We start from the raw sequence: 72,089 nt of genomic DNA on the forward strand, positions 1-72,089 counted from the left end.
GGGAACATAATCAATAGAGGGGATGAGGCTTGCACATCTCAGACCTGTTGAAGGAGTAATGCAAACACATTCACAGAGACCCTGGCAAAGGGCTGGGCACACAGTAGGGACTTTATAAACAGTCTCCTTCTTTGTTCAAGTAGGCTAATGATTATAGGCATTAGTGGAGACTGGGAATGAAATCGACAGTGTTGTCGAACACTGCATTTAATTTATTTTTTTTAAATCCTGTTAGGAGATGAGCACAAGACATTTCTGCATTTGCAGCAGAGCAAAAGACAAGGCAATTATGAACATTAAGAATCAGCTGTACTACCCACCAGTCAGAGAGGAGGAATTACTAGCCCAGTTCTCCTGGAAGGAGGAAGTTTGGATTAGTGTTCAAACAGATTTGAGGAGAGAGAACATGAAAACCATCCTGCGGTTGCTGCAGCAGGATAATTTAATGTGGGGAGGAGGAAAGAGCAGTTACGTAACATTCCCTGAAACAGTCTGTGGAAAAGTTCATGGACAAACCAAGGGAATATTTTATCATAAACCCTGTTATTATCATTGTCAGCATCAGCATGAATCGATGGTTGATTTCCCCCCAAGTACTATATAAACCTACTCAAATAACAATAAGCAAGTACTTACTGTGTGTTAGACACTGCTAACTTATCTATTTAATCTTCAGGAACCATATAAATATTTTTCACATGCTATAGATGAGTCTCAAACATGAATGCTCATGTTCAAGTGCTTGCAATTGAAATGTGGAAGGTATGGAGATTGCTTGAGAAACTCATGTCAATTTTTTTGTTTTTAAAAAAATGTTTGTAGTATTGATTTTAAGAGAGAGAGGAAGGGAGAGAGAGAGAGAGAGAGAGAGAGAGAGAGAGAGACATTGATGTGAGAGTGAGCAAAGCATTAATAGGCTGCCTCCTGCATGCCCCCTATGTGGGGTGGAGCATAAAACCCTGGCTTGTACTCTGACCTGGGATCAAACCAGGAACCTTTCAGTGCACAGGCAACCGAGCCACGCCTCCCAAGGCTCATATTTATTTCATATGCATTGTTTCATGTGACCAGCAGAACTGTCCATGATTTAATCGCCATCTGATCCATTTTAGACATTAGGAAATTGGCTTTCACAGAGTTGGAGAAACTTGCCCCAAATCACAGTTACAGATGGCAGAGGAATCAAATCCTTGTTTGCCTGATTCTGCCAAGGGAAACCAGGCCAGTGCCCCTTCAGCGTAGATAGATGGGCTTAGTTTAAGACTGTCAGGCCCAGGAAAAAAAATCAATGACCAAAGCCAGGCCTAGGAGCCCAGTCCTTTTCTTTCAACAAAGCCTGAATTTATTCACTTATGGTCATTAGTATAATAATAAAAATGGCCAACCTGCCAGGTAAACAGCTAATTACTTTAGCTGTTTTATAAGCAAATCAACTCGCCTGTCTGCAAAATGCCAAATGCATCTGATCAGCAGAGAAACCATTGTCTCAGGGTTGCAAACTCCCAGGAGAACAATGGCTTACTGAATGAGCAATCTGCAAGACACAGAGCTTACATTAGCTTGGTTTCTTTAGAAACAGAGAACACTCCACTGGCAGTAATGCCTCTGTAATAAAGAACTTGGGTGTTGTGTGGTGGATGGCTGAGAAATCCTGCAGGGAAGGCCCAGGCCTTCAGCACAGCTTTCAAGGTCACTACGCATTCATTGGGCACAGCCCACCATCACACTCCACCTCCAGAACTGTGTGATTTACCCTGAACCTGGATTTACCACCTGGACCAAGCCCAAGGCCTTCTTTGAGAGCAGGTAACCCATGCTTGAACTCCATGAGGCTTTGGGGCACTTGGGCTGCACAGGAACCTGTTGAAGCATGGGGCAGTGTGAGCACTGGCCAGAGGATGAATTTTTCATGCAACTGTAAGGTTTGAGGAGCAGAAAACGGACCACCAAGACATGTTAAAGTAAAATTTATTCCCCAGTAATGAGCGGGACCATTACGGAGGTAGAGAAGTCAGAATTGAAGGAGTGGGGAGGGGAGAAAGGACCCAGCCGGGCTGCCTCCATAGATGGTGATGGAAAGAAGCAACACGTGGTGGGTCTGGGGGGTCTTTTTGAAGGGAGGAACAGGAAAGGGTTGGACCCAGGGTGGAACAGAAAGGGGTGGGCTCCAGGGCACTTTGGCACGCGCTGATTGGTGGTTCAATGTCCTGGGGATGTCTCTGTGGCAGATGCCAGTAATGTCATAACTCTGCCCACCAGTTAGGGGGAGGGAGAATCTCACAGCAACAAGTTCTGGATTTCAGTCCAGTCTCTTTCACTAACCAGCTCTATGCTTTTGCACAAATAAGTTAACTCCTTTCCATCTAAGGCATCTTATCTATAAAACGGGGGCAACAATTTTGCCCTTTTCTCTCCTTGCAAATATTAACAAAAATAATGACAAAGCACTAAGCCGGAATAACACACTGATAGCTGTCCCTGTGTGTCTGTGTCTGTGTGTGTCTGACTGACACTTAGAGAAGACAAGTCAAGTTGAGTGACTCTGAGTAGGGTGGCCCAGCAAAACCTTGCCCTGATGAGGACCCTATTTGTGGACTTAGTAATTCTACCCTGAAATTTTTACAAAGCAGGATCCACCAAAGAAGAGAGTAAATACAGCTAAACAGCTTTGAGCAGATTCGGCTTATGCTCTTGTAAGTAGCTTATTCACTCCAGTTTTAGGAAAACAGGAAGTAATACGATTAAGCATCCAAAGCTCAAATGAAAACATAATGTCAAACCTAGTCCAAGGAGGATTTGGGTTCAGGATAGAGACTGAAATACTTTATAAAATTAAAGGAAGATGAACAGGCTTACACTAAGCCTCATGCACACACTCTCCTAGTCGTTTGTAAATTCCTAATAGAGCTCTGCATAGAAAATAATAAATTTATTATATGGGGGCTATAAAAATAAATGAACAGCTTCTAGTTGTTTAGCATGTTGGGCACAGTTCTAAGTGCTTTGGGTGAATTTATTAACTATCGCTTAAGCCTTCAAACTCAGTAATGTCAATGGAATAGATACTAATATCAACTCACAGATAAGGAAATTAAGAGATTGCATCACCAAACTTAAGAAGTTCTTGGTTTCAAATCTTGTCTCTTCCACTTATTTTCTGGCCTTCACCACAAAATTTCTCTGGCCTCTGTGGCCACCTTGGTGAAGTATCTGTACAGTTGGTTTGTCTTAGAGCCAAATCCATAGCAGGCATGGAGTTAATGTTAGTCCACCTGAATCTGAAATGGGATTTGACAAGAAAGGAAAGGAAAACTCAAATTCTTTGGTTTGCATCTTTTATATTTAACTAAATCTAAATACATTTATTTGTATGTGTTTATGTGTGTAGTGTGTGTAGGTGTGTTCTTTGAGACATTTCACATTATGCTTTGCAATAGCTTTATTTTACTAGCAACCTCTTATACTGGTATATCTACTAAAGTATGTACTGTCAATGTGGGAAAGTATTTCTCCTTATTGGTTTATATAAGAATACCGGATAAAATTCAGTATTGATTCACTTACAGAAGGAAGAATTGAAAGTACTGTATATTTAATTTTAGTTTCACCATGAGAAATCCAAGGGGGGTGTATGCATAGATGTATGCATGTGATTTGAATAGTACTGACTATCATTCTGAAAGGTAGATCGTATTCATGTTGTTTCCTTTAGAAGAAGGAAGGATATAAAAACCATCTGGGACAAGGTGGCCACTAAGACAGGCCCAAGAGAGGGATTTTGGTGAAGTCAGTGTAAATCCAATGTCAATTTCTTACCCTGAATTTGGCAAAACCCCATCTTAGCAGTGCACTCAAATATAATCAGACTCTGGGGGACTGTCTCTCATTAACCAGGCTCCAAAAACACTGACAAATAGAACATCCAATAGTATTAACTAAACATGAGAATTATAACTGCCAGGAGGTCTTAAATTTAAGTTTGGGATCCATAAGTTATCTAATTATGGTAATTCTTCCAAATAATAAACAACGGGTATATAAATGTATTTATTCATTCATTCAACATCGAGATATGTACTCAGGATACAATTTTAGAAAAATAATAGGTATCATCCTTGTCCATCTGAGACTTACAGACTAGAGGAAGAGACACATGTACATAAAACATTACAGAAGTACTTGTGACATTGCATATGTGCCGATGGACAAGAAGTGGTACGTGACCTAATGTACAATGTGCTTTACCAGCAAGCAGTGTAATGGCAGTTAGTTGACTTTTCAACTGCAGAAGCTTGTGTACTCATCTCTCCGTTTTCATAGAGATGGTCTTGTCTTACCTGGAGGAGGAAGAATGTTCCCATTTTGCATATAGTAAGCACTTTCTTTTACATTCTGCACTGACAATCCCTCTCCTCTTGTCCCATTCCTCATGGAGGTGTGAAAGAAAGCCTTTCCCTAGAGTTGAGTCAGTGTGTCCTTTACAGCATTTTCTACAGATAACTGACCTCATTCATCAGGGGGGTGTGTAGCAGCCTTGGGGATGCCATGCTCTTTTGGCTAAGGCTTGTCAATGGTGTATGTCTATGTATGAATAGGACCTTGAGGTGTAGAATCAGCACTGATGGTCCTTTGATTTCCAGGAATTGTGCAGTGAGCAGGCCGGACACAAAAGGCCAAGGACCATTTCACAGAAACATCCCGGCAGGTGCTCACAGGCTGATTACAAGAACTGTGTGCTGGCGGGCGGCACATTACCTGAATCACCAGAGCCAGGAGGAAAGACAACCTGAGGGTGAGTCCCCTGGGAAAAGGCAGGAGGCTTAAAAATGTAATGGGCTTCCTAGAACACAGCCTGGTTCCTCCCTTCCTTTTCTAATCCACTGCCAGTGTGGTTTGGTCTGAAAAGTAGGTGGTGTGGAATCAGGAATGACAGGGTCTGAGGGCCACGGATTTCTTCTCATAGCAGTTGGAAGTGTTTGCAAATGTTAATCATGGCTTTGCAAGGGGAGGAGGGTGCACAATGTACTGACTAGACCACACTCTGTGACTACGCCAAACAGCCAACTAACAACCGTCCGTTGGTTTCCATTGTGTTAAAGGCATTTCAGACCTCAAAAGTACACTCATCCTTTGCAGGATTTGGGGGAAATCAGTGTCATTTGTAGCCTTCTTGGCCATGTGGCATATGCAATAGAGAGCAAGAAAATGTATGTGTGTGTGTTGTTGTTTTTTCTTCAAAGATCTAGATATTTGAAAAATGTCCCTTCCTGGAATCCATCATGGAGCCAGTCATGCCATTCTAATTAAGTTTACAATGTCTATTGTTCCAAGGCATCGTTCTTTCTCTGTGGAAAAAAATTATCCCCGGCACTTCCAGCCTGTTATAGTCTGCAAAAATAACTCCTTAATTGACTGTTGAGAGTAATGATAAGAAGATTTAAAACACAATGTTAGCACCAGAAAATTTAGTGCAGAAGGCCAGTCTGAGTGCTGAGCTGTCAGGGAAGCAGCCCATTGAATTTTTCTAAGCTAATTCGAATGAAAATGCTAAGATTGAAAGTGATAACACAGTGCCAATGAGATAAGAATTTCTGCAAAATTAGATTACAGCCTTCTTGTGGCCATAAAACCCATATTATCCTTGACACTGCTAAATCAGTCACTGCAAGAAAATTATCTTCACAAGTTCAACGAGTGCTTCTTGTTTGAACCTAAAGAGTTTGGTGTGTTTTCCTGCTATTTGAGAAACAGAAGTGATGCTTTTTATTTATTTATTTATTTTTTTAACATGTTTCTGTCTTAAAAGGGTGGATGCTTCCCAATCAGCTCTGTGAAAAAAAAATCATATCAGTTGCCTATAGTATCACCAAAGATACAATTTAATGTAAAAGACGAAAACAAAGTGTGCAAAGTATCGAATTGTGAGATGCAATAACTTTTACAACTTATCACTTAGTCAGTTATGGACAGCCAGCCACAACTTGTTAAAACATAAGTTTATTTTCAAGTCTGTGCAACAGAACTAACCATTTCTTAATACTTCTGTTCATTTCTAAGCAACTGCAGACCTCTTTGATGAATAGTTTTCATTTAGAATACGGTTAACCCTGTTTAGTAAGAGTTTATTTCATGGAAAATTGGTATTCCTGACCTGATTCTTTGTATGACAACAAGAGAACAAAGCCTTTGTCCAAAGACTTTAAATTTGCCAGCACCTTGATCTTGAACTTGGAGCACCCCAGTCTGCTTAATTCAGTCATGGCAGCCCTAGCTGACTAATTCAGGTTATAAGCTATGTCTAGATTCTTTTTTTGTGTTTGTGGATGTCTAGTTGCATCAGCGCCATTTGTCTTTCCTTCAATGTGTTACCTTTACTCCTTTGTCAAAGATCAGCTGGCTAGATTCATGTAAGTCTATTTCTGAGCTCTCGCTTCCGGGCCACTAATCTACTAGGATTATATGTGTTTTCTTTTACCAAGACCACACTCTTGCTTTCTGTGGCTTTACAGCAAGTCTTAAAGTTGAGTAATGTCAGTCCTTCTTCAGTATTGCACTGGCTATTTGGGGTCTTTTACTTCTCCCTTTAAACCTTAGAGTTAGTTTAATAATTATGTGTTGGGACTTTGGTTGAGATTGCATTGAATCTATATATCATGTTGGTCATAAATGACATCTTGACAATGTTGAATCATCTTCATACACATGGAATATCTCTTCATTTAGTTAGTTCTCCTTTGACTTTTTTCATTTGAGTTTCATAGGTTTCCTCATAGAAATATTAAACATATTTTGTTAAATTTATACATAAATATTTCATTTGGTAGGATGCTGATATAAGTGGTTTTGTGTTTTTATTTCAAACTTTAACTGTTCATTGCTGGCACATGGGAAAGTAATTGATTTCTATATGTTAAATGCATAGCCAACAATCTTCATTTTATTGCTTATTAATTGTAGGGTTGTTTTTTGTTTGCTTGTTGTTGTTGTATTGATTTCAGAGAGGAAGGGAGAGGGAGGAAGAGAGAGAAACAACACTGATGAGTGAGAATCATTGATTGGCTGTCCTCCTGTATGTGCCGAACTGGGAATCCAGCCCACAACCCGGGCATGTGCCCTGATCTAGAATTGAACCGTAACTTCCTGGTTCACAGGTGGATGCTCAACCACTGAGCAATACCAGTACTCTTGAAACATATAATTTTATTAACCAATATCACCCCAATAGAGTCAATAACAAATTTTAAAAATAAATAAGAGAAGAATAAAATGTAAAACCTGACCATACCCATCCTTAATTCTGCATTTCTTAAAATGTAAAGCAACATCACATTAACTTGTACATTAAAATGTAAGGCAACTAAAACAACTCTGATTTCATGTATCCTCTTTGTAAACACATAAGTAATTTGGCTATAAAATGTCAGCATAGTTTCTAATTTCCATTTTAGGAAATAAATAACCTATAAGAAAATTAGTAATTTTGTTTTTCAACCCATTTTTTAGGTATGATTTTTAAACCTTCCTAATCTTGAAAAGAATGTTATTTATTTCTGACTTGTGCATGTATCAGGAAAACAGAAGAAAGAAGCCCCAAAATAGTTAACGTATTGAAGGTATTATCTGCTTGGAATGTTTCCTTGTGTTTATTAAACTTGACTAGATATTGTAACCTTGAGCACTGCCTACACTGGATTGCTTAGAATTTCAAATCTGATCTGTAAAATCACCGCCAGCATGTGACTGGGTTTACTATGTAATTTTTCTTTTCAAATATGCCATTATTGCAGGCTTCTCACCTAAACCCCAAGAATGCTATTATTAACTTGCTTTTAAGTTCCTCAATAAAGCAACATTTCGGATGTACATAAAAACACTGCCTTTTTATTAAACAGCCCTAGAGGAAGAAAGGTTGTTTTAACAATCATATCAACAGTATGGTTCTATGGATGTATTCAATTAGCATTGGCTGGCCAGCCTCATTAAGTACTGGCACCATGTCCAGGTGTGCTTATGAATAGATTTTTTTTTCTACATCTATCCAATATCATAAACTTTGATAAGAACATGTCCTAGACTTTTCAAGGTTATTTCTCTTTCTCTCTCTCTCTCTCTCTCTCTCTCTCTCTCTCTCTCTCTCTCTCTCTCTCTCTCTCCTTTCTTCATTCCATTTAATCCTCAGTCCTTAACCCCCCTGTTTAGCATAAGCCACATTTAGAGAAAGAGAGATGAGAGATAGAGATAGATAGATAGATAGATAGATAGATAGATAGAGACAGACAGACAGACAGATAGATAGGACAGATGCAACCATAAAAAGACATGAACTAGGACAGTGTTAAAGTGATACAGAAAAGAGAACAGAATTGAAAACATTTTTAAATTTAAAATGAATAGAATTGAATGATTGATTGTTACAGAGGGAAGCAAATGTGAGAAGTCAGTGATTCGTAAAATAGGAGATTTAACAGGTTCAGAGGAATATGGTTAAGGTTAAATATAGCTAAGTTTTATTTCAGGATTAGGATGTGCCATTTACTGTGCTAAATTCTTTTTTATATGCTGTTCCACTTAGTCCTCACAACTTTTTAGAGATAAGGAAACTGAAATGCAGGGAGGTTAAGAAATTTGCTAAAGGTCATGTCTATAATAAGTGCTGAGTTGGGATACGTGGCTAGACAGTCTGATGCCAGAGACTACTCTGTTAACAAACTTCACCTTTTTCATGCTGGGCTTGAGATGCTATGCCCATCTAGGTGGAGATGTCCAACAATATGTTGGAGATGAGATTCTAAAACTCTACAAAGATGGGCATTGGCATTTGCTAACCTTACCCTAGGGAACAGGGGAGGGGCAAGAGTATGTTCCAAGCAGTGTTCCACAGATAGAATGGTAGGAAATACCATTCACAGGAAGGGCTGAGGAGACAGAATGCAATAATGAGACAGAGAAATAACATTCAGGGAAAGGGGAAAGGAGTCAGAGGATGCAGACTAACCAAATGTCAAGAGTGGTAGATGGTTTCAAGAAATAGATGAGGATCAATATCCATGCACATTGCAGCACACAGCAGGAATGTCAGCTATCAGAAAGGAACATCATATCCATTGAGAGAGACTCTCAGAAGACCATTTCCAACCTCCATCAAGAACAGTTCCAGGGGAGAATTAAGGAAAGACAACATTGCAATTAGTATAAGAGAGCATTGTGAGATTTTGTGGACTAAGACTATGAGGATGCCTAGCAGATGCTTTTACACCATAATACAGTGTGGTTGTCATAAACTTTCATCCTATATAATAAAGAGGCAATATGCAAATTGACAATCATGCCCTGACAGTATGGCTGCCTATGATCAGGCCAGCAGGGGGGTTAGGACTGAACAAGCAGGCTATGTGGGGTGACCAGGCCAGCAGGGGGGTTAGTGAGAGACAACTAAACAATTGAACAGCAGGCTGCGTGTGGTGACCAGACTGGCAGCAGGAATAGTGAGATATGACCATATGACTGAACAAGCAGGCTGCTTGGGGCAACCAGGCTGGCAGGGGGATTAGTAAGGGATGACCAGCCTAGCAAGGGAAAAAGTTGGGGGCCACCAAGCCAGTAGAAGGGGAAGTTGGGGGTGATTAGGCTGGCAGGGAGGGCAGTGAGGGGCAATTAGGCTGGCAGGTGTAGAGTTGGGAGCAACCAGGCCAGCAGCAGGAGGCAGTAAGGGGTGTCCAGGCTGGTAGGGGAGGGGGGCAGTTAGGAGTGACTAGGTTGGCAGGGAGGGGGTAGTTGGGAGTGATCTCTCTGGCAGGGGGGCAGTTAGGGGTGATCAGGCCAGCGAGGGGTGATCAGGCCAGGGGTTATTGGGGGTGTTGTGGGGGAGGGACAGTTAGGGACGACCAGAGAGGAAGGCAGGTGAGCAATTAGGAGTCAGTGGCCCAGGATTGTATGAGGGATGCCCGACTGCTATTTTAGGACCAGTCCCAGGAATTGGGTCTAAAACAGCAGTTGGGCATCCCCCAAGGGGTCCCGGATTGGAGAGGGTGCAGGCTGGGCTGAGGGGACCCCCGCCCCATGCACGAATTTTGTGCACTGGGCCTCTAGTATATATATAATTGATATCAGAGAGGAAGTGACAGGGAGAGAGAAACAAAAGTATCAATGATGCTGCCTTTTCTGTTCCCTCTGCTGGGGATCAAACTGTGACTTCCTGCCTCATAGGTCAATACTCAACCATTGAGCCACACCAGCCAGGCTCACCATAATTATATATTTTATTATTTTATATAATAATAATAATAATTATTATTATTATTATTATTTTTTTTTTTTTTTTTTGCAGTGGAGCCTGTGCCTCAAGTATCATTCAGAAACTTCATGTAGAGGTGCCTCTAGAAATAACCCAGACTGTGACCTCTAAATTTTTAGCAGTGGGGGCAGATTTTAATGAAATCATATATTAAAGTGTGTTTTTTTTATATATATCAGCCTCAGAATATTCAAGAGCTATATTTAAGTCCACCAAAAGACCTTCCTTTGGTAAAGCAAAAATGCTGCGGTCTTTTAAAGTCGGTACTTTATCTGAAACTGAAGACTTCACACAGTTTACATTCCGTTTGCTAACTTTCACAGTAGGTCTCCCGCAGCCCAACTCCCCACTGACGTGTCTTTCCAAGCAATTTAATTTGGAAATTGAGAACTTTCTTGACCTTTTCATGGGTTTTACCTCTCTATCCTGAAGACTTCAGAGACACCACTCAACAGGTGACCAAACATTCCAGAATAATAGGATTCCTATTTTTAGAGAGAAGTTTTTGTAACGAAAAAACAGATGATTTAATCAGTTCTCCTTTCAAAGGCCTCCTCTGGGAAGCAGTTTTTACATTCGAGTTTGCATGACATTTGCCACTTTGCAGGTTCCATTAAGTATCATTATGTGGCCTTTCGCATCTAGCCATTTATGGCTCTGCAACAGAAAACTCCAGTTGTTTCTGTGCTCAAGGCTTTCCATCAAGGATCACAAAACTCTACAGAAGATAGCACTTTAAGATGCTCTGAGCTGCAGGGAAACATGGCTCTTCTCAGAGGTCTGCTGAGGCACTGATCGGGGTAATGAAAGTTTTATCAGGCCTGGCACGCATGGCTCAGTGGTTGAGCATTGACCTATGAACCAGGAGGTCACGGTTCAATTTCTGGGGCACATGCCCAGGCTGCAGGGTCGATCCCCAATAGGAGGCAACCGATCAATGATTCTCTATCATCATTGATGTTTACATCTCTCCCTCTCTCTTCCTCTACGAAATCAATAAAAATATATTTTAAAAAATAAGTTTTATCAAACAGTAAAAATTTAACCTTGGGAAACCATTCATTACTTTCTCTTATTTTAATGATGCAAGTCTCTTGCAGCTCATCTTTTTTCAAAGAGTCTTGTTTTCTAACTGGCTTAAATATATGCCCATTTTACAGCTGTGGGACACTGAGTCCAAAAGATGTGAGGTGACTTGCTCAGGGTCTCATCACCAATTAGTGGCATATGTCTCAATAACAGTTCTTGGGTCAGCAAGCTAAAGAAACCCACTCTAACATATGCAAGGGGAAAAACTGAGGACTCATTGGAAGGATACTAGGGTAGCCCACAGCATCAAAAGAAAAGCTTAACAACCAAAGCTCAGGCAAGAAGAAACCAGTGTATCGGCAGGAACAGCAGGGATCAGACCTTCTCTCCAGAAATTGGCTATAAGGAGACTGCTTCCACAACATCATGGGACTCTGTGCTTAAGTTTCCAATTCCCATAAGGAAAATTCTGATTGGCTGAGATTGATTTGATTGGCAGGTGGGCCTACCCCTTTGTCTAAAGACTGTGGTTTGGCGTTAGCAGAGCCTGGCCAATTGCCAAACTGCTTTAAGTCTCACTCAGCTGTGGCTCACGTTTCACACAGTGTCCACATGGCCTGGTTTCCTGCCTACATTGTCTGTGCGGACCTCAGCATCACCTGGGAAGCTTTTAACAATTCCAGTTCTTAGATTCAGCAATGGGAGAATTAGGGAAGCTCACCAAGAGCAAAGATGTGTCATTAGAGACCGAGGCTAAGATCATTCACAGCCTTATAGTCCCAATTACTATGTATGGGAAGAAGACTGCTAGGAAAAAAATGTTTGAACTATGTGAAATACGGTGTTAGAGGAGAGCGCTGTGGATTTCCTGGACCGCCAGAAAGATGAACATGTGAGATTGAGAGCAAATTAAACCTGAAACATCGCTGGAGGCAAAAATGACAAAACGAAAGCTGTCCTGCTTCAGAAAGATCATGAGAAGGCAGGATTCTTTGGAAAAGTCCATAATGCTGGGGAAAATAGAAGGCAGCTGAAGCAGAGGAAACCATGAGATGGATCGATTCCATAAAAGAAGCCACAGGCATGAGTCTACAGGAGCTGAACAGGGCTGTTGAACACAGACTATAGTGGACACCACACATCCATAGGGTCAACAAGAGTCAGAGTGGACCCATTGGCATGTCACACACCGAGGCCCTACTCCATGCTCTGTCCATTTATTTGAGATGTTGCTGCCTCCAGCTGAAATTGGAGGAAGGGAATAATGATTAAAAGAGGACATTTCCTAGTTCATAAAAATTCAGAGACCATCCAGCCCTTTTATTCCTATACTTGAGTGCAAGTCAGATTAACCCAAGAGAACCAGATTGCAGAGCCCCAGTCCAACCCCACTGAGTGAGTAAATATGTAAGATGCAGTCCCTGGAACCTGTATTTTTAAGGTTCTTCACATTGTTCTCATATAGACACACCTGTTCTGGACCTATAATTCAGAGGATCCAATCCTTGATTGATCATTTTAGGTCAGTGGTTCTTAAACATGAGCATGCATCAGAATAACGTGGAGGGGCCCTCTGTAGGGGTTCCCGATTCACTGGTCTGAGTTGGATCCTGAGAATTTGCATTTCTAGCAAGTACCCTGCTGATGCTGGTGCTGCTGGTCCAGGAACCACATTTTGAGAATCATGTCCTTAAGAGAGGAAACAATCTCTCATGGAACCGGATTATGAAAAGCTTCTAAAGTTAAACTCATTCAATGATTCTAGAGGAATGCAATGACAGCTACTTCAGAGTGGAAGGAAGAAATAAGGGCAATAAAAAAGTAAATGGCTTATTAATGCTTAAAATTACAGTTTCACTGCACAGTGTGAGGTGGCACTACTGAGCCCACAGTCTTCTGATCTGGCATGTCTCAAACTTGACCTAACCTGGCCAGTGTTGCTAATACTTGGCACACTTCTTTGGAAAGGAGTCCTCATGCACAATCCTACATCTCTCTAAGAGATACCAATATTCTGGGGCGTTCGTCATACCATCTTTTTCCAAATATCTATCAAGAGTTTCACTATCCCCATGGACATTCATCAAATTATCCTAAATGATTACATTATATATAAATTATCATACATCATTCATTAATTATTCATTTATCATAATGTAAATGTCAGTTATGTACTTTGCTGGGCACTGAGGAAACAAGCATAAAAACAAGAGATTCAGTTTTTAAGGATGTATCACCTATATAAATACACACTTGGGTAATACACACATACACTGAGTGGCCAGATTATTATGATCTCTGAATGCATAATAATCTGGCTACTCAGTGTATATTCTATATGATAAAAGGCTAATATGCAAATTGTCCCCTCGACAAGGAGTTCGACCAGCAGGCAGGCTGGCCAACCGCCCAACTGCCCATGTCCCCTGCCCCTGGCCAGGCAGGCTGGATCCCACCCATGCACGAATTCATGCACCGAGCCATATATATACTGAGTGGCCAGATTATTATGTGTTTAGAGATCATAATAATCTGACCACTCAGTGTATATTTATATACCAGTACAATGGAGTAGAAGTAGAAGAGTGGGCAATAACATAGACATCAGGGGTGGGGCATGTAAGAGAAACTTGCATGTACTTCAGTACTTAGAACTTTGTAAATTGAGATATCAGGTAAAGGGAATAGTTCCGGAGAGGGAGCAGTATAAATGAAGGCATGGAATAAAGAGAAAGATATGATCCAGCAGCAGAGATTGATGCTTACCTATGAGGAAAAAGAAGATGAGGAATAGTTGGGCAGGCACCATGTCTTGGAGGTTCTCTTGGGCATGCAGAGGTGATAGGCAGATTAAAAGCAAAACAAAACAAAAAAAGAAAACACTATATTTTTTTATTGACTTCAGAGAGGAAGGGAGAAGGAGAGAGGTATAAACATCAATGATGAGAGAGAATCATTAGTCATCTACCTCCTACATGCTCCCTACTGGGGATTGAGCCCACAACCTGGGCATGTGCCCTGACCAGGAATTGAACCATGACATCCTAGATGACACTCAGCCACTGAGTCTGGCAATAGGTAAATCTTAAAGGATCATTTGTAGGGAGTTTTATCAGTGAAGCTTAGCCCTAATGTTGGAATCACCAGGTAAACTGTAACCATTTCAACACTTAGGCCCTACTTTAAACAACTGGAATTGGAATTTCTAGAGATGAGCCCTAGCACTGGTATTTTTTTTTAAAAAGCTGTCCTGGTGATTTTAATATTTAGCAGCGTGTGAGAACTGACAAATTACAGCATCTGATTTGCTAATAGTCAAGATGATCTGGTATCCAGATTCAGGGGTGGATTAAAGTAGAAAGACTAAAACCATGGAAGGCAATGAGCAGTTTTTTCAAGTGACCTGGAAAGGCGGTCAGGGCTGACTGGGGGGGTGTCAGTGGGAGTGGAGAAGAATGAGCTCTGAGAAGAATGTCAAAGAAGTGGAGTTTATAGAATGAGAGTCCTGATCGAACATGTTGGACAAGAGGCTAGGAGGAAATCAACAGAAACTCCAGGTTCCTGCTGTGGCCATCCCTCATTTGGCTTCCCCTTCCTTTAAATCTCATAGAGTTTCCCTGGACAGGTTCTAGGAACCAGATGCAAATTAAGCAAGGCATTGCATTCCTGGATTCAAGGCCTCGCCACCTCCCTGAGCAATCATCATGATACCAAGAGCCTAAGCAACAAATTTTCAAACCAGTTTATTTTCAATAGCAAATAACCAAGTCCTTTTGGCAAAGAGAGTATTTACATAACACTGAAGCTACTATGATTTTTCCCCCTTTCTATGTTAAAGTACATCTACATCTGGGAAAAAGATGGCTGGTAACATTGGTACTGAAACGTAATGCATGATTTAATACCTCCATTTTTCAAAATGTCAGCTGCCAAGCACCCACACAGGCCAGCATTGTTTCTGGGGAAGGGTAATAGGCAGATAAAAAAAAAAACAAAAAAAAAAAACACTATATTTTTTTATTGACTTCAGAGAGGAAGGAAGGAGAGAGGTATAAACATCAATGATGAGAGAGAATCATTATAAAGGCAGTTCTATGTTCATGTTTCTCCTCTGTAAATTGATGTCTGTCAAAGTCAAAGTATAGGATAAAGCAGAGTGGGCCTCCATGGTCTTATAATTGTGACTATGATATTGCAAAAATGGTCTGTGATTTTTCCCAATTTTTATGGATGATGCTTTTAATGATTCTATTTCCAAAAGCAACAAGTTCGGGTAAACACATGGGTGTAATTCTGATGTTGCATTAATACTGTTAACTTCTTTTTTTCCTCTTTCTTTTTTTTTATTGTTGAAAGTATTACAGATGTATCCCCCTTCCCCATTAACACTGTTAACTTTCACCCTTCCCATCGCAAACACACAGCAGGGATTGTTATATTTTTGCATTAGTGAAAAACACTTTGGCTTATCCAACATCACACTGCTGGGAGGCCAAGAACTAAAGCACAGGTTTCAAATTCCAAGACCTAAACTTTTGTTCACCTGTCCCTTCGCCTCTACCAGTAGCAATCAGTAGTCTGTATTAGCCCAATCAGGCTGCTACAACAAAATACCAGACTGCATAGCTTATGAACAATAGAAATGTACTTCTCACCCTTATGGAAGCTGGGCATCTGAGATCAAGGTGCCAACATGGTCCGGTGAAGTTCCTCCTGGGTGACAGCCTTCTTGTCCTATGTTCACATGGTGGACGGGACAAGGATGCTCTCTAGGGTCTCTTTGATTAGAACACTAATCTCATGCATGAGGCCTCCACACCCATGTTCTGATCACATCCCTAATGTTCTACCTTCTAATACCTTCGCCATGGGCATTAGGATTCCAAACATGAATTGTGAGAGACACAAATGTTCAAGCCATAGCATAGCCCACTGGGAGAAAGTTTTGACCCTGAAATCAGAGAGATGAATTTCTAACAGAACCCCTCCACTAGTGTGGCCTTGAGGTCCCCGTGCCTCAGTTTCCTCATTTATAAATATGTATGAAGATACCCATATTGCTGAATACTTCTACAGATGGGATGAGATATCTGATGTTATACCCTCCCCCAATTGTGCCCCCTCCCTCACACACACACACACATACACTCCCTTACTTACAAAATTGTGAGAAGGCAGGGATTTTTCTTAGGTTCCCATTGAATCTGCTTTGTCTAGATATGGCACTGTCAGTGATGGAAGAAATAAAGTTACAAAAACACTTAGCAAGTACCTGAAAACTGATATGTGTTATTTACTTTCTCTTCTGTATTTTTTATCTTCTACGTACATACTTAATTGTAGAAGACTCTAGGGACCTGATTGTATAGCTTCTGTGTAATAGACCCGAAGTTCTCAGGCAGCCTCAGCAAAAACCAATCGCACAGCAGGACTGCACATCTACGGGGAACAGCTGGTAGCTGAGATGCTACATCAATAATAAATTCAACATTTGAAAACCTTGCTAGGTCTTCTGATTAACCTAGACAACTTATAATAATTATGATAAACAGACATTGTCATTAAATATAGCAGCCTTTGATAAGATGAAGCATAATGCAATACATCTTCCTTTCCACCCGCTTCAGTATAATAAATTACCCGTAGGCTTCTAAATAAGGCATTGCATAATTGAGAAGAACAGATCGATTTTTAGGGGTCCTTATTTATATGCAAAACAGACTGATTGAGAATGGTAAACTTGATTAAAATCTCTCTCAGTGCAAATCACAAATAAATTCTTCTCCCAAGCTATGACTATCCTATTAATGAATAATTTATTGCCTACAAGGATAGTAAAATTCTGATGCGCTCAGGATCCAGATGGAGGAAAGAGTTAAACAGAGAAAACAACAAACCGTATAATACAGGAAGAAAATGGAAATAAAATTTTATAAAGATTGCACAAGATCGTCTCCCAGCTGGTACTGGTGCCACAGGAAAGCAGAGACTGGGACAGAATAGCAAGGTCAAATCTATCTCAGGAGAATTGACAAAGAGGTCGGTTTCCACTGAAGTTGTAGATGTAGAGAGGAAAAAGACCTCGCTCAGAAAAAGCTTGGACAATGCATTATATGTGGAAACTTTTCAAATGTGTGTTCTTTGAGTCTGTTTGACCCACTGAAGATCACAGGTGTGTTTTGGTCACTACCCAACAACTAAGAAATGATGTCCTACGTGAGTAGACGTTCTGCCCAACTGCACGTCATTCACAAAAAGGAAAGAACTTTTAAGTGAAAGGACACACAAAGGACAGGATCAGACTATATATTTTTAAAAGACAAGCCCCGATTTCTGTCAATCATGACATTTACAGGTATCCCCATTAGACCAGTTCCACATGGCTCTCCTGGACCCACTTCAGAAGTAAATCCAGGGAAGATATTCTCCCAGGAAGAAGAAGATGTAAAGATTCACAGTCCCTCAGTCATGGCCTTGAACCAGCCTTATAATGGGCATACATGTTATAGTCATATAGATTGCCTTTATTTCCTATGCAGAAATTGGATTACTACTAAGAGAGTGCCCATTGAGTCAGAGCACATGATTCGATTTCTCCCCTAATAAAGGTGAACATAGGAAGTCGCTTACTCAGAGATGGCCCAAATGTGGCTTTGTCTTCATCTAGGCTTGAACCTCTTGCATTCTCCGTTCACTCAGTATTGATTATTTGTCATCATTCTGTGTGATTTCTCATCCCTTGTGCTAAGAGGATTTTAAAAAGTCGTTTCGAATAGTTTGAAATTGTAAAATATTTCCACTGTGTACAAAGAAGAAAAAAAGGTATAAATGCTGCCTGCTGTTTATACAAATCCATTTTATGTAAATGTCTTTATTTGGCATGTACAATGGAGGGAATCTTCCCCCCGGGGATGCAGTGATGAGCAAGATGGACACAGCCTTAGCCTTAAGACAGACAATTAAAGAATATGGGCAACAATAGCATCTTATAAAGGACATACTAGCCAGAGCCCAGAGCTACGAGGCACCATATGGCAGAATAAGGGAAGGCTCTCTGAAGGGAGAAATAAGATTTAGTCAAGCTAATGTATCCTTCTTTCTCTGAACTCAGCATAATAATTGCCTTTCAATTGCAGAATTAAGCATTTTATAAAGGAGCAAAGAGAATCCATTTAGAATCTCTATTCATAAGTAAAGCTGGAATTTTGAGACTAATTCGCTGGTGGGGGTTTAGAAGGGGGAATGAGGAGGGCAGAGGCAGAGTCACCGGGCCTCCCATCACAAGGCACTTCCAGTAAACAGGGATGGAGGAAGTGCTCAGTCTTCAGCCTGAGCAAGGAGCCCCTACACAGACAGGCTGCCTTACAGGCAAAGGTGTCATCAGCCTCATCATAGTTGGCTCTTTTCAAATGAGAGCTCCTTAAAAAACATTTCACCTGCCAACAAGCCCAGAACATGAGGTTTTGGTAAGATGTACTTGCTTACAGTTAAATACTCTCTTAGGACATTCATTGTTTTCTGACTAAGCAGTATTGTTAGACTCAGGGGTACTATTTTGATTGAATACAATGGAGAAAAGGATGCCAATACTTTATGCCTTTGCATAGTTTCAGGGTTGGGCAGCTGAGGACAGTGTGATGGTGTAGAGAGGTAGGTGAAGGAAGTAGAGAGAGCTGAACCTGTAGTCAGAAATGCTCAGGCTCAGTTCTTGCTGGCCATGTACTCCAGGTGGTCTTGCAGTTACCATAGGGAAGCTCAGTTTGTTTGTATGTATGTATGTATGTATGTATGTGTGTATGTATGTATGTATGAATTTGATTGGGGGACATTGGTCAACATGAACATATAGGTTTTATGTGTGAGTTTCTATGTTATAAGATTTGTATATGGTACCAGGTGCTCACCATCCAAAGTCAAATATTCTCCTGACACCTCCTATTAGGACCCCTTTCTCCTCGCACCCTCTCCCCCCTGGCAACCTGTGTAAGAGGAATATAGAAAAACCTTCCTTGTCATAGGGTTTACCAAACAAGACAAGGTCTGTAAAATCTATACATGCTCTAAAGATGATTCAAAAGTGAGGGGTCATTGGGTACAAGTCAGCATCCCTGGAGGAGCAGGATTTTCCAAGCTACTGGTAATTCATTGTCCTATAAATTCACACTAAGGGCTGCCCCCAACCTAGGCCATTCTGCATAATACCTAACCAGTACTCAAAACTGGCAAGGTCATCAAACACCAGAAAAGTCTGACAGCTAAGAGGAGCCTGTGGTTATGTGGTATAGTGGATAGGATCCTGAAACAGAAAAATGGCATGAGATGAAAACTAAGGATATTTAAGCATGGACTTCAGTTAGTAATAACGTGTCAATGTCAGTTCATTTTAGCATATGCACCATTACATAAGATGTTAGCAAAAGGGGAGGCTGGTTGTGGAATATATGGGAACTATATCTTCACAAATTTTCTGTAAATCTAAAACTGTTCTACAGTAAAAGTATCTTTAATTTTGTAATAGCATTACAGAAAACCCCATTCACTGATCCAGCCAACAAATATGTGTTGGGTGGCTCACATGCCCACACCCAGTGTCTAGGAGCAGGGGAGAGAGTGATGAATAAAATAAAACCCCAGTCTTCCCTCAAAGAGTTTGAGCATCATTAGGGGGCAGGAAATGGAAGGAGAACAACTTAAATATAAATATATTTAAAATTATATCACTTAGTGGTGCTAAGTGCTGTGACAATAAAAGAGGCAGCATAAGAGTGATAAGGATGAGGGATTGGCAAGGTGATCAGGGGAGGCTCCTGGCAGAGGAGCCCTAAGCAGACAGATCATGGGAGGAGAGAGGTAGGCAGACATGCTAATGATACCTCCATGAGAGCATCCTGTACAGAGGCAACCTTGTGTGTGAGAGCTCTGAGACTAGAATGGACCAGGAGGGAACTAAGAATAATAAGGAACCCACTGTCACTGGGGAAAAGCCAGAGAGGGTCAGAGTGCGAGCCAATGAAGTCGGAGAGGTAACCAGGAACCATATTGTGCAGGGCCTTAAGGTCCCACATCATAACTTTGGATTTTATTCTAACTATGCTGGGAAGCCCCTGGAGGATTGGTGCAGGAGAGAAATATTTTCATTTCCCAACATTTTACTATAAAAAAATGTCAATCATACCAAAAAGTTGAATAAATTTTACAGTGATTACACATGTACCCATCACTTAGGTTCTACAATTGTTTTGCTACAGTTGTTTTAGAACATATCTATCTGTCTATTCATCCGTCAATCTATTGTATTTCTTGATGCGTTTCAGATTAACTTTCAGTCACCGGTATAAATCCTCCCAAACACTTGAGCATAATATCGTTAAAGTTCAGTATGTGTTTATGAATCATTATATTTAGGATAAAATTTACATATATTGAAATCTACAAGCCTTGCATATCTATCCCACGAACTTTGACAAATATGTACACCTGTGTAATCAAAGCCCCTTTAAGATGTAGAATATTACATCACTCCAATGACTTATCTAAAGCACCTTCCCAGTCATTCTCATTCTCACCCACTATTTTTTTCAACTTTATCTTATTGAATAAAAGGCTAATATGCAAATTGACCAAACAGTGGAACAACTGGTTGTAATGATGCTCACTGACCACCAGGGGACAGACCCTCAATGCAGGAGCTGCCCCCTGTTGGTCAGTGTGCTCCCTCAGGGGAAACACCACTCAGCCAGAAGCCAGGCTCACAGCTGGAGAGGGTAGCAGTGGTGCTGGGAGCCTCTCCTGCCTCTGTGGCAGTGCTTAAAATGTCTGACTGCTGGCTTAGACCTACTCCTGGGACTGGGCCTAAGCTAGGGGTGTCGAACTCAATCAGAGAAGGGGCCAAAATCTAAAATCCAGCCTAAATCGCGGGCCGAATGGTTTACTGAACAGTCATAAACTGACAATGTCATAAACTGACAGCGGAGTGCAATGATGACAGCGCAGTGCGGGCCACATTGCAAGGCCTGGCGGGCTGGATTTGGCCCGCGGGCCTTGTGTTTGACACATGTGGCCTAAGCCATGAGTCAGACATCTCCTGAGGGTTTCTGAACTGCTAGAGTGTGCAGACTGGGCTGAGGGATCACCGCCGCCCCCCGCAACCCCACCTCTCAGTGCTTGAATTTTGTGCACTGGACCTCTAGTTGAGGTATAATTGACCAATACAATGGTAAGATATTTAAAATGTACAATGTGATTATGGTATATGGATACATTATGAAAGGATTCCACCATCAAGGTACTTTACACATGCGTCACCTCATATACTTACCTTCTCTTTTTGTTGTTGTTGAGAACATTTCAACTCTCTTAGCAAATTTCAGTTATGCAACACAGTGTAGTCATTATGTTGTACATTAGATCCTCAGCCCTTATTCATCTTATAATTGAAAAGTTTGTATGCTTTTATTAACCTCTCACTATTTACCCCACACATCATCCTGTGGCAACCACTTTTCTTATCTTTTCAATCAATTAGGATTTTTTTAAACCCCACATATAAGTAATACCATGTGGTGTTTGTCTTTCTTTGACTGGTTTATTTCATTTCACATACATACTGCCATCCGGGTTCATCCATGTTGGCACAACTAACTAGGTTTTCTTCTTTTTTTAAGGCTGAATAATATTCCAGTTTGTGTGTGTGTGTATGTGTGTGTGTGTGTGTGTGTGACATTTTCTTTACCCGTTAATCGATCAGCAAAAACTTAAGATGTTACTATACTTAGGCTGTTGTGAATAATGCTGCTAAGACCACAATAGAGCATATATCTTTGAGATAATTACTTCCTTTTATTTGGATGTATACCCAAAAGTAAGATTACTGGATCACTTGGTAGTTCCATTTTTAATTTATTGAGTAACTTCTATACAGTTTCTCATAGATGACATATCAGTTTACATTCCCACCAACAGTATAAAGGCATTTCATTTTATCTGTATCTCTACCAGCATTTATCTTTTCTCTCTCTCTTTTTTTTTTTTTTTTTACAATAGCCCTCCTAACAGGGGTGAGGTTGTGATTTACATTTCCCTGATGACTAGTGATTTTGAGCACTTTTTCATGTACCTGTTAGCCATTTATAAGTTTCCTTTGGAAAATATTGATTCTAGTCATCTGCTCATTTTTCAGCTGGGTTATTGGTTTGTTGCTATTGAGCTGTATGAGTTCCCTCAGCCACTTTTAGAAGCAAGCTGTGACACAGTAGTTCCAATGCCAGGTATTTATCCAAGAGAAATAAAAATATAGCTGCAACAAAAATTAGTTCAAGAAAGTATATAGCAGTTACATTGATAATACTCCGAACTAGAAATATTCCCGTTATTCCCCAACAGGTAAATAAATTTAAAGAGTGGTAGATTCATAAAATGGTATGCTCATCACATTGAAAAGCAACAAACTATTAAATCGCAGAATACTATGGGTAAATCACAAATAAATTTTACTCAGAAAAAAAAAAAAAAGCTAGACAATACCCTAACCGGTTTGGCTCAGTGGATAGAGCATTGGCCTACAGACTGAAAGGTCCCAGGTTTTATTCCAGTCAAGGGCATGTACCTGGGTTGCAGGCACATCCCCAGTAGGAGGTGTGCAGGAGGCAGCTGATTGATGTTTCTCTCTCATCAATGTTTCTAACTCTCTGTCCCTCTCCCTTCCTTTCTGTAAAAGAATCAATGAAATATATTTTTAAAAAGCTAGACAAGAGTATGCTTATACTACAATTCCATTTAAATGAAGTTCTTGAGCAGAAAAAGCTAACCCATGATGATAAATAAATGACTTTTAAAGGAACCCTCACCTGCACTGGGTCAGAAAAATTTCTTTCGGATGAATGAAAGCAAGAGATGTCTTCCTGCTTTTGAACCCACTTCCTCAATTCTGGATTACGGTGCTCAACAACCATAGACGGAGCCAATAAAGAGCTAAATAAAGTGATGTAGGATCAAAAGCATCCTTCTTTGAGGTGGGAACTCTCTGGGATGAGCCCCCTCTCCATCCTTAGAAAAAAAAGTCTCCAGTCTGAAACTCTTGAGGCAACACCTGCATAAGCCATGATTTTTCTGTTTTTGTCTCCTCAGACCTTCGCTCAGCACCTTTGTTCATTGACCTGAAACGCACATGCTAATCTCCAGGCAGTGCTTTCTGAGGCTCCTCGTTCATCTCTGCTCCAGGCACCAACCTGGCTCCAACAGTTTCTATTTCACCACAGTGATGGGGCTCTGAATCCTGAAGGTAGGTGTCAGGAGACAGAAGGAGGTCATTCCTGGCTATTCCCGGAGAAGGCCATATTGAGAGAGACATAAAAATAATGCCGTGATAAGGATCTGGGTGGAAATAGGAACACCGGCATCTAAACCAGACTGGGTGGGAGGATGGGGATAATCAAATGAGCCTTTCATGTGTGTAGTTTGGGGACAGGCACATACAAAATGTACAATATTAAATAACGTTGGATATAAAAATAGGTGATACCCCATGACAAGCAAGCATGCAAGACTCTTCTGTTAGCAGGTGTAATGAAACTTAATTAGAATTATCCTTTGTGCAGCTCCTATATCTAAGAGAAAGCCAACATCCTCATTCCCAGCTCAGTTTGATCTTCCTTTGTTCTTAGGTTAGGTGAAATATATTTAGTATTTTTGGGGAGGAAAAAAAAAAAAAACCAGTTCTTTTTGCGCAAACAAACAAAAAAATCACATATAACTTTACCACCCAACCATGTTAACCATGTTTAACATTTAATACACAGTATGCATTTTATTATTCATAGGAGATTAGATCCTATAATGTACGTGGGGGCCTAACTTTTGCTTATACTTGATATCACCTATAATTTTCTCAGCCAGTTGATATATATCTACTTGTCACTTTAATTGTTTATATAATATTCCATGGCATGGATGTAACATGATTTGTTTCATGAATCCCCTATTGGTTAACAGGTAGGTTGTTTCCAGTTCTTCACTCTTAAGACAGGGACTTCTTCATTTTGCTTACAAAGGAGACTCAGCTGGATGTGTGGCCCTGTGTTACTTTGGAATGCCATTCTTTAAACAGTTTTGCCCCGTTCCCTTCTAATGGGAGGTTATAAATGGCACTGCTTAGCGAACGGAAAGGGTTTCTAAGAGCTCAGGTGCTACCTTGCAGCTGATGCTTGCATATTTGAGCTCCCCTAATGCAGGGACCATTAATCAAGGCCCAGGACTCAACCCGGGAGGAAGCTGTGGGGATGGGGTGGGAGGAATGGGACACCTAGCTCTGAGCACAGGTAACCAGTTATCCTTCGTCCTATGACCTTAGGTGCATTCCGGACCCTTTCCAAAGCTTAATTTCACAAGCACCAAGTAGAAATATGAATCCTCCTTTCTTCTGTGGGTAAAATGTAATGAATGTTTGAGATTATTGATTTATTTATGGCTTTGTCCGCATTTCCTGATATTCTTGAAGATATCTAATGCATACAGTAAACATTTTGGCAAAAGTTAAGTTGGTTACCAAACACACAAAAAATCCCTTAAACTCTCATCAATCTAGTGCTAGGTAATAGGCTTCCTATAAGTGTTAATATTTCTTAGGGAACTTCTAGCTTCAAAAGCTGTGGAAGTTTTTCTTCACCACACTCATTTCCCAGTACAGATGAAGTCAGCTCCCCAATGAGCAGGCATACATCTAAGTCTCAAAGGAAGGGCCAGCCTCTCAGGGTCATCTTTCCTCCAGTCCACACTGCCCCCTTTCTGTGGGATTTCTTCTGTCTCCCACCACCTCATTCAGGCGCTGATGTTTGCAGTGCTGTCAGCCTCTGTTCACTGTTGATGAAACAAAAATGTGGTGTGTGTGTGTGTGTGTGTGTGTGTTTAATATATTTTATTGATTTTCCACAGAGAGGAAGGGAGAGGGATAGAGAGCTAGAAATATTGATGAGAGAGAAACATCGACCAGCTGCCTCTTGCACACCCCCAACCGGGTTTGGCTCAGTGGTAGAGCATCCGTCCGTCTACGGACTGAAGGGTCCCAGGTTCAATTCCGGTCAGGGAATGTGGTGTGTTTGAGTCTGAGTTCCTTGTCTCACAAAACTAAAGAACGGATTCACGGACAAAAATGCCTAATGGAAGCAAAGTTTATGGAGAGAAGCTAGTACCAGACAAGGTGCAGCTGGGGTTCCATGTGGCAGTTGAGTGTAGTTCAGCATCCAAGGGAATTAAAGTCTGTTAATCAGTCCATGTGTGGAATCCCACACAGCCATAAGCCACGTGGACACAGGGGAGTGAGTATGTCTCCTGCCATCAACCCAAAAATCTAGCTCCTGGGGGGGAGGAGGGGGTTGGAGGGAGGGGAAAGCTAGAGGAGGCATACATTTTTATTTGGGGAGTGGCTATAGCCTTGCTAGCTCCTGATTGGTCTTTTCAAATAATCCTGCCTTAGCAACATCCTTGGGATTGGTTTATACACCTTACTACATTGTGATTGGTTACCAGCAAGCTGCTTGTCTTAGCAACAATCCATTCCATACATTTTAAAGTTTATCTCTTGTACTTGCTTTTTTTCTATGCCCAGTTGGGTTGTCTAGCAATTTCGCCTAGTTGGGTACCCCAGTTCGATGCATGCCCCCCATTTCAAGGTCCTTGTCCCTGTTTACTTACCTTCCCTCTGTCTCCTCATTGACACCTAATTATTTTTCTAAGAGAGAGAAATAATCATCCAAAGTAAGGAATCCAGTTACTGAAGCCCCATCCAATGGATCTGCATCCAGTGTGATATTTGCTAAAGCTGCCACGCTACATAAGGTCACTCTAGGGATCCAGCTTCATTTTCCTCGTGGACATAGGCAAGCCCTCAGCCAAATGCCCAGTTCTTGCATCTTGCTTTTAAAAGCCACTTAACAAGTTCCTCGTTGACCTACATGTTTTCCTAACTCCTGCCTCATCTACAGGTGAGATCTTTCTCTCTGAGTCACCTGCCTGTATGTGCTGAATATTTTCTGCAGCTTCTTGGACACCTAATGAACCTACTTGAAGGCCAAGTGACATATATTTGGGGAAAACGATCGCCCTGCACTTTGCAGGTCATGAATTTCTTTATTATTTGCCATGACAGGCATTGCTACCCCAAAAGTTATTATCTATTCAATCTCGGTTCTAACCTGCAAGCAAACCTGTCTCAGAGCCAATTTATTCCTGATATAACAGCAGCTGGGAAGATGAGTTTGCTTGTTTAAAGAGATGAGCAGCATCAGCAATGCTATCAATTTCCACATGCAGAAATCCCATACATGGGAATTTTTGTAGTTATTAAAAAATCATGCATAGCAATGGTCCTATCCTTCATGGTGCATTTGCTGGGATTGCACATCCATCATGGCTTGTTTCTCTCTAAATGTCCTCGTCTTTCAGAATTTGGTAGCTTTTAGGGTTTTTGCCAAGCACCACATTGTGAGACCAGAAAGGTCATGATGCCATCTGCATTTGTCTCTATGTTGAGCCATGAAGGGCCAAAAGGATGCCCTTTGTGTGTGACTTAGTCTCTCTTTTGTCAGGCTTGTCCATTTCCTCACTGTGTAATTGCATTATGCATATCCACAGGCTCTCCAAACTGGGGGTGGGGCTGGGGTACAGGATAACACTGCAGAATATAGGTAACATTAATATTATTGGCCAGAAAAATGTCACACACACACACACACACACACACACACGTATGTCCATACACACACATGATTAAGCACACAACTTATTGAATAAGACACACCTGTATTCTAACCCCTGCGCTCTGCTTACTTGCTAAAAAAAACATTTGGGTCAGTCACTTAACTTCTCTGAATCTGCTCTGTGTCTAATCTCTAAAAGGGAACAATTAATCTTGCCTCATAGCAACGTTTTAATAATTCAGTAAGATAACACATATAAATCAGTAAGCACAAGTTCTGGCACATGATAGTGACTCGTAGGTAATCATCTTATCAATTATAAGATGTTAATGACCAATATTTAAGATGACTTCCTTTGAAAACAGATGACCTAATACTGGATGAGAAAAGGGCACCTACATGCATGCAATTAACCATTAAACCAGTTGCTAAAAGAGAAAATCTCAATAAGAGGGGAGACAATGTACCCTCTTCATTTCAGTGAGAATAAGAGATGTGTCCAGGAGAAAGGGTGTGTGGAACAGGCAGCTTCCATTGACTCTCTGTCTAAGTCCAAAAACAGAGCAGAACATAAATGTTAGCAATGGCTCAGCCTTATTGGTTAGGGTAGGAGACTCTACTGAAGTTTAGGAATGGAGCTCTGGTTGGGTGTAATGGGCATGTTTCTGGAATGCATTTTATACCATATGTTTATCTAGGGTAACGCTTTTCAATGTGGAGGTTAAGACCCATTTATGGGCATGGCCATCTTAAAATACGAATGAGTCATAATAGAATATTTTATTATGAATATTTATTTGATAACAGAGTATCACCTTTTGAATAAAAAATGCAATGTGCATTGCAATGATAAGGATTGCTTTCGGAAACTGTTTTTTAGAAGTATAGGTGTGTGTGGATGTGTCGGAATAACATGTTCCATATATTTCTAACCATATGCTATGGTTTAAAAAAAAAAAAAAGTCTGAGAATTATTGAAGTAGAGAAACCCCAGTGCCAGACAATTTGCATTAAGAGTATGCATGTTTCCTCACTAGTACCATTTTAAGATGGGAATACTGTGGTTGAGATACAGTAATAAATTCAGGATTGAAAAGTATTGGAATCATAGAGCCCAATCATCTATAGAGGACCAAGGGGTGAGAAAATAAGTATTGTCTCATTGCCATAGGTCTACGTAGGTCCTTATTCATCGTTCACTATATAATTTAAATCACCTGACCCTCTTGCCTTGGACTTCTCCCCTCGGCCTTTACCCCATGGTGTCCTAAATAGATCACTGGTCAGCAGTTCTACATCTTAGAAGATCTGCACACTAATTGCTATGCAGTGTTGCACTTACTGCTGTTTGACAGGAACTTGTGAGGAGTTGATAGAGTCTTGTTTGTTTAGCTTTTACCGAAGGTCAGAACCAAGATACACTGCCCTTGCTGGAGAACTGGCATTAATATTCAGATCCTCTCTCCTATATCAAAGGCTCCTTGTTAAAGGTTCTTCCTCGGGCCATCAAAGGCAGCTTTGTTTACCGCCTTAAGAATCTCTTCAAAAAATTAACCAATACGTACTTAACACATAACACTCGGTTGGTGGCAAGTGACAGAAAAAACTAGACTCAAACTGGTTTAAGCAGAGAGAACTCTATTTTATTTATTTATTTATTTATTTATTTATTTTATTTATTTATTTATTTTTATTTATTTTTGGTCCAAGTAAATTAAGCATGCAATGGAGAGCTGACTAGATTCCTGATTAGATCTGACGAGGCATCAATGATGCAACTTGGGATGGGCTTTCTCTCCCTCCATGTTTCAGCTCAGCTTTTCCCGTGTCAAATCCACTCTAGGAAATGATCTCCCCTAATGGCCACAAGAGGATTACTGTCACATCCTCTGATAACGCATGGGAACCTTTGATTCTCACCGGGTACCAAGGATGTTGGTTGAGTGACTGCCCAGAGCTGAACCAATCACATTCACTGAGATTGTATAACGTGATATGCTGATTGGTAGGATGATACATTCAGCTATTACAGTGAATCAAAGGTGGATTCCCACCTGCATCCGAAGGGAGATTAGGAAGCAGTTACCAAGCTAGACTTCAGACAGAACTTCAGGCCAGTGCTAAAAACTCTGGAGCTTATATTCATGGGTTCAGTCATTCTGGTGTTACTCTGCGAATATGGGGTGGAAGATGTATTTTTTCTATCTACACACAGGTTCAGGTGCTGAGCACCAAGAGAGATCTCTGGAGAAAATAGCAAGGGTTCTTCACAAGGGAATTTGAAGTCTAACATCAAAGAACACATTTGCATACATCATTGGTAGCTTGAATTTAATGAGGAAAATAGATAAAGTACCATTTATTCTTCTATCAGGGGGAAATTGTGAAAGTCAGACCAGAAAAAGTTCATGCCAAGCCTTTCTGCAGGTGTAGGATTTGGGTGTTATGGGAAGAAGATATATCTCCACAGGTTGGCAAGTGGAACAGAGAGCAGGAGGCTGTGACACTTGGCACCTGCAGGGGGCAGTATGAGGAAGGAGGAAAACCTGAAAGGGGAAGGGCGTGGATACTGAATGTCAGGCCTCCTTGTTTAGGTTTTGGAATCTGTGCTATGAGTCAGTTTTTACCAAAGGGGACATACCAGCCTCGAAGTCACCCTGATAATAGTGACACTGATAGTTTTGTGGGGAGAACATTGAAAATACGGGGGGTTATTAATCCACAGAAGAGATTATATGAGCATGAATTTAACAGCTGTCGCAGAGATAAAAAGGAAAATGGTTACAGGTATGACATCCGATGCAGAGATGTTTCTTAGGCCTGGGAAGCACTGAAAAAAAAGGGTTAAAATTTGAATCAACCTCCATCTTTTATGATTGAGAAAAGGTGGTCCTCTGAGTGGTACCCTCACAAGAGGAGGGCCTGGGAATGAGCATCTCTTCTTTACTAGTGTGAGCAGATGTCCCAGTTGTCTGAGGTTGATTTCTGGTCAAGAAGGAAGGCAAGAGGGAATTGCCAGGCATCATGGAAGGACTGTTACACAGGCAAGTCCATGCTCTGGATGAGAAGGGTCATGAAGTTTGGAGCTACCCAGAGCTGAGTTGAATTCCAGTTCTTTCAGGCCAGTCATCCAACATCAGTTTCCTCCCTTGAAAGTGAGTTGCATAAAACCAATATCTTGGGATTATTGTGAGGTTTAAATGAGAATGTGTAAACCATCCCCTCTCAAATATATGAACTCCATATCATTTCATTCTTAGAGCAATACCAAAATGAGGCACTGACAGTACCTTCATTTCATATTATAGGAGGAGACTGGTGAGAGAGGAAGAGAGTAAAAGAAAATGAGACTAATTCAAATTATTGGCAGCCAGCAAGTGGCAAACCTCAGGTTCAAACCCACGTGGATCTGAGTGAAAAGTCCAAGCTTTTCATTGCTCTTAGAGTATTAACTTCTTAAATCTCACACTCTAACATTTTACATAGGACTATAAATTGCCACTTAAATTAACATATGGTATCAGTGTTGTGGTCAGTAAACTAAGTATTCTACATATATCTTAGGCCACTCATGTTTTCTATTTGTTTGTTTACCTTTCTATGGGTAAAAACATTGCAAGTCAGAGTTTAATAAGTTTCTTAGAATACACAGGAAATAAGAGGCAATCTGAATATTAGGAGACAATTTAACATTTCTACAAATTCTATACTGTCATGTCACTTCACACTTGGAATTGCACTTTTACCCACACACACACACACGTGTGTGTGTGTGTGTGTGTGTGTGTATGCATGTATATATGTATAATTAATTTACTCTTTACACTAGACAATGAGATGGACAAGTCAGATGATAATCTTGTTTTGGAGTATTTTTAAAGATGAGGAAGCTGAAGTTTCATTCTTTAGTTCAGACAGTACAGTAAGAGACATGCCTAATCATGTTCTTGTTTATCTTAATTTTAAAAATTATAACTGAATTTGTTGGGGTGACATTGGTTAATAAAAATATATAGGTTTCAGTATACAATTCTAAAATACAGCATCTGTATATTGTATTGTGCGTTTATCACCCCAAGTCAAGTGATGAAAAGACATCACCATTTATCCCCCCTTACTGTCCTCCATCTCCCCCAACCCCCTTTTCCCTCCAGTAATCACTGTACTGTTGTCTATGAGTTTTGGATTTTTGTTTGTTTTTTGCTTAATTGCTTCTCCTTTTCACCCAGTTCCCTAAACCCCCTCCCTCTGACAGCTGTCAGTCTGTTCTCTGTATTTATGATCATGGTATTTGAACATGTAGGAAGCATTAGCAATATTACTTGATTACCTTGATGGTGTATTATTGGAATAGCAATTCTTTTGGTGGGTGGCAGTTAACATCTTTGCTATCCAGATGTTCCAGGATTGGAGAAGAGATATACTGATTACTGTCTCCCTCAAATCCTGGGATAAAGATGAAAGTATTATATTATCCACTTACAGGCCAGCGCAATAAACTAGATTAAAGCAGAAATGAGAAGCCAACCCTCCCAGCTGGATGAAATATGGGTTTAGTGGAGGAAGTTGGTTCAACCAGAGCCTCCTCATACAGACATCTGTTACCAATGTGTTTTTTGTTTGTTTTATTCTGTCTTCTTTCTATTATTATTATCAACTTTGATGGAGAACTGTCATTCTTTCTGCTGCCTTTTTGGGTCCTAAAGATGTAGTAAAACTACCACCATAAAATAGATGCAAGCCCAATGACTACAATGAAGAGAGAGGAGAATAGGCTGGCTGATTTTTGAACAGGGCATACATAGAAAAGTTTGCCGATCCCTTAGCGCCATAGGGAAGTGTGAAGAAGACACCTATAACCCACAGGGACCCTGGCAGCAGAGAATAGCCACTGTCCTATGAGCTAAGGGCTCCTGCTTGCAATTTGCTTGAAAATGACTACATCGTTTCTCTGCAGAGAGTTCAAAACCAAGATCGCAGCTCCATTACAACTTGAGAGACATTCATGGGTGTTGGTGTTAAAAATCCATTATTTGATCTTGCTACACATGTGTATAATAAATTCAATTCAAAGCAACTCCTATTTGTTTCCCCTAAAACCTTAAATTTCTTGTTTGAAGGGTGAATATACTCTGTTACTAGGTTAAGTTGAATCAGAAACCTCCCTTGGTGCTTGATAAGGCCCTGTGTAGGCTGGCCTCAGCCCACTTTCTCTACCTAATGTCCCATTGTCCTGCTTATTTCTTTCCCCTCAGCAGTACTGAAGTCCTTTTGCTTCTCCCCTCTGCACATGCTGTTCCCTGTGTCTGAACATTCCTTTCCTTGTGTTTGCCTGGTTTTCTCCTCCTCCAGTGCTTACTCAAAGATACTAGAACCTTCCTTAGCCTTCTTCTCCAACCCCCACCTTTCTCCCACCCACACCACTGACAGTGATTCTCTATTGCACCTCCCTGTAGAGATATCACTCAGAATGCTGAACTAATCTATTTGTTTACTTTGTAAACTAGCTAAAAATAATCAAGTGTAGTATGTCAGCCAATTTCCAGGGATATGGAGTGACCATGTTTCCCCGAAAATAAGACATCTTCCGAAAATAAGACCTAGCACATGGAAAGATAAGACATCCCCATAAGACCTAGTGCAAGTTTGGGAGAAAAAATTACTATAAGACACTGTATTATTTTCGTGGAAAAAGGGTATTAAAAAATTTGATCACCCTGGCCAGTGTGACTCAGTTGAAACATTTGTCCTCTATGCTGAAAGGTTGCAGGTTTAATCCCCAATCAAGATCCAAACAGAAGGCAATCAATCCATGTTTCTCTCTCTCCAATAAATAAAAAACATATCCTTGGGTGAGGAAAAAAAAAACTTTAATCTTCATTACACAATGTGAAGTAGGGGGAACAATTAATACCCCCCCTTTTTTTTTATTTAGGTTGAGAAACTGAGATTTACTAAAATTGGTTTACTTGCCCAATAACCAGTAAGTAGAGAGGCCAGAATTTGAATTCAGGAAGTTTTTATCCAGAGGCTATGCTTTTAATTGCAATTCTATATACTTCCCAGCCCTTAATATCATTTATATCTCACAATTAGAAATAAAAAGTTCAGGGATACTTATAGTTGCATGCATTATTTCATTGTATCCTTACTGAAAACATGCACACACACATAATCATTCACAAACATGGCTTTTCTTGAGAGCTAGTACATATCTACTAACATAGAAATAAATAGATCTACACGCACATATATACATATAACTAAATATAAATGTATATATAACATAGCACATAATTAATTATGCATGAGGCACAGTTCTATTCATATTAATATTCATAATCCAGAACTCAGTGTCAGACTTTACAAAGGAGCTTGTTCAGCCTTAGTACTCATCAATGAAATAAGATACCATTCCCTACCTCACTTATCAGCAAGGATTAAAGAATAAATAATACCCACTATTGGCAGGAAGGACTTTGTCCCACTTTAGTGATGAGAGGGAAAGGCATTTACGCCTCAGTGCAATGCAAATTCGGCAACATCTTTCAAAGGATTGCAAGTTTACTCTGACCTTTGATCCCCTCCCCCCCCAAAAAAAATCCACTTTAAGTAAATTAACTTTTTTTAAAGCTAAGAACCAGACTAATATTTAGGCTGAAAATGTTTCACTTCAGGACTCTATGTGTGTATGTGTGAGCAAAAATAAAATGATGCTGATAATATAAATATCCAACAACAGTCAGTTAGTTGACAAACATTTCCTGGCCGCCTACTATTTGCAGGACTCTGACTGAGAGGAAGGGGATATTCTGGTGGATAAGCAGATGGGAGGTGGCCCTTACCCTCTTGGAGTGCACCTCCTCATGTGACTGATTAAGAACATACTATTAAATCCACAACCAGAACGTTAATTAACTATGACAATAACATTATAATACGGACATCCCAAAGCATAATTTAAATAATAATGATTGAAAACCTGTGGAAAAAAAAGGATGTTGAAGTTAGATAGTCAATGAGTCTGATGCTGCATACATTGGTTAGCATGTAGTGCATAATATATAGACATAAAGTCATTGGAGTGCACCAGAATGTTAACGGTAAATATTACTAGGAAATGGAACTAGGAGAATTATTTTCCTAAATCTTCCACCATTAAACAAACAAATGTTTCATTGTGAGAAATAATGCTATTTATACACAGAATTTCCCAGTGTAAAGGAGGTGATTAGTAACTTTCCACAGAACTTTCCATTTCCAAGACTGCTAAGTTTCTGGTCTCTCTGTGGGGAAACAAATGTCTGTTTCTTCTGCTGCCCATTGGTTGGCACCTCATCTCCCTGAATGTAATAAAAGCATAACCTCTTTGGAGAACCACCCTAGAGCCTCACCCATCAGACACAATGAGGTAACCTCAGCTCTCAGCACAGGACCGCCTCCCCCACCCAGCACTCTCCCTTCCCTCACTACCATATCCTGGCTTGATGTGAGTCCATTTGTTCAGATACCATGAACTCCTGACAGGGAATGAAAGTATCCTACTTGTAACTGGGACTCGGAGTTTACAGAATTAGTGAAAGTATTAGCTAAAAGACTCAACCAAAGAGTGGTTAATACAAAAATAGCACCATTAAAAGAGAAGCAGCTCACCCTGGCTCATATGGCTCTCAGTTGGGTAAGTGTTGTCCCGTGCACATTGCTGGGTCAGGGCACATGCCTGAGTGCTAGCTGGATCTCCAGTAGGGGGCGTGCGAGAAGCAGCTGATAGATGCTCAATGTTTCTCTCTCCCTCTCCTATTCACTCTCTTTAAAATTAAGTTTGAGAGAGAGAGAGAGAGAGAGAGAGAGAGAGAGAGAGAGAGAGAGAGAGAGAGAGAGGGAGGGAGGGAGGCAGGCAGCTCTGCATAATGCAAAAGTTTTGCTCTCTTGAATCGGTCACACCTGAAGCACAAGCCTGCCCTGACCTCAGTCTGCATGAACTTTGGCAAGTTGTGGATACCCTTGAGTCTTAGCTTCCTCATGTGCAAACTAGCTGTGCAGGGTGCTGAGAGGGTTATAAGATAGCAGGGGTAAGAGTGTTTTGGTCAAGTAGGTGTTTAAAGTGCTGTAGTGGCCTGTTATCTCCAAGTGCATATTCACTTTAGGGTGTGGCTGACAATGTTCTTTCACTGCCTCTGACTTTGATTTTTAACGTCTCAAGTGGCCCATTGGAACTCACTTAGCAGTTTTTAAAGTCTAGGACTCTGAAAAGTTAATATTTCTAACTGACTTTTATTTCTTTGCTATAGGACCAGTGCACAAATTTGTGCATGGGTGGGGTCCGGCTGGCCCACCTTGATGGGGGTCCATTGGGCCAGGCCAGGGGGGTGAGGGCTAGCCCCATCCCATTCAGGTGTTGGGGGCCAATCAGGAACCAGGGTGCCCGGATCTGGCTGGTTGGCTGCTGCACTGCACGTCATAGCCACCAGTCATTCTGGTCAGTTCTGCCGTTGTGGTTGTTGAGCTTTTATATAGAGAGATTTTAGTGTTTATTTTTTTTCCTCTTTATTTTATTTTTTAAAATATATTTTTATTGATTTCAGAGAGGAAGGGAGAGAGATAGAAACATCAATGATGAGAGAGAATCATGATTGGCTGCCTCCCGTACACCCCCTACTGGGGATGGAGTCCACAACCAAGGATGTACCCTTGGCTGGAATCAAACCTGGGACCCTTCAGTCTGCAGGCTGATGCTCTATCTACTGAGCCAAACCGGCTAGGGCTCCTCTTTATTTTTTTAAAATTTATCTTTATTGTTGAAAATATTACAGATGTCCCCTTTTCACCCCCATTGATCCCATCCACCCTGCTCCCTCCAGGCCTTTTAAATTACAAAATATCCAACTTGCTTTCATAAAGGAAGGTTAAGTGTGTGCTTGATTTTATTTGTTCGTACCACAGGTTTTATTGTCAAATAATATTGGGCTGGAACCAGGCTCCTCCATTTATAGAGGAGGAAATGGTATAGAAAGAGTTTACTTTTAATTAAAAACAGTGGTCCAGACACTTCAGAGGCATTTTACATAGTCTCTTAATCCTTATAGCGATCCTACATGGAATGCATTGTCCTTCCTCACTTTGTCCATAAAAGGATATCTTGAAAGTTTGGAGAGGTTTAGAATGAGTCAGAATTAGAATCCATGGGTAGATAATAGTGTGGGGGAAGGCCTGGGAAGGGAAAGAGATGGAAGGGGATGGTGTCTATGGAGGGAAAAGGGGGGCTTGTGTAATATTTTCAACAATAATGTTAAATTTAAAAAACATAACCTGGATTCAAACTCAGATCTCTGAGTACAGGATCGATGCTGAGAGAGGCCAAGTGAGCTGTGGTCTCAGAACCTAATGGCCAGTTTTCTGCTGGTCGGAAACCCTTCCTTTATAGCAAAGAAAAGAGGGGTCTGTGACCGGCGGCGGGCTCACACTCCCTTTGCAGACACCCCTCCCATCTGTAACCCACCAGGAAGGCGCGGCATTAATGAGAAGCTGCGAACAAACAGAATCCGCGCTTCCGCTCATGGCTCCGAGACAGGCCGCCTAATTGGGATTTATAGGCGGCTGCGATAAAAATCCCCGCATAGTAACATCCTGCGACTTCTCTGGAACTTTTAAATAATGGCCAAACAGAGCTTTAATGACAGACGTAATGGGTCGAATATACCTCCACATGGCTTGTGTGTGTGTGTGAGTGTGTGTGTGTCACATGCATGTATGTGCAGGAGGAGGGAGATGCTGGTTGCTTACACAGGCCAGGTGAAGAGGAGGGTCTGCAAACTCCAAGGAAGCCTTTGTTCATTTAGATGCGGAGAGGGTTATATCCAGGCCTCCCACCCACTGTCACTGGAGAGCCATATCGCCGTGTCTGGTGCTCGGTGGTGTGTTCCCCCAGAGGCTTCCTCACCCGATTGCTGAGCCAAAGGTTTTATCTCTGGAGCCCAGCACAACCTGCAGGATCCCAGGTGCATGCCATCACTCTGTCCTCTGCAATAAGACGACAGGGAATAACAATGATAATAACTATAATAGTGCTCACTAGGTATGCAAAAGCTTCCTATTAATTAGATCTCAGATTCTTCAACCACCCAACCAGGCAGCTGGCAAAGACCTCGTTTTGTAGCTGAGCAAAGAAATGCTCACAGAACAAGAAACAGTGTTTCCTAGAACAAGGCTTTCCCTGAGACTTAAGACTTTGAACCACTTGCTTTTATTAAGATTTTTAAAAATAGGTATAGACAGAAACAGCGTGAACTATTACACGGATAATCTAGGTAGAAGGCCTCAGAGGAAGAGAAGGCGTGTGAGTTTGGCCTAAGTTGCCACGGGGAATTTAAGTGATGGTGCAGGAGACATGGGAAGTGATGACTGACGGCAGGAATGTGGGTGACATGTCGAAAAGCCCGTGTTGTTAGAGCTTATGATATGATGGACCCCCTCCTCCCAAAACTAGCTTTCCTGGTCTTTGGATGTCACAGTCCTCTACCCAGACACTGAGACCAAAACCATAGGCGTCATCTTCGATTCCTCTATTTCCTTCCCAGCCACAGTTCAACTAGCACCGCCCACCATTAGCACCCTGGCCAACCCATAACCATTTCTGACCCCCAGGGCTGCACAACCTCCTGGTCTCCCTGCCTCCACCTGCAGCAAGACGTGGATCCTAACAGCTAAACCAGACCACTCTATCCTCCGGTTCAAAACCCTGCAATGTAGTTGGTAGTAGTATGTGATTTTTGTTCATTTTAGCTTTAATGATGATACTAGTGGTATATCTAAGAAGTTGTTGTGCTTGGACTATTTAAGATGGGAATATTCAGAGGTGACATTTGATCATGTCTGGGGTTGGTTTCAGAGTAATCTGGGTTGAAGACGGTGAATGGGGCCCTGGATAGACAAGATGGGCCTTGGAAAGCCAGGTGACTGATTACATGAACACAGGGTAACTTATGGCACCATTTTACCAATTTGACTTTGGAACTGTCCATGTACAATGTTGAAAGAGAGTTAACTCTGACTGCCCAGCCTTGGCCTGCAATGACAGTTGTGACCAGGACCGACCTCAGCAAACGCTGAGCTCACTGTGTCTTAAAGGGCTTTTTGCTTATTTATCCTCCTGTTTGAGATTTCCTTTCTCTTAACCTCAAGCTGGTTGCTCCTTTTCAACCTGAGAACTCAACTCAGTGTAACCTCCATAAATAGGCCTTTTATGATCATTCCAGAAAAAACACTCTCCACCTCTTCCCTCTCCACTGTCTTACCCTGTTTTTATCTCCTGTAGCATTCCATCTGCCTAAGTGTTTAGACAGGAATTCTTTTTTTATTGACTTACATCAACCAGTGTCACAAGATTTGCTGGTGTTCAGAATTGTGCAGGACATACTTGTTGAATATTTATGTATTGCTTACTGTGATGCTCAGGCGTAACACTCCCAGAGGATTCAATTTTTGTTGTCACAATGATGAGCAACGCCACTGGCATTTAGGACCCAAGGAGTCCAGAATGCTAGATGTATTATAATGTTTCGGACAATGTTCTGTGCAGTGAAAAATTTCCCATCTCAAATTCCACTGATATCCCTATTGAAAAAGGTAGGCCTGGAGAATGGAGTGAGAGAAGGTGGTGTCGAGGGGCCAAGGAGTAGAGAATGAAATGCTTGGATCTGGCCTGGGCCTGGCCTAACACTGTCTTACAGAATAGAAAACTTATTTTCAGAAGTTGTATTCATTTTCTACTGGTATCAATAGCAAATTACCACAAACACGGTGGCTTGAAACGACCCTAATTTATCATCCTGCAATTCTGTAGATCAGAAGTTCCGGTGGCCCCATAGGGTGCTCTGTTTGGAGTTTCTCAAGGCCAAAGCAGGATGTCACCTGGCCTGGTTCTTACCTGGAGGCTCAGCAGAATTGCCAATTTCCAAACTCCTCTAGGTTATTGGCCAAATCCAGTAGAACTGAAGTCCTGGCTTCCTTGGTACTATGTGCAGGGGACTTGCCTGAGCTCCTTCGTCATGCCCACATTTTTTTCTCATGCTTCGATGACCACCTCTCATGCTTCGGATCGCTCTTACTTCTCCCTCTAACTCAGCCTCCACCTCCAGCTGGAGAAAGTTCTCTGCTTTCAGAGAGAACTTGGATAATCTAGGCCAGTGGTCGGCAAACTGCTCTGGAGCCGCAATTTGCTGCTCTGTTGACTAATGAGTTTGCCAACCACTGATCAGACTATCCTTACTATTTTAAAGTCGGTAACCTTAGTCAGATCAGCCAAGTGATTTGTGCTCTTTAACATGACCATGGTGTGGATACATTTGGGAAGCCATTCTTTCCACTATGGGACTCACTGACTTTTTTTTTGTTGTTAATCCTCACCCAGAGATATTTTTTTCCTACTGATTTTAAGAGAGAGAGAGTGAAAGGGAGGGGGAGAAGGAGAGAAAGAGAAACATCAATGTGAGAGAGACACATTGACTGGTTGCCTCCCACAGGTACCCTAACCAGGACCGGGCATTGAGCAGAATCAAAACCTGGACCTTCTGTCTGTGGGCCAATGCTTTAAGCACTGAACCAAGCCAAGTGGGGCACTGTATGTTTTTAAAGAGGCAAATTAAATGACCTAAACCTGGTTAAAAAAGCATTCTGTTCTCTGTGGCTGTCCTTTACCAGGAGGCTCTCTCCTCCAGGACTATGACAGGGCAGCCTGCAGGGACACTGCTGGGGAAGCCATCAGGAGCCAGCAGCTGCCTGTCAAGCCAAATGCTGCTGAGGCCCCAGCTCCAAGCAGGCAGAGCTGAGAGGAAGGGGAGGCGGCTGCTTCTCCAACAGTGGGGCTCAGCTGTGTCCCCATTTCTGGGAGGATTTATGAGTGCAGCACATGCCAGAGGGCACAGAGAGCTTTTCTCCCTGAAACAGATGCCGCTGATCCCTACCCAGCAGCCACCTCACCCTCTTGCACTCCCAGATACTGGCTGCCAGATGGCCACAGCCGAACCCACAGCTGGAGGGATCTCTGCTGTTGGCACCACACACCCCTCTCCACGAAGGGTTACAGCCCTGAGGTGGCATGGCAGGGCATCAAATACAGACAAACAATTGAAATGCATAGGATGTGCCAGGCACTGTGCTACATACTTGGAAGACTTCACTCAACCTACACAATATCATCAGGTGGATGGTATGGTTTTCATGTCCATTTCATAGGAGGGGAGATTAAGGCTTGGAGAGGTTGGGTAGCTCACCCAAGATAATAGATCCAGTCATCAGCAGAGGTGGAATTTTTTAAAGTATATTTTTATTGATTTCAGAGAGGAAGGGAGAGAGCGAGAGAAACATCAATGATGAGAGAAAAATCATTGATCAGCTGCCTCCTGCATGCCCCACACTAGGAATTGAGCCTGTAGCCTAGGCATGCGCCATGACCAGGAACTGATCCATGACCTCCTAGTTCATAGCCTTATGCTCAATCACTGAGCCACACTGGCAGGGCAGCAAAGGTGGAATCTGATTGGAGTCAAATAATATACATGATCACAACCTCTAGAATCTCTGATGTTAGACACGGCACCAGCTAAATCTCAAGAGGCCTTTAGCCCTCTTCCCCAGGTTCCATGGCATCCAACCTCATCTTGCACCAGCTGAGATATGCCCAAACCTGAGCAGTTACCATCTGATGCACCATCCTCACTTACAGGTCAGTGGGCCAGAATATTTGCCTCCTGTGGAAGGAATGACAGGAAGGTGACACACACACACAAAGAAAAGATATCTGTTGCCAAGAAAAGCTTGGGGAATTGAAGCCAAATGTAGGAATGATCCCAGGATAGTGTGCAAAGAAGGGAATGGACTCAGCACTCACCTTAGGAACGCACACTCAGTGCCCAGGGTGAAGTTGTACTCGAATGGCAGGAATCCACATCCTCAGGGAGGATTGACTGCCTGCTGTACACTCGGAACTGAACTGTACTCATTCCACAGGTGATCTCATTTCATTCTCACATCGTCTCTATGACAAGCAACGTCATTGCCCCTAATTTACAGATGGAGAGCCCGACCCTGAATGATGATGTCACCTATTTCAGGTATCCTGGCTGATGGAAGGCAGTGCTGAGATTTGAACCCAGACAGCCTGAGATGAAAAGTGATTTGTTAAATCCCATGTTTTCTGTTCCAAACGGTCACAGAACAATCTCTGTTTGTTCTTTGAGTGTTGGGGTGACTCAGGGGAGAAATACAGTCTGTCTTAGCACCACACTGAACCTGGCTCCTGCCACCACTACTGTGCTTGCCAGCCATTAGCCAGGCTCTGGTGCACTGACCACCAGGGGGCAGCTCCTATGTTGAGCGTCTGCCTCCTGATGGTCACTGCATATCATAGTGACCAGTCATTCTGTTCTTCGGTCATTTTGCATATTAGTCTTTTATTATATAGGATGATATCCAGCACTAGATCAGTACTGGGTGTGGACTGAAGCTTTAGATGAGCCATGTAAACAGCCAGACTGTCTACAGGCTGACTCCTCAGTATGGGGGCTAGTTCCAGGGGCCAGCATCTTGAGAAGAATACAGGTTGACACTGTACAGTGTTGGTCAGAGCAGATCTTCTCACTCACATTTAAGGAAAGGGACTAGTCTGCAACTCCTGATGGGAGTGAAGGCTACAGAAGAATATGCAGAACTACAAATACTGCTGTGACCATTTTATTTTCCAAAATAAAATCTGCTGTCCAAACTCCCATGGTTACCATCCATCTGATTTATTATTTTTAAAAAGCTAGGAAAAGAACATGTTTCTTACATGAACCTTGTGTCAGTATTCTAGCATATCCAAAATCTTGGCAAAATTGTATTCCGAAATTATGAAGAAAGCTTGGGTTGGAAATGTGTCTTTTTTGCTTCCCATTTCAATGTCATAGACACGCCCAACCTTAAAAATAGAAAAGTAAAAGGATAGATGTTTATTAAGCAAGCACAGGAAGTCCTCAAGGAGCCTGTAATGGTTTTGCATAATATGCATGTTCTCATTCTCCCGTGTGTTTGGGTATTTACAGCTGTGTTTTTATTTCTACTCCAAACATAACAGTTAGGGAAAAGAGATAACTAGGCCTCCCTTTGGCTCAATTTCTTCATCTGTCAAGTGGAAAAGAATGGAATACATAAGCAGTGCACAAGGTACAATCTTTGGCATGCTAATTAGGATAACATAGAAAGGGTAAATGATCAAGTGATTTAAACAGCGTGACAGGATTTTCTTTATAAGTGTTCTCAGAGCCTGTAATATTTTCCTCAGATCCTTTTTTGATCAAGGGCTTTTTTTTGCAAGATCATCTTAGAGGGCTCGAGGTCCCTGGACTTGGCATTGGGAAATGCTGGGATGGGTCAATCATTCTTAATTTGTGTTTCTATAGAGCACAGTGTTACAGAGAACAGTCGTCTTTCCCCCAAAGGACAGAGAAGGAAATGGAGACAATTCACTCAATGTTTTATGTCAGCCTCTTTCTTTATTTCTATCCATTTTGTCATCCATTACATTTTCCTCTTCTAAGAGACAGTTTGAGATGGCATTTTTCTCAGTCTTGCTTTTTAGTAATAGATAATGTATATCATGGGCTAGCTTTACCTCAAACACTTTGCATTAATGACTTTATTTAATTCCCTAAATGATCCTAAAATGCTAAAAATGTTACTGCCCCCGTTTTTCAGATGATTAAACCACGACTCGGAAATATTTAGGAACTTGTCCAAGTTCCGAGGTAAGGGGCAGTGGCAGGACTTAAAAATGAATTAGGTTCATACCTGGCAGTCTGGAATTTGTATCACACAGCTACCATTACAAACATAATGCATGGGTGAGCCTTCACACCTCCCAGAGGACTCATATTTTGAGCAAATTGCTTTACATCCCAGCTCATCCTGCAAGCCCATTCCTGGTCATTTCCATCCTCCTCAGATTGTACATCTTTAACCTGGATGATGGTGAAACTGATCATTGTGTATGTGGCTGCCACTGAAAATGAGGATAACGGTGCTGGTTCATTATCTTATTGTCATTCATTGATTGTTATTATTATTTTATCATTAGCTGTAGAACCTGACTATTATCATTGCTTTTCTCGTGTCAGTTATGACTTTCTTCCACATCTGAAATTCAAACTCGTTCTCTTGCTGGGTGACTTTTAGCAGCTGTAGCATGATACCGCATCTGACCCATCTTGGCCACAGGACATTTCCTCTTGTGCTGGCTCCCCAATGCAGCGCCCTTGTTGTCCAGATCCCACTTAGTGTAGGTGCATTGTTTTGGTCCCAATTCCCAATGAGGTGACTGCAAGGTGTTTCCTTAAAGAGTGCTATCAAGATATACCCTCATGAACACAAGGGTGAGAGTTGATGCCAGGCAATCAACTTAACCAAGTATTTATTTACCCCTTACTATGTAGTGAGCATTGTGCTGGTGGTACATGAATGAGCCAGTCTCTTCCCTCATGAGACTGGTTGTCTGGTAGGGGAGACCAAAACTGGCGCCATATTCATGCAAGTCAGTTTATCAAAACAAACTGAGATAAGCAGTGTGAGGTAAAGGAACCAGAATTCATGAGCCTATAAACCAGACAAGTCTGATTCTTTTCATGGGGTCTGAGAAATCTTATTTGAGAGTGTAATCCTACAACGATCTGAAAAAGAAGTAGGATAAATGAGGTAGAAGTGTGAGATAACCCAAAAGTGGAAAAGAGGCAGCATGTGCAAAGGCCCAGTGGTGCCCTGGTGCATGGACTTTGCGGAGCAGAAGCTGATGATTGTGGCTGGAGCACAGGGAATGTGATCTAACCCATTCCTCCTTTTGCATGTAGGGCCTTGTGAGCTAAGAAAATGAATTTATTGTAAGAGCAGTGGAATGCCCTGAAGGTCTCAAACAGGGAACTGAAATAAACTGACCTGCATTTTTAATAAAAATCAATTTGGTTGCAACCACAAGAGAGAACTAAAGGGTCCCAGTTGAATTTAAGGTGACCAGCGAGAAGGCTATTACTCTAAGTACAATAGAAGGCTGATCGCTAAGGGCCTTTCTGTTCTTATATCAGGGGATTTTATGTTTATCCAGCAGAAATGATACACAGTATTGGTCTGCATTTGTTTGAACCAAACACTAAGTTTTCTTGCATTTTTATACTATTCCACAGGGGACAGACCCTTCTTTGAAATGGGGAGGCCCACACTGTCATATTGACTCTATAGGTAGGGGACACTTTATTGATTAGGATTGTTCAAGAAGCAGCCTAGTCAATCAATGTTTTACAAAGTCAAGCTGTCTGGGGTGTGAGATGTGTGAGGTGTGAGATGTGTGAGGTGTGGGCGTGTGTGTTCTAGTTAATGAAATAGAAATGTCCTTGAGGAAAGATGGAATATAGGAGAATGGGGGAGATATACATTTTTGCAGGCAATGTTATCTACTGGCTCACTGAATAAATATGTATTGAGAAGATTTCTTGAGTTCACACTGTGTACTCACCACTGTCCTAGCCTCTAGGTTAGAGTAGAATGAAACAAGTTCCCTCTCTCTCTCTCTCTCCTCTCTCTCTCTCTCTCTCTCTCTCTCTCTCTCTCTCTCTCTCTCTCTCTCTCTCTCTCTCGGTATTGGATGCAAACATTTTCAGCCTCACAACCTTGACTAGATCTACTTTCTGAGATCGATGACCCTCCTCTATAATTTCAGGAGAATAATACCTAAGGATTTTAAGAACAATATCTAAGGAGCTTCTAAGGATTGAATTTAGTCACCTAACTCAGTATCTGGTGCATCTTCTTAAGATTAAACTAACTGAGATTCCTAAAGTGACATTGTCCCATAGTTGTTTTCGGCATCTATGTTCATGTTTGGCAATAATTTTAATGACTTTAGTGAAACACGATCCTCTTTTGACTGTGAGATGCTTACCAGTTTTGGATAGTTTATTACTTTAAAAACTCCCACAGCTGGAAAACCAATTTCAATTTATGACTTCAAGTTATGATGCAAAGTGCTTTAAATTATACCAATATTGTGTTCTCTCTCTCTCTTTTCTTTTTTTTTTTTTGTGGTTGTTGTCCTCTCCCTTTTTTTAATCTTGAAGACGATAGTCAAAAATATATGTGCATGTGTATATATGTGCAAACATATATACAAATACACATAACCCCCCTACACACACATGCACACACACCAGCCTTGGGGCTCTCCTTGATTTTTGCAGTACTTCACATTTTGGCTGTATTATCAAAGCACTAAAGTAATTCCTGAAGCCTTGAAATAGTGTGTTGCTGGCAATTTAATCCCTACTCTATCCACTGCCTCTGCCCCAGGCTATAAAAAAACCACACACTGTTCATGGGTAATTTCCCACTCCTTCCTGCTGCTAACAAAATGGGTACTTTCTTTAAACCAGAAAACACACTGTCTGGCATCGCTCACTTCAATAGGCAATGGGTTCCAAGTGATCAAAGTCACAGCCTGCGGATCGACGGGTCCTGCCTTCTAAAGAAAGACTCAGTGGTCTGTCATTCACAGGAGTTTACCCACAGAGGTTCAGATACATTCACTCTCACTTGAATATGGTCGGCAAAGACCACATATGTCCAAATATAAGTCGATCTTCTGTTTCCCAGCCCAGAAAGATGTGATGCTGATGCATCAATGTAAGTTATTGAATTGATTTAGTCACAGATTCTTTTATCATTCCCCTGGAAGATCAGCCTCTTCTCACCCTCCTTCTAGATCACTGTCTTTGTGTCACTGAGCACAGTTCTGTAGAGCACACTGTTGGCCCTTCCATCACATTAGCTAAATGGCAGAGATTTTGAGCCTCTGTGTGACAGTGTCCCTTAGTGTCCCAGTAACCACTGCTGGAATATATTCCTTTGCTGTCTGGGCTTCTACATGTCTCTGATTAGCTGTATTTCTGACCTCCATCATGCAACTACTTCCTCTATTTCTTTTTAAATATAATTGTTAAGAGGTTTGTTTACAACAGTATCTATGCTAACAGTTGTGAGGGAAGAGCCCCAGGAATAATTTCTAAATTGTGTTAAATCCCCTTGCCTTTTTATTCCTTCCTTCCTTCCTTCCTTCCTTCCTTCCTTCCTTCCTTCCTTCCTTCCTTCTTTCCTTCCTTCCTTTTTTCTCCCTCTGCCCCCCTTTTTTATTTTTAGCTGATTCTGCCAGTGACCTCTTTAAGCAATCCAAACTAGTATTGATTGAGGTCCTTTCAGGCTAATGTGCAGTACTTTGTTCAACCTGCAGTAATTGAGAAAGTGTCCTGTAATGTGGGATATTTTATTAGGATGCAAATCAGAATCTGCCAGTAGGGTGGGGTGATGTTTCTTGGGCAGGGAAAAAAACAAACAAACAAAAAAAAACCTTTCTTACTATGTAAACATTCTGGATCAGTTTTTAAATACCACTATACCTCCCCTCCCCCCACTGTACCTCCTCTCCTCTTACCTTTGAAAATAATTATTATTTTTAAATATGTTTTTGATTGACTTTAGAGAGATAGGAAGGGAGAGGGAGAAAGAGAGAGACATCGATGAGAGAGAAACACTGATCGGCTGTCTCCTGCACACCCCCCACCTGGAGCTTGCACCCCAGGCATGTGCCCTGACCAGGAATTAAGCCCTCCACCTCCTGGTACATGGGATGATACTCAATCCACCACGGCACACTGGCTGGGCTGAAAAGAATTATTTTTAACACTTCATGACATTCTTTTTTTTGTGGAGGCCCAACCTCCAACTTTCAGATAGACAACCCATTTCTGTAAGCTATTCTGACTTAGCTTACTGTGTACATTGTTCTCTTTAGCACTCACTCTAGGTTAGGCATCGGGATACATGCTTTTCATTTATTCTTCAAATCTCAAATCTCACTCTGTGCTCACAACAGTCTACATGAGAGAACCAGGAAAATGATCTCCAGAGAGGTCAACAAATACGTGAACCCACTCTTACTGTAAGCCAGATTTTAGACAAGACTTGATTTATTCCTTGATCCCCAAATGGCTCACTCTTAAAATGAGGAGCTATTATTCTTTGCTCATAGGTTCCTTTGGAAAGCCTTAGACCTGGCACTAGTTAGCTGGAAAAAATAGCCAAGTCTCCAGAGGGAAAGACCCTGTAATAAGATGATGAGTATATATTACAGTAACGTCCCCCAGAGAAACCTATGAGCATTTCAGTGTGTGCATCTGGAGAAGTGGGACTGTGCAGACATTTTAAGGACAGATGCACAAGCACTCTGCATTGATACTGTTCCTCAGAGACTCAAAGAATCCCCTTCACCATTGCATAGAAAGAGATTCCTGACTCATCTCCAGTCTTCAACACCTCCTGTAGTGCTTCTTCTAAGATATGGGGCAAGCAAAAAAGGTTTCTTTCTCATCCATATTCTCAGGAAAGTGTGTTCCATTTCTCAAACCCTGGTATTGAAATTTCTTATGTCTGCCATCTCATCCTAAAAAGGGAGGTTCTCATCCCAGCGATATCAGCTTATTATTTTCCAATCCGAAGCAACCTTCTTGAATGAATCCAATTGTGGGAGATTTAAAAGTCTCCAGAAAAAAAGAAGTGAATAAAGGTTCTGAAACTAAAGGCAAAATAAGAATGTCTTTAATTTCAGAATAATGTATTTAAATCCATTTTCACCCAAAAAGAAAACAACAACAACAAAACACAGAGCATAGTTTGCTCCTCCTCATATAAGACCATGGATAAACCACTTCACTTCTTTTTTTTTTTAATATTTTATTAATTTCAGAGAGTAAGGGAGAGGGAGAGAGAGATAGAAACATCAATGATGAGAATCACTGGCTGCCTCCTGCACACCCCCTCCTGGGGATCAAGAATACAACCGGGCATGTGCCTGGACCAGTAATCGGACCAGTAATCAAAACATGACCTCCTGGATCATAGCTCGACCCTCAACTACTAGCCATGCTGGCCAGGCTCACTTCACTTCATTTTTTAAAAATATATTTTATTGATTTTTTTACAAAGAGGAAGAGAAAGGGATAGAGAGTTAGAAACATTGATGAGAGAGAATCATTAATCAGCTGCCTCTTACACACACCCTTCTGGGGAAGTGTCCGCAACCAAGGTACATGTCCTTGACAGGAATTGAACCTGGGACCTTTCAGTCCGCAGGCCAACACTCTATCCACTGAGCCAAACTGGTTTCGGCTCACTTCACTTCTTAATGAAATCGTTTCCTCATCTATGAAAAGATTACGTGAAAATTCCCTCCTTCCTCCAAAGCCCATACTCTATTTCCCTAAGATGTTAAAGAACTTCCTTGACACATTTTTGAAAATTGTGGAATCTCCAAAAACAGTGTGATTTTAATGTGGTGGTTTTTTTTGCATGTGGTGTATATCTATACCTTTTATTCTCTTATAGCTACACATCACCATGAATTTTATATTACTTTTGAATCGCTTCGCATTTGAAACAACCTTGATGTGAAATCTTAGCTTTTTCAAGATATCCATTAGGATTCAAAGCAAAGTAATTTTCCTGCCAAGATTTCTCCCTTTGCTATCTTGTCTTTCCATTAGAGGCTCCAGTCTGTTGTGGAACTGGGACAGCATTCATTGGGTTGTCCCCTGGCAGGGAGTATTAAATCATTGGCTCTCCTTGCCAATGTATTTGCACACAAAGGCCTGGTATGAAGGTTAAAAACCCATCTTGATATTATCACTTGGGCAATCAAAGAAGTAATTACAAAAATGCTCTTGGAAGAGAGGCAGCATGGTTCAGCCTAAGAAAGCAATTTATTTGCTTTTTTTTAAAAAAAAATATAGTTGGCACGTGTCCATGATTAATTTAACATTTACTCAACACAGCAATGAAGGGGAACCCCCTTTTATTATAGACAAGTTATTACAATCAAGTTGAGGAATGATTGCATATGTAAACATGTGCTTATATCCTAGTTCATATGCTGAATACATGAATTACTAATTAAGACAACTGTGATGCTGAGGGCATGGTAAATACTCCCTGGAGCTAGTTTTCTGTTTTAAAACTTTCTGATGAGTCACTTCCCACTAAATCATAAATCCATAAAATCACTGGACTGGCAGAAAGCAGTGAGAGCATCGGCTCCAGAATTTTCCAAAGTGTGCTCTGTGGCAACCCTGGTGTTCCCTCAAAATGACTCTAGGCAAGCAGTAGAAGGAAAAGGAAGAACTAAAAGAAGGCCCTTGGCCTGCTTCAACTTGAGCAGCCCTTTTATGTAGTTTGATGGCTGTGCTACCAAAGAAGTATATGTTTCTCATGCCACCATGCCAATGGGCTTCTGGTGTACAGTTGGCCCTTTGCATCCTTAGGCTCTGCACGTGGGGGTTTGACCAACCTCAGATTGAAAATATTTTTGAAATGTTACATTTTTGCTGATGTGTACTGTGTAGTTGGGCCTACAATGGTTGTGTGTGATTATTGTCATTATTCCTTAAACAATGCAGTATAAAACTATTTATATAACTTTTATATTTTACTAGAGGCCCAGTGCACGAAATTTGTGCACAGGAGTGTGTGTGTGGGGTGTCCCTCAGCCCAGTCTGCACACTCTCCAATTTGGGACCCCTTGAGGGATGTCCAACTGCCCATCAGGCCTGATCCTGGTGCGATTGGGCCTAAGTGGGTAGTTGGACACTCCTCTCACAATCCAGGATTGCTGCTCCCAACCGCTTGCCCCTAACTGCTTCAGCCCGCCAGCCTGTTCATCCCCTAACCACTTCCCTTCCAGCCTGATTGACACCTAACTGCTCCCCTGCCGGCCCAATTTCCCCTAGCTGCCCTCCCCTGCCAGCCTGGTCACCCCGAACTGCCCTTCCCTGCTGGCCCAGTCACCCCTAACTGCCCTACCCTGTAGGCCTGATTGCCCCCAACTGTCCTCTCTTGTAGGCATGATCCCTTCCAACCGCCTTCCCCTGCTGGCCTGATCACCCACAACTAGCCTCCCCTGCTGGCCATCTTGTGTCCACCTGGAGCAGCCATCTTTGTCCACATGGGGGTGGCCATCTTGTGTGTTGGAATCATGGTCAATTTGCAAATTACTTCTTTATTATATAGGATTAGTTATGATAAGTAATATAGAACCTATGTAAAGTAGAGGGGAGGGCTGACAGGTGTGGCTCAGTGGTTGAGCATGGACCCATGAACCAGAAGGTTACATTTTAATTCCAGGTCGATGTTCATGCCTAGGTTGTGAGCTCCATCACAGTAGGGGGCGTGATTCTCTCTCATCATTGATGTTTCTATCTTTCTCACGCTCCCTCTCCTCTCCCTTCCTTTCTGAAATCTATTTATCTATATCTATATCTATATCTATATCTATATCTATATCTATATCTATATCTATATCTATATCTATATCTATATCTATCTCTCTCTCTCTCTCTCTCTCTCTCTCTCTCTATATATATATATATATATATATATATATATATATATATATATATATTTTAGGATTATGTAGATACTAGCCATTTTATATAAGGCACTTGGGCATCCATAGTTTTTGGTATCTGCAGAGAGCTCATAAAACCAATACTCCATTAATACCAAGAAATGACGACTGTATTTGGTCAATAGATTATAATGGGAAGTTGAGGGGAGGGGGAGAAAAAAAAGCGGAGTTGTCTTCTGTTTGGGAGCATTTTATGTTAATGGTTGGGTGTCCCTAATTTCTCCAATTTCTAACTGAGTTCCCTTTCTCTATGGAAGGAGACAGCCCCTCTCTGATTCTAGCTCCCACCATATAGGTCCACCTCCTGGTTCTATTAATACTGCCTCCTTCTTCTCTTTGTTCCCTAGGGATGGTAGCAGCTTCCCATGTTGCTAAAATCTATTTTGTCGTTGCTTTTTCACCATGTTTTAGTTGGCTTCTCAACTTTCATCACTTCTGGTGAACCATTAGACCTGTATACCTTTCCCTGAATTAAATTTGAATTGCCTAGGGTGGTCTCCATTTCTAAATTTGATGGAGTCTTGACTCATACCATTGGGAAAAACATATCTGGAGACTAAAGCAAAACTTTAAAGCCCCATACTATCTCAGAGAATAACCCTAAAATAACAAAAGGGGTCCATTTTCACGATTTTAACAGGTGTAATTGTTATACCTATCCAGTGGAAAAGTGATAAAGTAGGAGAAGAGGCAGAGAGACAGGTCTCTTTCCCACCTGAAGACTAGGAACACAGGTTGAGTCAGCACATTAGTGGGCAGAACAGGAAAAGCCATGAACTTCATCTCTGGGCTGAGTACCCACTGGTATACAAAGTCCAGGGTCTCATTATCTCATCCATTAGGTAAGTCATCCCCCAGGTGAGTCCTTCTCTTTGAAGGACTGCATCACAGCTAAAGGAGAACACCCGCAGGCTTACTCACCACACCAACTTTGATGGAATAGAATGGCTAGCACCTTCCCTCGATAGAAAGCTATGGTCTGGAAAATTAATTTCTCCATGCTGGTAACTGGGGATCCAGGAAAAAAAACTGGTGTGGCTGAGTCCAAAGAGAAAGTAAACTTCAATAATAGGGAGAGTTCAATAAGATTCAGTGTTCCAGAAACCTCCAGTGAAGATAGCAATTGAAAATTAGTTATTGGATTCACCAACTAGCAGTGCTTTGATGAGTTTTAATGAGCAGCTTCAGAGATATAATGGAAGCATTACCCAGACTCCAGTGCCTTGGGAATTGAAAAGTGAGGATGTAATTCCAATGTGTTTGGACAGTTTTTTTTAAGTGCTTGAGCAGGGAAGGAGATACACGGGTGAATAAATCAATGGAAAGAAAACTAGGCAGGATTATTTTTTTTAATTAAAAATACTTGCCTATGTTTATATGCGGATAGAAAGGAGCCCACAAAGACACAAAAGGTTGAATGTAGAAGAAAAATAGGATTTATTGATGAAGCAAGGTCATTCAAGGGCCAAAAGAAAATAGGATGGAAATAGAGTGGACAGGTGAGCCATGGAAGGCGGAAACTCAATTCTTGTCTTGAGGCCAGGCAATGAGAAGAAGAGATAAGTATAGATGCATTCAAATGGGATGAATGCATTGTAAACATCCTCAATCATTTTCCTATTAAAACTCATTCATGACGATTATTATTGCTATTCAAAGATCTTGATTATTATACAAAATCAAAATCAAAACTTAGTAACATTAGTAATGTTATCTTAGTGATTTGATATAATTCCAGCCAACATAGAAATATTCCCAATGTCACCTGGTGTAAGAAGTCACTGTCCCTTACAGCTTCCCTTAGTTTATCTGACCTGGTAATTTCCACTGATGATGGTAGTCCTGAATGTTGGACAGAGAAATCTATTCTATTGGCCTATTAAACCAACAGTTTCCATGATGTGCAGGCATATTTAGGAGTCACACACAAAAAAAGGTGGTTCCATAAATAAACCAGATAAATGGTTTACTTTACTGCGAAATATATGGCATGCCTTATTATTTATTGACTGTCTCAGGAGAATTCCACAAAATGTGCCATTCCCCAACTCTGGACCATAGAAGATTCTGATTAGTGGTGATGACACATGATTCCGGGAAGCATGACTGCAGTGAAGTTTTGCAGACTGTTCCACCTCTACCTCCTGGGCCTCCTATGTGAAAACAATGATGTTTCCACTGGGCTCCAAGAGCATTTCCTGGGATGCCACAAAGCGCTGGTGTTGAAATGCCGTTGGCACACTCTTGTTCACACGAGATGGGAAATGGTGACTTGAGCACAGAAAGTGTTCCATCCCAATTATTAGAACCCCGCTTCTTCTGTAATCTCTGCTTCAGAGATCTCTATAATGCTATTTATTAAATGGAAAACATCCCAAGAAGAATGGCTCTTGCTATCTTGAAAATAGCAAGCCCTGCAGCTGGGCTCTCCATGTTAATTTCTTAAGTCAAAAATCTTAGTGAAGACCCTGGTTGGGTAGCTCAGCTGGTTGGAGTGTTGTCCTGATACACCAAGGTTGCATGGCAAGCTCAATCCCTGGTCAGAGCACATGCGAGAAACAACCAATGAATGTATAAATAAGTTGCACAACATATCTCTCTCTCTCCCTCTCTCTCTTTCTCTCTCTCTCCCTTCCTCCCTCCCTCCCTCCCTTCTTCCTCCCTTCATCATTCCTCTCTCTCTCTACAAATGAAATCAATCAATATTTTTTAAAATATTTTTATTGACTTCAGAGAGGAGAGGGAGAGATAGAAACATCAATGATGAGAGCTAATCATTGATTGGCTGCCTTCCACATGCCACAACTCAGGCATGTGCCCTGACTGGAAATTGAACCTGAACTCCTCATTCATAGGTTGAGGTTCAATGAACTGAGCCACACCAGCCAGAGCCATATTATTTTTTATATGATTTGCAATCTTTCTCTCTGTGCATATCCTATATAACAAAAGCCCAGAGATCGAAACAACGTAATAACCAGAGACTAGAACAATTGTGGCCCCTCAACCCAGCTGGCCCTGCCCCTCAGTGGGAACCCCCACCCCAATTAGGGGTGTGGATGGCCTGAAAACTGCCTGCAGCCCCTTGCCCCAACCAGCCCCACCCCCCAGTGGGGACCCCCATCCCTGATTTGGGGCCTCCATTAGGGCAGGCTAGCAAGCCCCCACCCATACACTGGGCCTCTATCCTATATAACAAAAGGGTAATATGCAAATTGACCAGAACAACCACTTAACCAGTCACAATGAGGCGCACTGACCACCTTTTGACCACCTCTTGGTCCCTTTTCCCGGCCAGCAGACTCCAATTACCTGATGGCAAACAGGGAACCAGGGTGGGTGGCATTGAGGGGCAGGGCCAGGTGCGGGCAGCTGGTGAAGATGGCACTGATCTCAGGCAAGGCCTAGGTACTGTACCCACACATAAATTTTGTGTGCCAGGCCTCGTGTGTGTGTGTGTGTGTGTGTGAAGCCTAAAAAGGGGGCCAAACTTGCCCAAGAGTGCCCATCTAGTACAAGGAGACTGGTTTTACTATAATGGTTATAGTGTCACAACCCACCTTGCTACCTGCTTTCTTTTATTGGTATGGTTATTTTAGTTCTTGGCATTGATTTCTCCAGACAAAACAGCCTCGCCAATTTATGGTTCTGTTATAAGTGGAAGTTTAGTTCTTGGGGTGCCAGGAGGGAAAGAATTTCCTGAGGCCCCCAATGGGAGGATGAGATTGTGTGGAAAGCTTTATTGATGATGTAAATTTAAAGGGTCGCATCTCCGTCTGGCTCCCCATGGAAGAAGTCCAATCTTATCTTCAGCAGGGCTGGAATTTAGACCACTGCTGAGAATTTCTGCTCCATATTAAACAGTCCAGTCCAGCAGCTGGCTAGCTTAGCTTGTGTCCCAGCTGTAGCCCATTGTGTGGGGAGTCCACATGGCCCTGGACCATTTGGATACTAAGACCACTTGGCTATGGAGAGAGAACAGGCGAGCACAGAGGCGAGTGTGGGTCATGGATCAAGCCAGAGAATAAGTGAATAAGAACACAAGAACAAAAACAAGCAAAGAAGAAGGAACTCTGTCTGGGGATTTTAAATTTCTAAGATTTTGCACATTTCTGATGAGTCCACCCCCAAGCCAATCCCTTGTTCCCCAGGCTAGAATGACAGGCAAGCACCCTGACTTCACTGCACATGAGCTCCACTCCTCCTCTGGTCCATCTCTCACCCCTGTGATCGCAGGGAATGCACCGTGGATCCCTGGGGAATGTGAACTTGCAGCTTCCTGGAGAGGCTGCCAGATAACCTTGCTTCTAATGGCTGGCCTCCCCTTTGCTCTCTTCCTATTAGAAATATTAACTAGCCAATTATGACAACAACAGTTTCATTTCAGTTCTTACTTCTTGACTGCCATTCACATCTGAACCATTTCTAACTCCCCTATTCTTTAAGTAAGCTTCTTATTGCATTCACGGCAAGACAGAGTTGTAAAAAACAAAACAAGCCAAAACAAAACAAACAAACAACATCAACAAAAAAACCACACCTCAGCCCCCTAACCCCTGGGTTGCATATCTGTTACAGGTAGCACCCCTTTTCTAACATGACTTTCAGTCATGGTCTCCAAATATCCTGGTTCCATCCTAGTCTTTTTATTTAATTACCTGGAGAAAACAAATAAATTGGTGTCTGCTTTTTCACTGTAAAATGAAGGAATAGAATGAGAACAGTTCCAAGTTTCCTTTCAGATCTATTAAAAAAAAACACACACCACACACACTGTGATCCCATTACTTTATTTTATTTTCAAAATAGCCAGTCCCTCTCTAATTATAGCAATGTGTGACACATTTTTCTCTTTATTCATTCCCTGCACAATAAGAATGTCTAGATATTATTAAAACTTAAGGACATTCTGTGAAAGCAACTCCAAGTATTTAAATTCTCGCAATACATAAAAAATAAAAAAAAATCTTATCTCCTTATTGCAGTTTGCCAAAGGATTTCCATTTTAAAACCCAACTCCAGTCTGACACCTTCATTAACCACGCAGATGTGTTGTTTGATGTGTTCTTCCCTGTGAAAAAAAAATCCAGTTTCCAACCAGGCAGGAAAGACAGATTGAGAGTGAGGCCAAAGAATGAATGTTATTAATGACCGCCGCCTGGTTGTGTATACAGATCTCAGCGCACATCCTGGGGGATTCATTTCCACTCCATCCATTTCTATTACAGTCCTGCATCGTGTTACCACCTCATTATCTGTCGGAGAGACTGACTCAAAGTGAAGTTTAACATGCTGAGCATTTGGACAGCAAAGACTAAGAATTTTTTTTTTCCCCAACAGGAAATCCCTGGGAGGTCTCAGGCCACTTTCTTTTTATCATTGACAAGTTGGTTTTGATATTTGAGAATGTAGAGATCAATACCAACTTGGCCGTTAAAATGACATGATAGGAGAGATTCAAATATCGTGCCAGGAATAATGCCTCATGCCTTCGAGACACATGCTACACACTTTGCAATGATTTCCCAGTATCCCCACGGGTGGGGGAGGGGGAGTCTTCTGGAATGACTTTAAAGGATTTAAGGAAAGCATGTCTACCTCGTTCCAGTCCAGACCCACTCATAGCCCTTAGACCCGTGTCCAGCCTTTATTGAAGGTAGTATTAGGGGTCCACGAGAAGTTTCCACTATTTTAAATGGCTTGAAAAAGAATGGGATTTTATTGACATTCAAGCTGCACATTCCTTTACTATTGGGAAGTTTCAACAAATCATTTTAATTACTCTGGATCTCTTACACAGATCAGAAACAGTATCGTAAGGTAACTGCTGGGGTTTGGCCAGTGTGGCTCAGTTGTTGAGTGTGGAACTATGAACTGGGAGGTCATGGTTTGATTCCTGAGTTGTGGACTTGATCCCTAGTTTGGGGCATGCAGGAGGCAGCTGATCAATGATTCTCATCATTGATGTTTCTCTCTCCTTTCCTCTCTGAAATCAATAATAAAAAATATTTTTTATAAAAGAAGAATCCCTCACATAAATGATGAACTTTAAGTAATAATAATATATCAATATTGGTTCATAGATCATAGCAAATGAACCACACTGATGTCAGAAGTTAATAATAAAAGGAGACTGTATGTAAGTGGAAGTGTCTGAGGTGGCATAGGAAACTATCTGAATTTTATTCTGAATTTTCCTGTTAAACCTAAAACTGTACTTTTATTTCTTTTTTAAAGAATCTTTATTGTTGAAAGTATTACATATGTCCTTCCCCAGCCTCCAATGACCCTTTCTAGCCTTCCCCGCCGCGCCCCCTCCAGCCCCAGGCCTTCACCATACTGTTGTCAAGGTCCATGGGTTATGCATATATGAATATAAGCATACAAGTTCTTTGGTTGATCTCTTTCCACAACCCACATTCCCCTGCATTTCCTGTGAAAAAAGTCGTCTTTTTTTTTTAAAAAAAAGGAATAATTTATTGACTTTTAGAGAGAAAGAAATGGAAAGGGGGAGAGGAAACTTCAATATGAATGTGTAGTAACATTGATTGGCTGCCTACCAGACATGCACCCTGACTGGGAATCGAACCAGCAGCCAGTTGATGCAAGGACAACACCCAGCAATTTAAAAATACATGATATTAATTTAAAAGTTAAAAATAAGCGTGTATTAAGATTATAAGGGACAAAATGTCTCAGTCTGCCTTTGAGCAGTACCCTTCCCCACTACATGTTCCCTAAGGCGGGCTATCATTTTGTGACAGGGTTATGTCAGAATTCCCTATGTTGACTTTATCATGATCCTTATGAGTCCTTTTATATGTGGTAGCAGTATTCTTTCACTCGTTCAACCTTTATATGCTGAAATGTCTTCTGCACACGTTTCCCGGGTAGGTGTGATGAACACATTTCTTCCGCTTTGCTGGAAGCAGGAGTCAGCGAGTGTCGGGAGGATAGCGTGCTGGAGGGACAGCTGGCGCCCATTCTGCGCAGGGGCCTCAGACATGGGGAGGATGTGGTCACGGGCACCCAGGGAAGCAGGCACCGCCCACTGTGCTGGTAGGATTAGTGCATATGACAGATTCCTGAGTAGAGGCTAGCAGACAAAAGAATGGTATATTTAGCTAATGTAACATCCAATTCAGAGTGGTAAAATTGTCTCTCTTATAACTCTCAGTGCCTCTCTTTTCCATTCCTCTTCTTCTTTAGTCTGTTTCTATTAACTTTATTCCAATTCAGATTGTCTGTTTGGGCATATAAAAAGATTGGGTCACTCCTTGTAGTATTATTTCCTCCACTTTCCAAGTAAGGAAATTAAGGTTTAGTGTAACTTTGCATTCTGTTTTTTTTCCACCCCCTTCTATTTAAATCCTCTTGCATATATACATTAGATTCATAGAAGAAGAAAAAAAGGGTTTTCTGAATATGTTTCCACACCTTTATATAATATTTAGAATAGGATTTTAAGGACAGAATAATCTTCAATCAAATGAATGTAACATTACTTATTCTGAGAGTGTTTACGTCGCTCCTATTTTTTATGGTATTGTAAATAACACTCTAGTAAACATCCTTGTTTACAAAAGACTGGATCTCTGGTTACACTCACCAGTGAATTCCTAGGAATAGATTTACCAGATGAACATGTCTTGGTCAGAACATCTTTTTCTGAATTTTGGAAAGGTTTCCTAAAAATAGCACTGCAGCTTGGTGATACTGTGGATTATCATAGTTTTAAAGTATGGTTTGGGAGGAATTGCTGGGTTAATGAAGGAAGAGCTGATAATATAGTCAATTACATTGCTTACTAATTTTATTTGACTTTTATTCTTATCATAAGCTCATCATAATGCTGCTTTTAGTCCAGCTGTGTGGCTCAGTGGTTGAGCTTCAACCTATGAACCAGGAGGCCAGGGTTTGATTCCCAGCCAGGACACATGCATGGGTTGTAGGCTCAATCCCCAGGAGGCAGATGATCAGTGATTCTCTCTCATCATTGATGTTTCTATCTCTCTCTCTCCTTCTCCCTTCCTCTCTGAAATCAATAAAAATATATTTTTAAATAATAATAAAATAATGCTGCCTTTAACAAGTGAATCCTGTTTGATAGAGTCCAAATCTGTAAATGTTATTACTGACTTAAAAAAAAAGAAACTGAATCCCTATTTATTTTTATCTACTTTATTTATAGACAATACATGTTTTAACTGTAAATATTTGATAGAATTGTAGGTAAGCCATTTTAACATGAAAATCACAAACAATGGAAACATTCTCAAAACATCCTCTTAGCATGAGCTTCTTTCAAAAGCATTATTTCTACTTTGTCATGAAGGGAAAATAATATGCTTATAATGAGGTTTACCTTACATGTAAGGGATGCTGATTTCTCTTTATAAACATTTTTGAACTTAGAGAAGAGAAATGTGGTTGCCAGAAGCTGGAGGGTGAGGGAAATGAGAAGTTGGCAAGAATATAAACTTTCTGTTATCAGATGAGTAAGGTCTGAGGACCTAATGTATAGCATGGTGACTGTCATTGATAACACTGTATTGTATAACTGAAATTTGCTAAGAGAGTAAATTACATGTTCTCACCAAAGGGGGCAGGGGGGGGGGCGGGGAGAGTAAATACATCAGGAGATAAATCTGTGAATTAATCTGATGAAGAATCTGCCTATATCAAATCATCACATTGTACATGTTAAATATTTTACAGTCCTACTTGTCAATTATGCCTTACTAAAGCCAGAAACAATAAAAGTAGATTCAAAATATGTTATCCAAAATGTCTGTGAATTTATCAGTAAGAGGGTTTACAGAGGAAAAATAAAATTAGTACCCATGTAAAAATATATAAATTAAATTGCTTTATTTCTGTTAGGATTTCAAGTGTTTTTATAGTTAACTGGCATTTTGTCTCATTGCCAGGATGTTTTGCTCCTTTTATAACTAGTTATTCACCCACTTTGAATTATTTGAAGAAGGTTCCCATTAGGAAATGATTCGAAATTTCTGGAAAAGTTGCAGAGGTCGATCAGACTGTTTCTCTTACAGATAGTCTTCACTCACTGTCTCTTCATGGTAATGATGTATACAACCCTTTATCAATGCTAAGACATCCATACAATACAATTACCTACATTATAGACCTTATTTGGATTTCATGGGTGTTTTTCAACTGTCCTTTTTCTGTTTCATAACCCCATTAGTATAGAATCCAAATACTACATCGCATCTGGTCTATTTTTTGTTTTATCAATTCTTCATAGATTGTCAATATGCTCATTTTAAAGGTGGCTGATGGAGCGGATCCTCTGATCGGCAGTTTCTTCTCTGGCCCTGTGGTCTCCTTCTGCTTGCCTTGCTAGTATTACCTTCCATCTACCTTTTCAGAAATATTAAAAATACACTTCTTTTTGAATGGATTAATTTAGTCAAACCCCCATTAGAGAATCCATAAACCTACTTAACTGGACCACCCTACGTCCCAGGACTCCACACAATGGTAGTAGAATAATTGCCAACCTTCTCAAGTGATGAAGCTCTCACCCCTTCACAGGACACATCAAACGTGTTCAGGACCTGGGATGCTCTGGAAGACGGCGACTGAGAGCACTGGCTTCCTTCAGTGCGTAAGTACCACACAAATATTTCTCTTCTGTGTTAGATGAATGGACACAGGTCCAGTTTAGATACATGAACACAGCCCCAGCTAGTTTGCCTCAATGGATAGAGCATCAGCCCAGGGACTGAAGGGCCCCAGGTTTGATTCCCATCAATGACATGTACCTCCATTGCTAGATAGATCCCTGGCCCCAGTCAGGGCTAGTGTGCAAGGTACCCAATCAATGTGACTCTCTCACATGGCTGTTTCTCTCTTAGTGTCTTTCTCCTTCCCTTCCACTCTCTCTAAAAATCAGTGGGAAAAAATATCTTTGGATGAGGATTAAAAAATAAATAGGTACATGAATACAAAAAAGAGAGATTACAGTATTTTCTTCCCATGCCTTCATGGATTTGAGGACTCGCTGGAGAGATCCTGCCCCCAAAGGAGGCCCCCTGACTTCCTCAGGCTTTGATGATGCTGGAGGAGGTGCCATTGCCACAGAGGCTGGCCTGCTGGAGCCCCCACCCCCAGACTCCCCTTCTAGCAGTAGCCTCTCAGGATGCCTCCTTATTAAGCCAGGCTCAGGAACTCCTGTGTCTGCCCTGAGTCAGGAGGCAGGCTCCTGAAGTATGATACCTGCAGTGTCAGGGAGAGCAGGGCTCGGCTGCGTAGCATTTCAACTTTTAGCAGGATCCCCAAACATCTGTTCTTCCAAGTCAGACTTGATTTTTGGGTGTTTTGTGAGTGTGGGTGCATTTTTTTTGAAACCGCCAGACTTTCAGACCCTACAATACCCGCTTTCTTCCAATGGAACTCTTTAGCTCCTTTTATGGGGAAGTTTAATACTGCGAACATATGGAGGGTCTGAACGTCTGCCAAATGTTTTAAAAGACAAGGTTATAAATACCACCGCAGTGAGCTTTGTTCCTTAATGTATGACTCTGTTAGTCGGAGTCAACGTGGAAGATAAATCAGGACCCGGAGCTGGCCAGGCATTAACGCGATGTTTCTGGCAAGTATCCCTAGCATCTCATTTGACCGAGAGGAAGAGAGGTGGTTGCTCTGAGGTAGCATTAGCAGAATGCAAAGGGCAGAAAGAAATATATATAAAGCCAAGAGCAGAATGATAGCTTTACTGCGACATCTGAAATGTAAATACCATACATGCGCAGTCCAATTTCCTTACCAGGATATTGAAGCCTAAAGAAGTCTAATGCCCACAGGGTTGGAGGTTATGCCTGTGGCCACTCTCCTCTCACTTGGCAATAGGTACCTCTCCGTTTCCTTGGTGATGGATCCCCCTCTCTTACCCCACGTTTGGTCCTTCGCTAATTCTCAGCACCCTATTCTCAATGTCTATCTGTCCAGGTTTTGGCTCACCCGCTCCTGACTCAGTCCAGACCCACTGCTATCATTTCTCTGTGGGAGCAGGGGTTTGCTCCCCTGCCTGTGCTGTCTACAGCATCTGACAGAGCTGGTCCCGGGTGTGGCTGGGCTGACAGCTAGAAGGACCGTCCCCGCCTCTGCAATGTGTGATGCATTGTGTCAAGACAGGGCCTAACTTGTCTTTGAGGTGAGGCCTCTTGGGAGAATAAACTTGAGCCTGGTATAAGGAAAGCCCTTTGCATGAACTTTCCAGATCACTAGGGTGATGCTTAATAATTCACAGCTTTCTCACAGTAAGTGCACTTAGTCTCCTGAATGGCCTAATGTAGCTGCCAAAGAGTCCAGGATCTGCCCGGACAGAGCTCATTGATGAGGCAGGATGTGATTAAGGGCAGAGAGCTAAAAAGAAATCCAGAGAACCTCCCTGAGACCATCTTTTCATTTTTCACTTCCTGGATGAGAGTTATTATTATTATTATTATTATTATTATTATTATGGCATGCCATCTATGCCCGAAGGTCTCCATCTCCACAATCTGACTTGCCTAGAATGTTGATATGGAACTCAAATGACATAGGGCCTGAGAAAGCTCATAGGAACCTGCAAAGTGGCCCTGTTATTTGCATGAATGAACTGGGTTTTGCTGGAGTAACTAAGAACCTTCAAATCTCAATGGGTTACTAACACAATTCAATCTCTCATACATGACACATGTTGCCTCTGGGTTTCTTGACACCTTGTCCCGAGTGTCGGCTTCATTCCAGGACTCAGGGTGCTTCTGTGTCTGGGATGTTGTTTTGGGGTATTGAAGGGGGAAGGCGAACCTCATGAAGGTTCTTAGGCCTTCTGCTCAAATGTGCCAGGTGTTATATCTGCTCATAGTGCATTAGCCAAAGCAAGTCACGTGAACAAACCTGACCTCAATTGGGCAGGAAAGTCTACTCATCTCATAGGAAAGGGAACTAGGACAGGATCTCACAGGGCGGGGCCTTGTGGAGAGGACCAGTGACTATTTTGAACAAATAATGCAATTATAAAACTTGGGTGGAACGAAGATCCAGTCATGTCCCTGGGAGATATCCCTTGGTTTCTAAATAGCTTATTAAAAAAACAATAACAAAGTCTCTCTTCTCTGCCTTACCCATTGCCCTTGAACAGCTATCCTGAAGTGGTCTAGAAAGAAGTGGATTATCTGAAATTTAGTAGACTGGGAGGTCATAAAAGATGAGAGATGTTTCCAGAGAAAATTAGAAGGGGAAAAAAAGGATTTAAAAGGAGAAAAAGAAAGAATAAGACATTGAACATGACACCTCTGTCACAAAATTTGTGAAGATGTATTTCATAGAATGAGAGGAGAGGTAAATTCCTAGTGCAAGCCAGAACTCACACACCTGAGCTATCAATGACTGTGACAATTTGCGCTAGGCTCTGGGTCTCTCGGAGCCTTGGTCACTTGGTTATAAAATGAATCTCATAAGCTTCAATGAGATCATAGATATGAAAGTATAAATCACAGAATGATCAGATAGAAATATGAAAGCAAAATACTTTTGGGGGGGTATTGATATTTTTTTCTCACTCTAAAAATTATCATGATAGACTGACCCAGTAACAGTCATTCTGTCTCTCCACCTACCCAGATTCCAGCCACCTGGTCATCTATCCACTTCTACCACCTATATTTCCCTACATCAATAATTTTTTTTAATTGTGTGTTATATTGAGTTGATGACTGGTTCACAGAGTGGCTGACTCCTATGGTGACCCTATGAATGAGTGTTGCCTGCTGTGTGCTGTCTTCCACAGCCCAGCTCAGCTCCTGTAGACTTGTGCCTATGGTTCTGTTAGGAAGGCAGCCCATCTCATAGTTGGCCTTCCTCTTTCCCTGCTGCCTTCTATTTCCCCCACCATTATTGTCTTTTCCAAAGAACCCTGACTTCTCGTGAGGTGCCTGAAGGAGGACAGTTTCAGTTTTGTCATTTTTGCCTCCAGCCATGTTTCAGACTTCATTTGCTCTTGGACCCACATGCTCATCTTTCTGGCAGCCAGGATATCTATAGCGCTCCCCACAAACCCCATATTTCAAATGAATTCTTCGTCTCCGCATCAGCCGTCTTCACTGGCCAACTTTGCATCCATGCATAGCAATGGGGAAAATGAGGATATGGATGATCTTAGCCTTGGTCCCTAATGACACGTCTTTGCTCTTGGTAATCTTTCCTAATTCTTCCATTGCTGAGCCTAAAAAACAATATTTTTTAAAGCTCCCTAGGTGATTCTAAGGTCAGCAAAGACAATGTAACTGGGCCAGGTGATATGGAAACTGTGCCAAGTTGAGTATGAGCCTTATTAGAGTTTGGCAATAGGGCAGGCTCTGTTAACCCCACATCACAGTCTTTACATTCAGGGGTAGCTCTAGCTGCCAATCAAGTCAAGTTTCTCATTATGCTTTTATGATCTCCCTCTTTCCCCCTTTCTCTCTCTCCCCTCCCAACTCCCTTCCTCTATCACTTTATTCTCTGAATCTCTCCTTCTTTACCTAGCAACCTGATTTGCTCCTGTTTCAGATAAAGTTACTTCTAAGATCTGGAGAAGGGTTATTGCCACAATAAACCCCTACCCTCAAATTTATGATGCAGAAGGAAAGGAAACCCTTGTAATCCCAGAGAGGTTCTTTGTTTTATAGAAGAAACTGCTTGAATCAGCTGTTTATCATTCATATCCGCCTCTGTAGAGAGACAATGCAAGACAATGTGCAAGCAAGAAGGATCGTGTAAGATAGTCCCTTGAGAACCAGGTGGCATGGTCAGGTACAGGTCTTAGTGAACCAGGACAAGCACAACAGCTGGCCCCTGAAAGCACCTGGGATATGTAGAGGCCATTACCACAATGAGAATTGCCGCATCTAATAATCCTCGGTGACTGTGGTTTAGCACTGTCCACCTCTCCCGCACTAACCAATTAATATGAGCTTCCCTCTCCAACTCCTTGGGTATCACAGGATTTAAGGAACCCCAGATTATACTCTGTCACCCCAACATTAGGAGGAGCCTGGGGTACATTGGCACAGCTATTTGATCACCAGCAGTGCAAAGTTTACTAATAGAATATCACTTGGATTGTTTTCATTTCCCTCTGCCGTGGTCACCTTGGGAATTGCAGAAACTGAACTGTTATAATTTCCTACATACATTAAAGAATTAAATGCAAAGTAAGTTAGGTTACAGTGCAAGTGTTATGGGAAGAGTGTTATTTTTAAAATGCATCAGTGGCTCCCACACCGTGGGACCTTAATAAATGTTTAATGATGGCTGTATTAATTTACTTTCTATAATTGTTTCTGTCTTTAAAATGCACTTCCACCTTCGGGAGGAAAATGACAAGTGATGCCTGGTGGGGAGCACGTGAGGAGAGTTCAGATGTGGGAACAGGGAGCCACAGAGATGATGCAAAGGGCATTGTTTTTCTTGCCATGACAAAACAGCTCAGGACTCTGCATTTCCAAACCCCTTGCTTAATCATTCATACATTCTCTGTGTAGAGACTGCCATATCCAACCAGTGGGACCCATCACCATCTTAATCCACTGTTTCCAGGGCTGCGGTTTGGAGTCATCAGGGAACACATCAATCCCCCAAGCATTTTCAGAATGCACCGGTGAACAAAGAAGGGTGCCAGGTGATGAATGCAATGCAGAGATGAAATTGAGAGAGTTCTTGTTTCATTGTGAAAGAAAGATTTTTGTGAAGTTGACTACAAAGCCGGTTATGAATGTTTCTGATGTGATTGTGTGTGTGCGTGTGTGCGTGTGTGTGCGTGCGTGTGTGTGTGTGTGTGTGTGTGTGTGTGTGTGTGTATTGGTTGGTTTTATATAGGCTCACATTCAGACAGCGTACAATGTATTTTTGAGTTACACTATCAAACATCCATTCAAATTAATTAATGCTCCATGTGAAGCTTAATTGCTTGATGACAACAAATTCTGACACAATGCTTGAGAAAATCCCTTAATTCCTCATCTGAAAATATCAAACACGGCACTGTCCTCTTGTGATAACCTGCACAGGCAAGTAGTCAGCTTCTTTCTTACCTATTCCTTTTTTTTTTTTTTAAACAACAACATAACTGACATTTTTTGGGGGGAAAATGTTCTTCGAATTATGAATGGTCAAAGAAACAGGAAAACTGGAGAGAACTATCACACCTGAACAAATATTATTTACTACAGTCCATTGAAAACAATTTTCCAACCCTGGCCAGTGTTCTCAGTGGTTAGAGCATCAGCCTGTACACCAAAGGGTGGTGAGTTGATTCCTGGTCAAGGGTACGTACCTGGGTTGCATCTTCAATTCCCTGCCTTGGTCAGGGCACGTTCAGGAGGCAACCAGTTGATGTGTCTCTCTCACATTGATGTTTCTCTCTCTCTCTCTCTCTCTCTCTCTCTCTCTCTCTCTCTCTCTCTCTCTCACTTTCTCTTTATCATTCTGTCTCTCCCTCCTTTTCTCATTCCCTCCCTCCTTCCTCTCTCTCTAAAAATCAATGGAAAAAATATCCTTGGGTGAAGATTAACAAAAAGCAAAACCAATTTTCCCCAGTAATCAGGGATGTGTGCTGTAATTTATATTGCTGCTCTCCCTAGGGCCCCAGGGCCACATGTTGTGGTACATGTTACCCTCCCCCATTTTTCTGGTAATTAAGCTTTTTCAGATACTAGTGTGTAGAAGATCTGAGGCTAAGCCTGCGTCTCATTTGTTTGAAGTGTTTGAAGAATCCTAAATAGCTCTGCATATCTGGTCACACAGATGTCCATGGAGATATCTGAGGCAAGAATGATGGGCAGCAGCTGGCGTTAGGAGCTTTACACGTCATTTCATAATGTTAGCAATGGGAAAACACTAGAGGATTCTAAGCATGGTTGTGATCAATGTGTGTTTTAGAGACATCACTCTTGTGATTAGCCAGTGGACAAGATGGATTGGACAAGATGGCTTAGAGGCAGGAAGAATGCAAGCAGGAAGATCAGAAGGGAGATGTTTTGTAAAAGCGCAGTGCAGATGGAAAAGGCAGGGGGATTTGAAATTTATCAAAGAGGCAAATGCTATTGGATGTACAAGACAGCGGAGTGGGGGCTGGGAGATTTGAAGGTGCCAACACAGCAATGGGAGAGACGGAACCTGGACTCTCTCCTGCTTCATCTTGTTTTCCTCTCCTGTCAGGGATTCTTAAAGGTGATGTGATCCCTGAGAAACATGTTCATGTGGAAATAGAGAGACGTGCATGCGAACCACATTCTGCATGGAGAATGTGGCCCCTCATTCTTATTAATTCTTATTAACGGCAAAAGCTAGGACCTGAGCATAAGTTAAATAAATGAAAAAAAAAAAGAGGAAAGATGCTGCCTTCCTGTGGGTTATTGACCCAAATAGAATTTCCACTTCAGATCTGGGGCTGTGGAAGTTAACCTCTATATTACCCTCATGGTCAAAAGGCCAGAACTCAATCCTGAGCAGTAGTAACACTATAGTTAAAATTCAGTGTGATAGAACTGTTAAGAGTACTTACATGGGTGTGTGTATTCAACCCTTGAAATAATTCTAGGAGGTAGATATTATTATTAATGTTACTGTTATGTATACAACCAACAAATTTCACATTAAAAAATCTTGCATCCAATAAATTGCTTGGCCCTGGCCGGCTTGGCTCAGTGGATAGAGTGTCATTAGCCTATGGATTGAAGAGTCCCAGGTTTGATTCCAGCCAAGGGCATATGCCTTGGTTGTGGGTTCAATCCCCAGTAAGGGGTGTGCAGGAGGCAGCCTATCAATGATTCTCTCTCATCATTAATGTTTCTATCTCCCCTTCTCCCTTCCTCTCTGAAATCAATAAAGAAATTTTTTTTTTAAAGAAATTGCTTGACAAGGAACAATTCACCACTGAGAACTCAGATTCCAGTATGACTGAAAATGAGTTTGCAGCCTTAGGAGACATGAGAGTAACGAGGATAGAAAGTGAAGAGAGATGGGTGCCAATTTTATCTTTACTCCAAACTTACTGCTTGAAAACTCTTAAAGACTCAAGAATTTGGGACCTTGAGTTTCTGATAAGAGATATTAAAAAGTTACACAAGAAATATCCTTTAAAAATTTTAGGAATGTATGATATAATGAAACTTACCTGCTAGCACCCATTGGTCCTTTGTGAGACCCCTGCCCATGCTAGCATTCATTTCTCGATGCCTTAATCATGTGTAGCACTCTGTTCCACTGAACCAAAATTGAGCCTCGGAATCCTTCTTAACACAGCACCAATGAAGTAGCGTTTCCACATAAGATGGAACTTGCCAACCAAAGGGTACACTACCTATCTGGGTGAACATGGAGTAAATTGCTTTCCATAAAGATGTCTCCCTTACATAGATCTGAAACTACAAATGTTTCTGCAGATTTTATGGATGACGTTTGTACCAAGCCATGCAGAAGTGCTCAGAAAAAATGGAGTTGTCCACAGTTGTCCTGTTTAGATATAACCATTTCCACACCCTTGATCCTGACACTGTTCAAAGAGAAAGACCTGAGAAAATTCTCTGCTGAGAAATCTCATTCAGAGGCAGAAGGTCTATTTATAGGATGGGGAATGAATAATCACGTTAGCGAGGCAGTAGGTGTTCGGTTAGAAAAGGAAGCCTGCCTTCTAGTGTGTTAATGGGTCAGCAGACAGACACCAGGAGCCACCAGTGGGGACTGCTGTCCTGCTGCTTTCTCGCAGTCCCCACAACATGTGGGAAAACCCCTAAAACAAGCAGCATTGCCCCCCCCCCCCGCCATCCAATCTCCGAGCTCATAAGAGGCGGCCTGGGGCACGAGAAGAGACTGGAAGCTGAAGCCAAATAAATAAGAATTCATGTACTGCTTATGCTATTTGTGACTTGTTCTTTTTTAAAAAAATATATTTTGTTGATTTTTTACAGAGAGGAAGAGAGAGGAATAGAGAGTTAGAAACATCGATGAGAGTGAAACATCTATCAGCTGCCTCTTGCACACTCCCTACTGGGGATGTGCCCGCAACCAAGGTACATGCCCTTGACCCGAATCAAACCTGGGACCTTTCAGTTTGCAGGCTGACGCTCCATCCACTGAGTCAAACTGGTTTTGGCAGTGACTTGTTCTTGGGCACAACAGAGAGGTGCTTCCGAATCACTAAGGAAATGAAAGTGAGCTGGCATTCTGAGAGCATGAGAACATTTGGAACCGCCTGGACACCACGATGTGACCTGAACCTGGTTGACAGTAACTTATCCAAAGGTCAAAGATTTCCACCCAAAAATGCCAGAGGAAATAATCTAGCATGGAGACCTAGACAATGAGGGTCACAGCGCCCCCTGTTGGCAGTTTCTCTGTAAAGAGGTCTGGAAGGGGAGGAGTCTTTTTTGGCCACTGCTCTTTGAAGATGTCAGGGTGGGAACATAAATAGGAGAACTCAGTGACCTTCTAAAAATGCATTCAGATAACATCTCCCAAGGAAATGAAAATGTTCCTAAATCCCTAAAATGATTTTCCTTTTTATCTCTCAAGTCCGAGCTGTACATTTCAAAGTGGGAACTTTGAAACCAAAATATCGAATCGCGTATGAAAGGCTGCAGCTCACTTCTTGAAGAATTGCCCTGACTGGGTTGTTCTAGCAGTAAGAACAGGTTCTTTTCATCAATACTCTTGTCTAGAAGCCAGCATTTTTATGCTGAGGAGGGCAGGAGCACTTTGAATCCCAGGGGAAACTTTTCTGACTTTAATTTTTAATTAAATCGTTTCTTGCCAGCAATAAAATACTTTAGGGAAAGGTCACCCACAAAAAAAAATCATCATTTTTAAGTGGAGCCTAGAGAATGAGGGTAGGGAATGTTTAAATTCTTCTCTAATTTTCTGTAATACCGTTAGAGAACGAGGCGATGTTTTACTTGAAATAAATTAACATTTGTGGATTACCTACTGTGTCCCAAATACTGTGCCACTTATTTAATACATTTAATCATCTGGTAGCATCTCAAGACCCCATGAGGTTTGATCCTAATTTTATCCTGAGTTTTTAGGTGAGAGAATTAAATGTGGGTGATGTTACAACATACCCCTGGTTGTAGAACTTGGAGGGGGAAGACCCATGAATTAAACCTCAGGATTAGGAACTGAATGCCTACTTTCTCAGGCAGAATCCATATCAGCGAAGGAACAAACAAAAAAACTTGGAAAAAAAAAAAACCACCACAAAACAAAACATACAACACAGACACTTAGTAATTGTACACTTAGAATCAATAGAAAGCCAATTCCCTGATCAACATCCCATGACATGTGATCATCAGCCCCACCCCTATTAAATCAGACAGTGCAATCCACTGGGCTAATGTAAGCAGCCAGTCAATGATTCTCTCTCATCATTGATGCTTCTCTCTCTCTCCCTCTCCCCTCCTCTCTGAAATCAATAAAGATATAGTAAAATCAAATAAATACATACATAAAGAAGTATAATAAAATCAGTTGCTATAACCGAAGGGTGATAGCAGCTTGAGCAGAGAAAGGCTAATGTGACTTCATGGGGGATGGACAACCTCAAAGAGACTCCAACGAGTTGGCATCTTCCCAAGGTAGCGAGTGATATCTCCACCACATTCTCAACCAAAACATGCACCACAAAAGCAAGCAATACCAGGGCAAGAATCACCCCCCCCCCTTTTTTGTGTTTATTGCTTTTTATTTTTTACAAGGCCCGAGTCCCATGGTACAAGAAGGTTGGGGTAGGGCCACCGTCCTCAACACGAACCCCTCAATATTAAGGACGTAAAGGCTTGCCTTCAGGAGTGCAGATAATCTGAGAAAAGCTTGAATGCTCGCCCCTCACCTCTGAGGCAAGGGAACCAAGGGTCAGGAAGTGAGTTACCAGAATCCACAGAGCAAGGGAGAGTTGTCGGGAGGGGCGGTTTCCTAGGCTGCCTTAGAATATTCCATGTCCAGGGAGATGCGAGCACGTTTCCTGGGGGACTAATTTCTCCTCTTCATTCTGCTCTGTGTGCAGCCGAGATGATCTGGTCCCTCCTGATAACAAAGAGCAGCAGCTCTCCATCCACTGCCAACTATCCATTTCAGAAGCAGCGGGGGTGGGAGTGGGGGGAGGGGGTTTAAATGCAGGAGTCACGGGCACATTTATGTGTTTTCCATATCAGAAAATGACCTTGTTAACCGTCACCTTCCCACTCAGGCATCTCCCTCAGCACAAAATAGATTAAGTTTATGGACACAAGGTATAAATATAGTCACTAACCACTCATCCCGCTAGCCTGGATTAATGATTTGTGAGCACAGCACCATAATTCAATTAAAGGCAATTCAGTTGTACACGCCTTTAGGAGGCAGCAGGAGGAAAGGACAGAGGACCCAGTTCCAAGTCCTGGTTTCACTGTTCCCTGGCTGTCATAGGAGTGCAGACACAGAAGCTCCATGCATCTCCCTTTCCTGGTCAGTAAGAGGCTGGTAATAAATAATGACCTCACTGCCCGTGGCACAGAGTAAATGAGCTCTTCCCGCACCTAGCGCAGGGCACGCAAGAGCTTAAGAAATGTTTCCTAAATGCATGGATGATCTTTTTTTAAAAGACCACTCTGGATTGTTTTGCTTTTTTTCTTTCTTTTGGTGATTCCCTCCGTTTCATAGATACTGTGGGTACCTTTCTACTTGGGGACTTGCATTAAACTTTCAGGGAATCCATTAAAGAGGGAAGAACACACAATCTGCATCTCAGGGAGTGGTGAGAATAGTGGTTGGAAAGAGTGATCCCAGTTCTTTATTTAAATTACTATTTATTAAACACATGTATTTTGCTTCATTCATTCTTATCAAAATATTATATCATGTGCAAGTGTTGTTATTCTTATATTAGATGAGAAAACAGGTTCAGAGAAATTCAGCAGTTCCCCCCCCCAAAAAAAAATAATAATAATTATAATAATCAACTAGCAAATGGCCAAGCTTGGATTCAAATCCAGCCGGATGCTAGGACCATGATCTTTGTCTCCAAAGGGACCTTGGCACCAGGCAAACTAATGTGGATAGTTGGGCTTAGCAAGTAGATACGTTTAATCCTTCTGATCTTGACATTGTTTTGAAATCACTTTTTTTAAAAAATCCTGGTATTCTCTGTGAAGTGGTTCCATTGGCCCCAGTCCCTCTGAAAACTATAATTGGGAACTCAGTGTTTGTGTTGTTCCAGGGACTTTTCAAGACCTTGACCTCCCTGAAGTCACTTAGACCTCAGGCATCCCCGCAAGGTAAGCAGCATTATGTTTCTCATCTTACAAATGAGGGAGCAGAGGACCAGGGTGGCTAGTGGCTACAGTGACCACCCAGGGAGTTGACTTTCTCACCCAGATCGTTACACCTATGCCTGCTTCAGTGATGTTTCTGGCTGCACTTCACATCCCACTGTGGATGCAATCATGGAACCCACAAGAGCTGCCCCAACTACCCTGGTGGCTCAGGGCAGCAGGTGCAACCCCACAGGCAGGTC

At 41.6% G+C, this 72,089-nt stretch overlaps 1 long non-coding RNA gene across 1 annotated transcript; it reads left to right on the forward strand.

Moving 5' to 3' along the window:
- The first annotated feature begins 4,551 nt into the window (after nucleotides 1–4,551).
- Nucleotides 4,552–60,176, forward strand: LOC311610193. Its single transcript, XR_014792914.1, has 3 exons — nucleotides 4,552–4,792; nucleotides 23,450–23,603; nucleotides 60,104–60,176. It is a non-coding gene; the product is annotated as an uncharacterized lncRNA (long non-coding RNA).
- Nucleotides 60,177–72,089: the final 11,913 nt, after the last annotated feature.

This window comes from Pipistrellus hanaki, assembly GCF_964339955.1.
Source record: "Pipistrellus hanaki genome assembly, chromosome: 15".
Classification (NCBI taxonomy): Eukaryota; Metazoa; Chordata; class Mammalia; order Chiroptera; family Vespertilionidae; genus Pipistrellus; species Pipistrellus hanaki.